This window comes from Protopterus annectens, chromosome 4.part0, assembly GCF_019279795.1.
Source record: "Protopterus annectens isolate FY-2018-M chromosome 4.part0, PAN1.0, whole genome shotgun sequence".
NCBI lineage: Eukaryota > Metazoa > Chordata > Ceratodontiformes > Protopteridae > Protopterus > Protopterus annectens.
This window is the reverse complement of record NC_056733.1, coordinates 342,914,589-342,986,677: the sequence shown is the minus strand read 5'-3', so window position 1 is coordinate 342,986,677 and position 72,089 is coordinate 342,914,589.

Genomic DNA, 72,089 nt, shown 5'->3' with positions numbered 1-72,089 from the left:
TTGATTATTTTTAACACAAATGAAGGTTGGGTGCTTGATTGTCTGGTCTCACCAAATTCAGAAATTACTGTATTTATTCCTTATATAAACCTAATGTTGTTGTTGTGTCTTTCAGCTTTTCCTGATTAGGGGTCGCCACAGCGGAACTGCAGTCCGCTAATGATTGGCAGTAGATTTTTACGTGCCGAGTTGCCGGCCCTGACGCACAACCTTCAACGAAGGTACGCCCATTCACGCATGTCTCTACACAGAAGACGCTCTAGCTGAGAATCGAATAGGACATCGTCTTACTGTGAGGCGACAATGCTACCGCAGCACCACCACCGCACATTCCTTATATAAACCTAATATAAATTTAAAATCATCATGCCACAACAAATCAGAATATAAGATATTGCGTGTTTTCTTTTATTATAAAACAGTAAACAGTGGATTTAATTAATTATAACTTTAGACAAAGAGATACCAGGACCTATTTGGTTACCTTACATGATGCATTAATTTTTCTTTTTAACATGACAGATAAATGCTGATCTTTATCTAGTATGTAAAGGGTAGAAATGTACAAAGTACAGTAAGTATGAAGGAATTTCCTCCTGTGTGTTTTCACAACTTTCCCTATTACTCATAAATAATGTATTCAGTTGTTCAGTATGTTTTGAAATAATCTAGGCAGTGAGGAAAAAACACCTAGAATTTTTACAAGTCAAAAACCCAAAGATAACTCTTTATCACTGCAGCTACATAACCTGAAGAGAAAGCAGTTTCTGCCTAAACAGTGACGAATGGAAACTAGCATAGAAGAAACTTGAACTTGTTAACAACTGCTTGACATAAGAGACAAAAGGATAGACCTTTTAATGTGTGTGTGTAATACAAGCCATGAAACAAAACAGAGGTGTGTGTGTGTGTGTGCGTGTGCGTGTGCGTGTGTGCGTGTGTGCGTGTGTGTGTGTGTGTGTGTGTGTCTGACTAAAGGAAATCCAGGTGATGCTTGCCGAAAGGAAATAGATTTAAGGCAGATTCATGATTGTGTCTGTTCAAGGAGGCGTCATTGTTTCAATTGTAGTCACTTCAGCTGATGTTTCTTAAAGGACTACTATGATCAGAAACTGAAAAAAAAACATCATATTGTTTATCTTGTGATGAAGGTCTATATTATAGAAAAACTGCCTGCTGCACAACAAGTATTTTTCATTTCATTTTATTTTTCGAGCCCTGAATGCCCTCATTGGGGAAGACATCATGATGTGATAGTATTATCTTTGAAAGCTACTTTTTACTTCTAATGCACTATGGCAGAGTTGGCGAGACCTCTCCAGTCAAATTACAATAACTTTCACTTAGAAACGGACAAAGGAAGTAATTATAAATACATTGAGAATAAGTTAGGATGGATATGCCACAGAGTAGAAGAAATAGCTAAGTCATGTTTATTTTATCAATATGTGGAATTATGGAGATCATTCTATGGGAGTGGAGGAGAAATACACTTTAGAGAAAGGAAGTATTGTGTATAAAATATGGGTGCAGTTCTGTTGGTTGACTGTGCCTTCAGATGACCTGTCAAAGTATAATTTCATTATGTGAGTTATATAGCTAGCTAACTTGTGTTATAGTTCATCTTGCTTTGGTTGACTCTAATACTTTAAAGGAGGCTGCCTTATGGTCATGGTTGTGTAAACATGAAGCTAATAGATATATATATATATACATATATATATATATATATATATATATATATATATATATATATATATATATAAATATATATATAAATAAGGATGTGGAGGCAAAGCCCCCATGTCAGGGGGTATGGGAGCAGAAGCACCCATGTAAGGAGAGTGTACAGTTTATGGCATGCTATAGTCAATACAAATCAGAGGAGTAAATGCAAGTATATATAGTAAGCTGTGGACAAAAATTGAGTGCAGTGAGGTTTGGTTCTACTGTGTTAGATAAAGTACATATGAGAGGGTTAGTATTATGGGTGCAAACTGTATGTGTCACTTAGCAATCACAAAAAACCTAATAGGTTCCATACTGTGATCAGTAGTGATTTGATATATGATCAAATTGACAGATAGCTGACTTCATTAACACCTACACTAAGTGTACATTAAGTGTAACACCATTCTGAGTGAATAGACAACACAAGTATAAATCCCACATTCTTACTCCTAATTTTAGTTTTCCAACTGCTTTTTTTGCAACGTTAAATATCGAGAGGGATTCATGAAGGTCACCACAATATGTAGACTAGGTCTACACTCAGTGTAATCTTTCTGAGTGAATAGACAGCAGAAAAAATGTGACAGGGATGTTCTTCAATACAGATCATATACGATTAGTATAGGCATTCATGAGTCCAGATCACGAAATGTAATCAATGGAAAATATTTGCTGGTGTGAGTATCAACTGGTGGTAGAATCAATTATTAAGAATATAATTATATATATATATATATATATATATATATATATATGTACATGCATGGGATATTTCCCTTTCCTCCACTGTAGCGCGGTCTCGGAGTTGGTATATTTAAGTAGGGGGGTGGGGGTACAGGGGGGTTGCCCCCCTGCAAACTTTGTGTTTATTGTTTTTTTTTTTTTGCGACACTTCAGTATTTCAGAATACTGAAATTTCGATAATATGGTCTTGGCCATATAACATTCAGTATTCCAGTATTTCAATATACTGAAGTGAAACTATATATATATATATATATATATATATATATATATATATATATATATATATATATATATACACACATTTACAGAAAATCACATATTGTTCATATAATACATTTTAGTGATTTTAATTCTAATTAATTAAAAAAATTCTATAGTATCCCTAAAGTAAAACAGTTTGTAGAAAATTAATTCACTATTTACAAAACATGATTTTCTATGTGTGAGCTTAATTAGCTGTTTGTAGCATACATATTACCAAGTTAATCAGTTTGTTTGATAAGCCTAAGACTACACTTGTTACAATAAAACAAATTCATAATACAAATACTTAAAACTCATTGAAATGATCTAAAAATAGAAGTAATCAATAGGGATAAACTGAAAGTCAATAAATAAATAATTATAAATAAATCATAAAACAACCATAAAAGACTGAAGTGTGCATGTCAAAATAGGTTGATTATGTTATAAACTTTAAGAAAATGTTAAGTTTTCCATGCCAGTGGCATGGGGGATAAAGTGCTGAGTCCACTTTTGTGAATCCAGGTTTAATTAGCAGCTTGGGTGCTTGATAGTATGGCAGAAGAGGATGTGTGTGCCCATCCTGGGGGGGCAGGGGAGTTGAGTCTCATCCAATTTTAACCACTGCTTCCAGACATTGTCCCTGTTCTAGGGCTGGGATGGAGTCATATGAGTGATAGGCAGTGAAGAGACAACATAGGTATGGCCACCCAGGCCTGTGATGGTAGCTCTTGATAGCCACACTTGAGAGGATGAGACAAACTGTTGCAGGGCCATAGCCTGTCTCCATGATAATATAGTTGCCCACATCATTACAGATGGACAGGAGTTAGGGTCATTTACACAAAATACTCTCATGACAGGAGTTAGGGTCATTTACACAAAATACTCTCATGACAGGAGTTAGGGTCATTTACACAAAATACTCTCATGACAGGAGTTAGAGTCATTTACACAAAATACTCTCATGACAGGAGTTAGGGTCATTTACACAAAATACTCTCATGACAGGAGTTAGGGTCATTTACACAAAATACTCTCATGACAGGAGTTAGGGTCATTTACACAAAATACTCTCATGACAGGAGTTAGGGTCATTTACACAAAATACTCTCATGACAGGAGTTAGGGTCATTTACACAAAATACTCTCATGACAGGAGTTAGGGTCATTTACACAAAATACTCTCATGACAGGAGTTAGGGTCATTTACACAAAATACTCTCATGACAGGAGTTAGGGTCATTTACACAAAATACTCTCATGACAGGAGTTAGGGTCATTTACACAAAATACTCTCATGACAGGAGTTAGGGTCATTTACACAAAATACTCTCATGACAGGAGTTAGGGTCATTTACACAAAATACTCTCATGACAGGAGTTAGGGTCATTTACACAAAATACTCTCATGACAGGAGTTAGGGTCATTTACACAAAATACTCTCATGGCAGGAGTTAGGGTCATTTACACAAAATACTCTCATGACAGGAGTTAGGGTCATTTACACAAAATACTCTCATGACAGGAGTTAGGGTCATTTACACAAAATACTCTCATGGCAGGAGTTAGGGTCATTTACACAAAATACTCTCATGGCAGGAGTTAGGGTCATTTACACAAAATACTCTCATGACAGGAGTTAGGGTCATTTACACAAAATACTCTCATGGCAGGAGTTAGGGTCATTTACACAAAATACTCTCATGGCAGGAGTTAGGGTCATTTACACAAAATACTCTCATGGCAGGAGTTAGGGTCATTTACACAAAATACTCTCATGACAGGAGTTAGGGTCATTTACACAAAATACTCTCATGACAGGAGTTAGGGTCATTTACACAAAATACTCTCATGGCAAGGATGCCAACAAGATAACAGAACTCCTCAAAGTTTGACTGGATGGCAGCACCCCTCACTCCAGAAGGCTTTCACTCAAGGGATCTGAGGAAGAAAAAAAAAAAACAGATCCTTACATCTAGTAGAGATAAAGATAAGCTTGAGTCCAAAATAGGAGGTTCAATGCTTGGCAGTAAGAGGAAGAAAAAGGGCCCTGAAAAAAGTTAAGGATTTCAAGAACCTCGTAAATTTCTCCACCACTGGTAAAATCCTGCAACACTTAGTCTGCTAGTTTGTGATTTCTAAATGGAAAGAGCATGGTATGAAAAACATTCCACTTGGAATGCTCCAGAAAATATCTTGGAATCAATGATAATGATTTGCCTGTGAAGCAGAGGGATCTAGACATCCTGTAGGGTACCTTCAGCTATTTATTACAGCAGCAATCAAATTATGCAGGACAGGATAATTCAAGGATTGTATATCTGTAAGCCATTTACAGCTGCTGTGATTTCATCAACACAAATGTAGCATGGAAATGCTAACCATCTCTTCTGAATGACTATACTGCATCATTCTACACCACCTGCAGTTGTCCCATGGCTTTTTATCCAGCAGCAGGTACATGGCTTTGCAGTAGAGATGCATGAAGAGTTCAGTGAAAGAACAATCATGAAATGGACTTCTAATGGAAAAATTGCTTAATTCAGGTTATGTACTTCAGACAGAAAATTGTAGATTTAAAAACTGATGATACTTGGTCACTTAGTACTAACAAGCTATCAGTGATCACACACAGACTTCGAATGCTGAACACAAACTTCAGCCTGTTCCACCATAAATAATAATGGAAGAAAGGTTAGGGTTTGAGTCCCTAAATGTTGCATGTGACATCATGTCCAAGATTCTGAGGAGTGCGTAAACATCACATATGATGCCATTGCCTCAGTCTTGCCAAGACTGAGCTTTAAAAAATACTCCCCGTCCTATTAAGGATTGAATCCAGGTTGTTTAAAGCTGTTGCCAATGCTAACATATGTTCTTCGTGGAAGGAGAGGTAAAGTGTCATTTGCACAAAAAGTTATAACTCAAGCAACTCCATCCAATGACATGTAGCAGAGGGAAGCATATACACCAAGAACAACAGATGACCTAGAATGGAACACTGATGGATCCCTACATTGCAGAGATATTTTGAGGATAAATTCAAACTTGGAATGAGAACCCTATATGTTACCTGAGAGATTAGAAGCAAGGTAGCTGAGCACCATGAAACAATAAGCATACTGGATATGCAGGTCCTCCAACCATGGTCTTATAACATATGATTCCCAACACAGATGAGAGATTAAAGAAGGCCAGTATTAATAGCAACACTGATCCCTTGCCAGCAAGAGGCCATTAATGACTCTGTCAGGAACTATCTCAGTACTGTGTTATCTAAAACTTGATTGTAACAGACCAAGGTTATGAGAAACATGAGTATGACTTTAGCAGTACTGTAACCACACACTCTATAATGTTCCCTGATATTATAAACACACTCTCTACAACCTTCACTGATACTGTAACTACACACTCTATAACCTTCCCTGATACTGTAAACATATTCTCTATAACCTTCCCTGATACTGTAAACACACTCTCTATAACCTTCCCTGAAAGGGTAAGCTGAAGATGTGCTAGTTCTGCTTCAGGTCAAACACATTCACCCATGGCTTTCTTGGTGTAGAGGTAGCTATGATTTATTTTAAATTGGATGTGAAGGATCCCAGTGTTGCCGTGAGTTTGATAATCTGAAAAATAAATGGACCCAGGACATCCAGACCAACTTTAACCAACCTCGTTTGACCTAGACCAAGAAGGGGCTGTAGAGTATATACACATTATCAAGTCCACTTCCTTGGAGTAGTCAATACATAACAGTTCTCATACGACAAGATGAGGAAGGGATCTTACCAGGACTCACCACTCTGACCAACAGAAGTAACATGGCCAGTTGAAGGTGCTCTCTAATTGATGAAACAGGCTAGACTAGACAGTCTGTTCATAATTTGAACAGCTTTGCCAGACAATTAGGAGTGGCACAAATCTCACTGGAGAACAATTATGCTTTCTTACAGGAGACGTCTGCATGGCACATCATTTATCAAGTCTAAGTTTATCCTCAAAAAGACAGACATGCCTCCAATGACATTATAGCCTGTGCCTGTTTTCTAAGAGACTAACATTCATGGTCAAACTTAGGCTCCATTTAACCCAAATACAACAGGGACTAAATGCATTGGATCTCATGTGTTCAGATTCCAGTGGACACCAACAGCTATAGATAAGGATTTCTATGCCAGTAGAGGCAGCCAAGTAGAGAAGTGTGGTCTTTTACTGTGTTTCTCAAATTCCTCTACTTGGCTAGCTCAATACTGGAAGGCACAATTGGCGGATCATCACATGGAAGTAATCCAGGTGATGACCTGACCAAGGGACTGGTTTTACCAAACACAATGAAATGTCAAGTGAATGACCAGTGTTATATATTGCACTGTTAATTACCAACATAATTCTGAGACCTTTTCTAATCTGAACAAATTCTTTTGCCAGGGTAGCTGATTTGCCATCAACCCAGACTACCATTTTGGATGTTCCAGCTCTGAGTCCATAACGAAATCAATGAATTCTTGCAGAAATGTGCTCAGATTACTAGGAGGATGGTAAACCAGAAGAAATCTGCAGTTTGCATCTGCCCTATCTAGTCAAATAATTTAAAGCTTCTGCAGGAAACCTGCTTCAATTTCAGTATAGATTTAAAAGGAAGAGCAATGCCCTTCCTTTGTTCTTGCCTGCCAGTGCAGCAAAGTAAAGAGACTTGGAGGAATTGCGACTACTAAGTTTCAAAGTTGATAACCAACTAGGTGTCCATTATAAAGGCCAGGGCATCATGGAGCTAGAGCTGCCATTTATATAGCATATTTTATATAGGCTCATAAGGGAGCAAGCCATTCCAATACATGTGTAAGTAAATGACTTCCTGGATATCTCATAGTTAACTTTCGCCTAACATGGTTGAACCCAGAAGGCAGAGGCAGGCATTATCATAATTTACCAATGAACACCTAATGTGTTCATTTAATGAGATGCAATGTTCTTACTATGAACATAGGGAAAGACAATATGGCTATTACCTCATTGGAGATTCATAAATCATGCAAATTACTAAGGTTACACTGAGCCATCAAAACACAAATGACTTTTTTGAAGTAAACCTTAACATGGCTAGTGGACCACAGCAAGTCAGAAATAATTTGTTTAGCTGATGTAAATGTGGAATGATCAGAGCTGTCACAACCAGCTAACTGGACCTCAGTAAAACTGTATGGCATAAGATAGCTTCACATCCACTGATAAAAACATTCCAAAACAGACAGCAATGCTGGATTGGGTGCTACTATCCCATCTAGCCAACATTAGCTCTTTTGGGCCATCACACATTTGCTATCCATAACTAAACCATATATATATATATATATATATATATATATATATATATATATATATATATAAATATATATATATATATATATATAAATATATATATATATATATATATAGATAGATAGATAGATAGATAGATATAGATATATATCAGGGCTAAGAGTATGGAGATGAATGACTGAGATTCATTAAATCCACTGCACTAACCATTACCGTAAACCTACATCATCTTGATCAAATTCCAACCCTTAATCAAGCAGTGATTTATTTATTATTATTTATTTATTTGCTTTTGTTAACCAGGAAAGTCCACTGGGCTGAAATGAGCCAATTTTCAGTGGAGGCCCGGGGAGAAAAGCTAAAAAAAAAATAAAATAAAATAAAAAAACAAAACAAAAAAAATGTACATAATTAAGAGATTATTTAGAGAGTTAATAACAGCATTTAACAATATACAAGAGTAATAACAGCATTTAACAATATACAATAGAATAATATAGGAGTCAGAAGTGACACAGTGACATAAGCAATGTATAGCAACATTTTGTGGAAGACTCGGGTGCTTGGCAGGTATTCAGTAGATCAGACAGATAATGATAATCTGCACTTACACAATTTTTACACACCATGCGAGGCAGGGTGAGGCACACTGTGCTGTGATTAAGGGTGAGTACTACCATGTGAGGCAGGGTGAGGCACACTGTGCTGTGATTAAGGGTGAGTGCACAATAGGGAGAGTGAAGAAGAGTGTGGGTATCTGAGAGACGAGTCAGGTTAGTACTCAAGTGACTGAGGAATTGGGGATGGTGTAAGGGCATAGCCAATGAGAGGAGAGATGTTGGTAGAGTGATTTTTGAATGACAGGGCATTATTTATAGTCCATAGAGAAGGTAGAAGGGCATTCCAGAGTTTAGCTACAGTGACAGAGTAAAGGTATTGGCCTACAGGGAGTTTAGGTCTCTTAACTTGGATAAGTGATTGATTTTCAGATCTTAATGAACGGTCTGGTTGATAAAGAGTCAGAAATGAAGCCAGGGCTGGGCATTTGGAGGAATTATAGATGAATTTGTGTGCTGTGGCTAGTTGTATGTAAGCTAGGTGTTGCAGGAGTTCTAGCCAGTTCAGGGATTGTAATGAGTGACAGTGGTGGAAGGAATATTTTGTTCTAGTAATGAATTAAGCAATTTTGTTATAGCAGCTCTTCATTTTATTTTTTAATGACAATTGGATGTCTGTCAGAATGGGAGCACCACAGAAAAGAGAAGGTAGGAGAAAAATTTGGGAAAGTGTTTTTCTAGTAGAGTAGTTTAAAAAGTATATATGTCGGTAGAGGGTACAAGTTTTTGGTGTGTTTTTTTGATGGTGTTGTGGATGTGTTGGTCAAAGGTTAAGTTGTCATCTAAGGTTATGCCAAGTACCTTAGTATGGGAAACTACCTCTAAGGCAGTCTTGTGGGAGAAGAAAATGATCAAATCAGATTCATTAATCATGATACCTTTTTGGGCATAAAGAGCAAGAGTTTTGTTTTATTTGGGTTGAGGGTGAGGTGATTATTTGTCATCCAGGTTTTGGTAATAGAGAAAGCAATCTTGGTGAGGGTCAGAAGTTCAGTTTCAGAGTTACCAGAGCAGATAATAGTAGAATCATCTGCGTATTGAACTACAGATGTATGAGTGAGAGTGGAGGGAAAGTCATTAATAAAAATACTGAACAGGAGGGGGCCTAAGATGGATCCTTGAGGAACTCTGGTAGAAGTAATGAGAAAAGGAGAGAAAGAGTGCAACCATTTGGGGGATTGTTGTCTGTTTGTGAGGTAACTGGTGAACCAGTTAAGGATAGGTGTGGACAAGCCAAGGTGTGAGAGCTTAGAAAGGAGGAGAGGATGGGAGATGGTGTCGAAAGCTTTAGAGAGATCAAAAAGAGTGCGGAGACAAGTTTACCATCACTGGGGCTGTGGTTAACAGTGTCTAGGAAGGATAGGAGAGCAGTTGTAGTACTATGGCCAGGGTGAAAGCCATGCTGAGTTGTGAAAAGTAGTTGGTTTTGGGATAGATAATCCATGAGTTGAATTTGAATACATTTTTCCATTATTTTAAAAATAGGAGATAGAATGGCTGTATGGCAGAAATGTGAGATGTCTGAATTATTACCACCTTTATGTAAGGGATTAATATAAGCTTTCTTCCAAATGGATGGTACATAGGCTTCTTGGATAGATCTATTTATGAGAATGCTTATGGGGTAGCTGATGGATTTAGCAGACATTTGAAGGTATTCTGGGGGTAAACTGTCTGGGGGTCATGCTACTGGGTTTGAGTTTTAGCAGGAGTTTAGAAATAGTGGAAATGGGAATGTGAGAGAAGGAGAAAGACTGGTGGGAAGGCTTTTCTGGGGTATGGTTTGTAGAAGTGGGGTTGCTGTTGTGAGTAGCTGTAGGAAAGGTGAAAAGGGTAGCTAGTTCAGCAGGGGGTTTGTCATGGTTTGGGCAAGGATTGCTTTTGGTGCCAGGGTTTAATAGAGTCCAGACTGAATTCCAGAACTGTTTGTCAAGTAAATCACAAGTATCCCAGACAATGTTGCCCAAGAAAGGCTTTGTGAATAAAACATGGCTCCTAGCAATGAATGAAAGACTGAAGGCATTCATAATGGAAAAAGACAAAGACAAGCAAAACACATGCCTGTAGTACTGCAGGCAAAGAAGTGGCTGCACAAAGTCAATCAAAGGCCATAAGAAGGACCATTTTGTCAGTCAATAGTTAAATTCACCAAAATCTTTCTGGAACAGCATAAAAAAGCTGCTCCACCCTGGTAGTAAAACTACTCCACCTGCTTCCCTAAATGACTCTGATAAACAAATTACTGACTTATTTTGTAATTGCCTCAAAAAAGTCTAAATAACAAATTGTCTAACCTTAAAGCCCTCCAGCATTTGGAGCACATTTATGAGTCTATTGTTAGCGGAACTGGTTTAAAAGTGCAGAAAGCACCCCCTCTATAGCATGGGTTTGCACCTACCATGCCTTTAAACCCAATGGAAACTGTGGTGGAGTACCTCAAGACAGACTCCTAGAGACCCACAAGCTAAACTTATTGAAATTTATTTCACTCTAAATAAAACCAGCTATGAGATCATAGCATATTACAGGACCTTCACCAAAAAAATCATGTCCATTTCTTAAATGTATTTGAACTATAGACAGGAACTTCATCATCCTGCAGATTTTAAATACCAATCAATAAGCTGGTCTTAGTAATGGCCCTGCCCTGAACCCCACCTAGTCTATAACTAGCCAAGCTTATGAGTGTACATAGAAGGTTGCTGTACTTTGTGTGTGTGTGTGTGTGTGTGTGTGTGTGTGTGTGTGTGTGTGTGTGTGTGTGTGTGTGTGTGTGTGTGTGTGTGTGTGTGTGTGTGTGTGTGTGTTGGGGGGGGGGGGCTGGTGATGCTGACATTATTTCTTTAACATTCCTTCCAAACCTCAGAGATCACTTTATCTTGTGCTGGACTGCAGATAGTGTGATAATTATTTCTTTAACTTTGCAAACAAACTTCAGAGGGGTGCACAAGGGGTCACTATAGCTTGTATAGGAGTATTGTACTTTCTCTTGAAGTAACAAGTTGGAATTTTATTGTAATCATTTTTTTTCAGTTTCCTCTGAATCAAACATCTGATGCATATACAGAAGACTGTCTTCTGGAGAGTAAATACGCATGCTGTTTATATATGTCTGACAGCAAATATATAATGTTCTGTTTGTTTTTTCAGTTTTGTTCCAATCTGATGCCAGAAGGGTACACAGAAGGTGGCTGCCTTTTGGAGGTAAGATGGCATACTGTTTATAAATATGACATCAGGAGCTTTAAATATGACTGTGGGTATTTGTGCCTTAATTTTAATCACAATTTAACACCAAAGGGGGATACACAAAAAGCGATTACCTATTTTGAAGTGTGTGTGGGGGGCAGGGGGGGTTAAGGGGGGAGGTACTATACCAAATTATGATATATGCATCCTTATAAGCATTTTTCTTCTTAGTTATTGTGAACTGGTGTTTGGTCAGCGTTGGGCATTAAAACGGATACAACTTAAAAAAGTAAGTTTGAATTTCTTTACTGTTTGCATAATTTTTGTTCAGGTCATCATTGAATCAAAAGGTTGGAAAAAAGCTCTAAAAGGTACCTCACATCATCTATAATCCCCTGGCTTCTGGGTACCTAGCAGTTCCCAGACCCCCAGCTTAATTTAGTTATTATAGGGTAATTCTGGTCAATTGGGGTGTTTTGAAAGGATGCGGGAAAAGTAAAGATGAAGATTAAGACTGAATTTTTTTCCTTAATCATAGTTTTCATTCAGGCCATCACTGCATGAAAAGGTTGTTTAAAAAAAGTCTGAAATGCATCTCAGAGTATCTAGAAATGTCATGGCTTCTAATTATCGCTTCAGATATGCAATTGGACATATGAATCCTTTCAGCGCATTTGTTATAATTTAATGGGTTGCCAGATGCAGTTTCAATAAATGTGAGTTTCAAGGGAAGAGAAGATTACTGTTGCTCATGCCACGTCTGTTTGCTGTGTGAAAATGCTTTGTTTTCTTTGCAAATGGCTGTCAGTGTTTTTGTTCTAAAATTTTAAATAAAAGTTTTAAATTAAACCCAAATCTCTACAATCATTGTAAAGGCAGGGGGTGGTCCATTACTCTGACAAGGGCTCCATTTGACCATGATCAGGCTCTGATCACAAAAGTGTATTTCCTTTAGATCCAAACATGTCCTTTTCCCCCTCTGTATTCTGCACTTATTAAGCCCGTTGTCGAATACAATGTCCCCTTTGGGATGTTTCTTACTAAACATATCAAGCAGTTGGAGACAACCCAAAGGTCCCCGACAAAAATAGATCATGGGCCTAAAAGACCTGAGCAATCAGAAAAGGTCAGATGCCTTGTGCTTGTATTCAGTATCTTATAGATTCCTTAGGGACCATCTGTGCCTTGTGTTCCAGGTGTTTAGTGATCCAGCAGTCCAATACCTTTTATTTATCCAGAAATCAAAGAATCCAGAGCCTAGATCTGAACCTGCTTTAGCAAATAAACAAATCACGGTAGAGAGAAAAATTTGTCACACAATGACTACCCCTTCTCTGGAAAAAAATGCCTCCCCTGAGCAAGTAATGACACTGTCTTCCTTTAAGAAGAAATCAGACAGCTGGATGGGTATCCATAAATTTTATCCCTGGTATGACTGGCCTATCACTCCTTGAAAAAAGAGTTAAGGGTGGGTACTAGCAAGGAGTATATGGCCACAAGGCCCAGCTGCCTTGTACATTCTCTGATTCTATGCCTCGTATTGTCAACCCAACAAAGTTGTAAAACTGGCTGTATCTCCTCTAACAATTCCTCTTACTGTTCTTGTAAATGTCAACATCAAAGAGGGACAAGTTCTAGCCATCTGAAAAAGTACCTGTTATACCTCTCAGTAAGGGGGGGCACGTTAGTCAAATATAATCACTATAGGCCAGGCACTCTTCTGAATATAATGGCTTAAATATTACAGCTGTTAATGCATCAGCAACTGACAAATGAAGCTCATAGCACAATGTTTATAAATCTTTCCATTCACATACCTCTGCTAAGAATTACTGACCTCATAAGTGGCAAATTTAGCAAAGGTCATGTAATATCAGGTTTATTTTTAGACTTATCAAAAGCCTTTGACATATCAATCCATAATGGTTTCATTAACTGGTTTTTGCCCATAAGTGCAAAACACTATATTAAAATGGTTTTGCATTTAACTCAAAAGGTAGTAAATACTTAGTCAGATATGGAAAAGACAACCCACTAAGTTCTGATCTGACAAAGGAGTTCCTCAGTGCTCAGTTGTAAAATGCCTGCTCTCTAATCAATATGTGAATCCTCCACATGACCATTGTGATGACCTATCACTGGTTCAGTGTAGTGATGGCACTGCTTTTGTGTGTGCAGATGATTACAAATTGCTGAAAATCAACTGCAGTTGTGTTTATAACTTACTGACTAACTGAAAGCAATTCTATAGTGTTTTGCAACAGTCAGTCTAACAATACTTAATCAACCCCCCCAGCAGTCAAAACTAAGAAAGTTAATAGCATTCTCTTTACAAGTAAAATTAAACACCATGAGACCATTCTAGATGAGACTCTATCCATGAAGGACTGGAGTAATGCCACAGTTGAAAAGTGTAGTCTCCGACAGGAGAAATACCACCTCGTCCCAAGTAATAAATGATCTGCACATTTCTGATGTGTCATATCACACCTGTGCTGCAGAATCTGTGCTGGTTGCTAGTTGTGGCCAGATGTGTTTTTAAGATCCTTACTCTCGCCTTCTGTGCCCTACATGAAGCAGATCCTGTGTTTTTGAAAGAACTGTTGCTTCTTTATATTCCTGCTATCGCTCAGTTTTTCAGCTAAGACTCCACTCTCTATTCCAAAACATTCACCTGAGACATAGGACAGGGTTTATTTTAGTTACTGTGTTTCAGTCCTTTGCTATTAACTACCTTTTCTGATTTAGGCATGTGAGTTGGAATCCTCATTTCGGAGGATCCCTCCACTACTGTCTGTTTAGCATGGTATACATTGAGCCTTATCAGGGAGTGTCTTCTTCCTTCATAATTTTGAACTTTTGAATAAATATTTACAGCAATGTTTTAGCTATTTAACTTTGATAATTGATTAGCACTAGTAATAGATTTTAATTCAGTATAATGGGTTATTTCATAGAAAAGATATTTAAATACTTTTAAATAAATAAGTACAAATATCACCATGTCCTTCTAATGAGTCTAATGTGACCCATTTCAAACATAAATTAATCCATTACTTATGCCTTTAGCTTTTTATGGTCTATTCTCATTTCTGCAATGTGCCACTTCATAAAGTGTTATAAATGAGATAAGAACTTAAAGATCAACTGGTACCCTATATATTAAAATAATCAGAAGAAGTAATTCCCATAACGATGTCTTGTTCAGAAAAAAATACAGGTAATATCTAGATCCTGTTCACTTTCCAATTAAGGACCTGAGTAGAATTACATAAAAAATAGCATATGATTTAATTAAACTAGACAAATATATTTGCCAAAATGCAACACAAAGGGGTTTCCCATATCTTAGTGGATTGAACATAGCAGCATAATACAGGGAAATCTTTTCACAACTTGATAACATTTTTTGCTTGGGACAATTTCAGGCTTTTTAAGTACTTGTCTGTATACAAATTGTCTAAGACATCTAGCTGAATCTTCCAAATACACTTTCTAGATTTTATTAACATCTTACTTGCACAAAAAACGTCAATTATTCCAAAACATTTATTTGATTTAAACTTAATTTTACTGTACTTCTGAACAGTCATCTCAATAGGCAAAGCATGCATTTCTCTCTTCACAGAACAAGCATTATCCAGTTGTACCTGCTGCTTTATTCTTGCTTTTATGTATTCTGTTTTAGCAATGTACATTTTTATCAATTTAATACAATGACAAATGTGTTGTATATGTAGCTTTATCATGCCCTTGCATAATTTATTTATGCAGACATAAACTATAACGCATATGATATTCTTGTGATTCTGTATGATGGTTTATGCTGTAGTAGACATACTTTGTAATGGGTGCAGTTTTTCCTAAAAGACATTCGCTTAAATGGGACACATCCCAACTGGACATGCCACTAATCAAAGCACAAATAAAATAAACAGTAATCAGTCGCACGTGTCCAGGTGAGCAGATAGTAAGAGGAAAATGGCAAGTTTCTACCCTATACCATTTCAGTATCCCAAATTACTAGGATACATCATAGGATAACCTCAGGACACTAACATAGTCAAAAGAATGGAGGGGAAGCAAGAGGTTACCAGCATAGCAACCCCCATAATGCTTTACTCAAGAACAAACAATATATGCAGTTAGTATAAAATGTTAAACTATAAGGACTAGTGCCAGGATAAGACTGAATGCAAAGAAATATGCAGGCTGTGAAAATACGTTGTCAGATAGTAGTATAGAAAGATCAAATAAATAATTATTTTGTTTAGGAAGGCTTTCATGAGTAAGAAGAGCTTTAATGGCAGAAAATGTTGAAATGTATTTATCTTAACAGTTTCTAATATAATTTTGGGCCTGAAATTAAATACGAAAATAATTTCAGCAAGACTGATGCATACATCCAAGGATATACACCATCATGAAGGATCTTCTCCAAGAATATACACAATCAGTAAGGATCCTTAATAAAATGAATACTGCTCCTAGCCTAGCCTTAAAGCAATCTACTAAATTTAACAAAAAAAAAAAAAAAAAAAACAGGCTGGATATTTCACTTGCAGGTAGAAAGAGGTAGATTATATTAATGTACCAAGTACTTCTGGTAAACCTGATTTTTGTAAACAGAAAGAAGCACCCCAATGAATCAGCCAGTGCAATACAGCCTTGGGGACAAACTTAATACAGTCCTAGGGTGCATCTAAGACAAGGCCTCATTAAATGTAGTCAGGTCAAATTTCTACTTACAATGACAGATAGTAGCTAGTAGCTAGTTACTAAAGTATTAAGACTCCAGTGTACCATGCTGCATGTGGTGACATCAAGGCCTAAGCAGAGATGGCACAGCAGCAACATATACTTATACAACCTTTGGAAAATTAGGATAGATGATGAGTTAGAACCTTATCATTCTGAATGCCAAAACATTTTTTTTTCATTTTTAGTCCCCTTCTCACCTCAACTATTAGAAATACAGTGGCATCCATGAACACAGGTACTTCTGAAATTCTTGTCATAAATCCCATTTACAAACCTGATATTTTAATAATCACTGAAATCTGGCTCAATTCAAGTTATTTGGATATTTTGTTCATTTGTTATTTATTTATTTAACATTTGTTAACCAGGAAAGTCCGACTTGGAACAAGCCAGTTTTCAGCGGAGACCCAGGGAGAAATGCTCCAGACGCATGTCTTTCTAATGTGGGAGGAAACCAGAGCACCCGGAGGAAACCCACATGAACACAGGGAGGATATGCAGACTCCACTCAGAAAGCACCCAGCTAAGAATCGATGCAGAATCTAGAACTGAACCAGAGAACCTCTTGCTATGAGGCAACAATACTACTGCTGCACCACTGCACTGGCACTTGTTCATATTGCCATGATATAACATTCTTCAGTCAGAACTTCTAAGGGTGTTGTAGTGGTATTATTTTATATTATAGTAATCTCACCTGCACCATCTCTGGTTTAGACATAACTTCCTCATTCACTAAGATTATTTACTTATCATCAAAGTTAGTGACTCTAATTTTTATCAGTTGCCTGCATTTGTAAAGGTTTCTGCATCTAGTATCACTTTTCTCATAATCAAACTTGTCCAGAAATCTGTCGAAGAGTGTTTTGTCTCCTCATGTTGGAATAAAGCAATAATTTTATGGCTTCACAAAGTTGTTTCCTTGATTGCCCTAAATAACATCCATTTATGATCCCTTTCAGAAATTGTCAAGAAAATGTGTTCACCACCAGCTTCTTGATTTTCTAAGGAACTAAAATACTTCTGGTACATAACACAGTTTAGGCCCAGCCATGGCACAGTGATTGCACCCCTTGATCTGGTCAAATACATTCAAGAGCAATCAAACCATGTGAAATTTGTTGGATCTGTCCTTCTTGACCCCTCTCTATCTCCTGATACAGATTGCCACACCAGGTTAATAGAGGTCGTAGAAGGTTATGGCTTTACTCTTAATACATTGAGATGGTTCTCAGACTACCCGACTAACAGAACCAAAGCTGTATAATAACTGATGCTACTTCCAGGTCCTTATCAGGTAAATGTATGCATACCTCATTGCTCCTTACTTGATCTAGTGTTGTTTACAATGTGTGAGAAAGGTATGAAAAGTCACTGGATATTCTAAGCTAACTGAATATGATGATGATGATGGTGGTGATGATGATGATGATGATTCCACTGGTACCTGAGTGACAGTTCAACAGAATTTGTCTATATCAATCATGGGGCATCATTCCATTCCCTAAATCCTTTGTTATTCTTCAATGGTCCACAGCTGAATACATGAAAAAACAAATTCTTGGACTTCTCTCCCTGAATCATTTTAACTCCTACTTCTAATTGACATTACCTCCACCTCTGATATGTGTTTCAATTTCTAATGGATCCATATTAACCATTAAAAGTATTAACTCAACCATAACAGAGGAGGTTGTTTAAATCTAAACTCCTTAGGTGAATTATTGATAACAAAACCCAGATTTTCTTTACAGATAGCAAGTTTTAATAGTATAGCCATATAAATTCTGACTATGGCCCAGGTGACCTCAGTTTTAGTAACAGCTCAGGCATCTGACAAAGAAGGCAGGGTAAATATGGGGATACTTGTCCTTGAGGAGAGGGCAGGGTAGATCAGGGTACAAAATTCCATATCCCTTGAAGACCCTCAGTGTGGACATTTGCCTTTGTAGTGCATATGCAGAAGTGTGAACTTGCATGGAGAAGGCATTGTGGACCTGAGATGATGCACATCACAGGATCCCCCATCCTAAGGTGAAATTAGGACCATTAGAAATGATGTCATAGCCAAGATGCAAGTAATGGCACAAGCAACCCTCATGGCTGCCTGAATGACAAACTTTCTGGACTGGTATCACTCTCATGCTTCTGAAAGGGCTGACAACACAAGGGAACAAATGGCTCATGGCCACTGTGAGGATGTTGGATGGCCATCAGGTGCAGTGGCAAAAAGAACACCGAAAATGTTGTTTCTTAACAGATGGTGCAGGTTTACTGCTACAAGCTCCTACCTACTTCACTTACTTATGTACAATTCTTCTTTCTTTTTTCATTTGTTTCCTTTCCAATATTTCATAAGCTTGAGCAAGCTAATAGACTTTCTAGATTTTCCTTAGAACACCACATAAGAATGCACTACATATCTGCATATGGTTTGCTCTAACTCAGATTCACTGGTCTCTTTTTTATCACATAACTGTACTTTTGCTTATAAAGTGCTATATTCTAAGACCTGGACTTCATTAATTAAAAAATTGTTTGGCGACATTCCCCCCGAAAGTATAGTGACCCCAGTTAACCACATATTCTCCATCTCTAAATCCGGTAGCAACTATTGAGAGTCAGGTTTCTCATTACATTTGGGAAACTATGGAATAAACTGCCATTCAACAGAAAAGATAGTTTTCAAGTCCTCACTTAAAGGACGTATTTTACAAAATTGGGCCCACAATTGTCATTTCACCTTATTCTCTGATACCGGATCAACTAGCAGATTGTCAACTACTATGTATTATCACCTGATTATAATATACTACCAGTATCTGTATATCCATGCAGCATTCCCATTCTCCGAGGCTCATCAGGCTGAAGACTTGCCAGAATATATTTCTCTGTATTTTACTATACCTAGAAACAGTCTTACTGTCATTTATATCAAAGTGCAGCAGCAGCTCTCTTTATTATATAGCTAGCATTGTATGGTTGTTTGTTGTTTTTCAGCACCTGTTATTATTGATATGTATTCTTGCTGTGAGCTTTTGCCATATTCATGACATTTTGTTATTGTGCCTTGACTGTCTTCCTTTTTGTTTGCTTTTCATGTTGTATAATCTTTGCTTTAACATTTTGTTATGCAAATTGGCTGTCTTTTTATTGACTACAGTTGCATTATCTGTTGTTTTCTGGAGATTTCTGTTCCTGGGACACTACTGATAATGGGATCTGTTATCTGGACTTCCTGGCTGACACATGTTAAACAAGTAAATACATATAGAAACAAATACCTAGCGCAATCTTTCCACTGCTTAGCATAGCACCATAACCTGTTGTCCCACAACAGGTCAGATGGATCAGGTCTAACCCTTCCCTTTCTAGATCAAAGAACCATCTCTCCAGCTTGTTTTTATCCATGTGAATACACCAAGTTAAGAATATATTGTTAGATATTCCCAATATTTATTTCCACCACTTTGATAATCCCTCTGATGTATTTTTATTTAATTTTCCCCAGTCAGGCCAACTGTATATTTGCACTTTCCATGGTACATTACCATCTTGGTATCCATTCTGTTGTCATTTCTCTTCCTCACACTTCTTACACACAATATAGAATATCCATAGACCTTGCCCATGGGGCAAGAAGGCAGTCAAGAGACCAATTACTGGAAACAGTTTCATGCAGGTATTCCAAGGGTATTCCAAGTATGCAGTCTGTTTTTGGAGAAGACTGTCTAGGATGGCGTGGGTCAGATTAGGTATTGTCACTTTCTTTTAACATTGCAGCCCATATAGAAACTTAGCCTAGCCTCTGCTGTGACCCAGCCATTATCAGACTATAATTCCCTAGGAAGGATAGCTGTTTTAAGGTTTTTGGTGTTTTCTTCTCTCCCTAGTCAGCCTTTAACTCTTGTTCATAACTAAACATTGCCACACTCTTTGTGCATGGTGTTGATGCTAGTAAGCATTTCTGTCATTTTCTGTGAAACTGGAGCCTCAGTCTTGATGTCAGTTAGTGCTTCTGTCTCATTTCTTTTTTATACATCTTGTAGTTCAAAATCACATCTGCCTGCCTCACTGTTCCTCCCTTTCTGTCTGACGATGCTAAAATTAAATGCTTTGGCATTCTCAGAAGTGTTGCAGCATGAGCTATAATCATATGTCCTTTATTTCTCTGTCCACTATACTCCAAAGCATGTAGACGTAGGCCATCCAGCCTGCACACTTAGTCCAATAATTTATATCCAGGTTGCTGCTTAGTCACCCTTTTCTGAACTCTTTTTTTATATACATTGCTTGAAAGGAAACCATATTAATTCTAAATTAATTTCAACAAAAGAACATAGAAAGGATGATAATTTCAGTTTTCTGCATTTTTAGAGAAATATGTGATGTAAACAGTTTGTCCATGTAATTATCTTGGTAAGATGATTATTATGTATTCATTTCATTTTAGCAATTATTTTGCTTCACCCCATAATTTTATTGGGATTCAAATGTAAACTTGGATCATTTTTGTATTCATTTTCTGATATCAAGTTCATCTTGCTTGCGTTAGCACAGGAGTTGGAGCCTATTATGAAACTCAATAGCCATAAGGCACAGAATTAATTCTGTATGGGATGTCAGTCTGTTGCACTAAAAGTGGATAATTATTGTGTGCAATGCTCCACTGCTGTGATTATAAAGATTCTGGCCTGACTCACAGAAACCATTATATTACAATATTGGGGGGGGGGTGCTAAGCTTGCAGCAGGTGAAGTTTACTGCTTATGGCAAAGTGTTATCCTTTCTAAGTCATATGTTTTTGTCTTTTAGTGGTTATGAAGCTTTTTAAAAGGGAGGTGAATGAATGCATTGCTGTTTCCTGTAGGCTGACAAGCACGTGACTTTGGAAATGATAACTTCGTAGAGAACGGAGACTACAGGTGACATGCCATAGACGTAAATTAAAGCTGAAGTTTGCTGTTATGGGAACTTATACATGATCTCTACAATGCTTCTTAATAGTAGGTTCTTGACTATTACATTATGTTTCACACCAGGAGAAAAACAGGGTTTGGCAATTTCTGTACATAGATCTCAAATTATTCTGATTTTGTAGAACACAATTAATTTCTGTCCCATATTTTGGCCCTGTTCCTCATAACATTTTTGCTTTTTTGGAAAGTCACTGAGCATAACAGTCAATAGTGTCAGACATTACAGTATACGTGTCTTGTTATAAAAATACACATTGATGCAAAAGCTGTTACTTTTCGTGAATGGGAATGATCCTTAAAAACTTTACCTGATTTTGTTTTTTGTCCCTGACTGTTGAGCAAAGAAGTTGAGAGCTTCCATATGCATGAAAACTAAACTGACTCCAAAGAATTATATACTTAAAATACAGAGGCATGCACCAAAAGAAGCTCAGAAAACTCATAGGTAATAGGAATACAGAGGTGGAAATAAGTGATGGTGTACCCTAATGATTATAGAGTTCATTTCACTCTCATTTACAAAACTGATTTATTAAATTAATGCCATCAAAAACTGCAGTCTAGTTAGAGGTTTCAGTGTCCAAGTGCAGTTTGCATAAATCGTGGCCTTTGTAAACAGTTTTGCTGAATTTCCACCGTGAATTGCATTGAGGAACAAAAAGCTCTGAATATGAAATGAAAGCATGCTGTTTATTCAGTGTGTGCTACATCTGATTTAGTTTGAAGCATGTGACTAGAAACTGTCTTCAGCTGATGCAATGAAAGCTGCCCACATGTTCTTCTTTTGATAAGTGAATAAACTGTTTTCAAACAATGTGGCAACAGATGGGAGCTTATGTAACTCATGCAATACATTTCATCATCCTGGGTTAAAGTATTTAATTACATAGCAGTTATATATAAAATGAGATGCTCACGTTCTTGGTACAGCATAACCGCCTCCAATGCTCACAAAAAAGAAACTCAAAAAGTACCATCACAATAAACATGGGAGCATACTCAGCTGGGGATATATGCCATTCTCCAAACAATGAATAAAAAGCAGATTATGTGTCTAATTTAAAATAACAAGCTATGTCAATAACTGTTCCTAAGGTACAGCCTCTTGTTAGTTAGATGAGAAAGAAGGCAGTAAATACCTAGTTATTTATTTTTCATAAATTGTAATTTTATTCAAAAATAACTACTAAGTTTTAAACCTGGTCCTGACATGTGAGTTTGCATATGAACTCCATAACATCCCTTGGGGAAGTGAACTATAAATAGAGTATATGGTTAGCAATTATACTGAACAGCATAAATGGACTCAAGAGATTGCACATGCATTTTATAAAGTACAGCCCGATTAACTGAACATGTGTGTGTGTGTGTGTGTGTGTGTGTGTGTGTGTGTGTGTGTGTGTGTGTGTGTGTGTGTGTGTGTGTGTGTGTGTAATGTGTCTATATAACATCTCTCTCTCTCTCTCTCTATATATATATATATATATATATATATATATATATATATATATATATATATATGTGTGTGTGTGTGTGTGTACACACATGTACACATTCCCAGTTTCACAGAAACAGCAGTATGCCATAAGGGCAATGTATAGCTTTATATTCTTTGGACAACAAAATTAAAAATATAATCCTATAAAATGTTTGTATTTATATGATTTAAATGTCTGCATTGTTAACCAACAACATACATAGTTGTGTTTATAGATATATGTATGTATGAGCTTTCAGTAAGTTATAGGTGTATATAGGTCTGCTTTGATTGATATATAAATTATATATATATATATATATATATATATATATATATATATATATATATATAAACACCCAAATGCTGCCAATGTTGACATGTGCCAAGAGACAAAAAATAATGTAAAACATCATTCTTTGCATTATGTATATTAACTCTGAGATCACACAATATCAGGGAAAGGGCATTTCCCCAACCCTAAGAATTGTACCATGTCAAACACCTGTTGACCATCTGTTAAGTCGACTAAAAATATGTTGACCAAACACAAATTAGTTCAAAAGCAGTGCACCCATAGACACACACACACACACACACACACACACACGCACACACACACACAAAGAAAAGCAGTGCTACGACTACAGTTGAGTTCTCTGTTCAAGGTCAGTATTAAATGTTTGTACTTAAATAACTGCATCTTGTGTCCATTTTGGGTGAAAACTGGTGTGTATTAAGATTAGCCATGGCAAGAGAATTCAGAACTACATAAATACTTCAGTGAATGTATGTAGAAAGAGAGATAAAGGCAATCATACTGATAGATATATGCACAGATGTAGTTATATACATAGGCATAGACAGATATGTACCCCACCATGAAACAATCCCAAGCTTGAAACACCACTAAAGAGTATCTTGACACTCTCAGAAAAAAATACAGACACATCATTATGCTATGAAATGTTAATCTGTGACAGTAGTGTACTAAGCAAGGCACATTCAGACAAATTCTGAGCTCTAACATGATTGTACAAGACACATTGTCTTAGTGTTAGGTCACCCTGTTACTCCCTGTTTGTTTTGGATGCTGATGACTTGCCCAGACAGACTATTGCAGCTGACGATACTGGAACTCTCCCTCACTTAGTGATTTATTCCATGCATGGGCCCCCCCCCAACTTATCTATGATATGATCCCAGTTATTCTCATTAGGGCTAATATATAACTATCAACCATGGAATAGGTAAGGTCAGTTCCTAATCAATCAGGATAGGTTTATTCTAACACAAAAAGGGAAATTGTCTAGGCTTAAAATAGTCCACAAGGCAGCTAGTCTAGTATTTGCCTATAAACCTATATGTAGAAAGCTGCAGACGTCATTCAAACTGAGTGCACATTCATGTCAGTGTTACTGGTATACACAAGCATTGCATAGTAGGCCTTAGCATACTGCTCCATGTCCATCATAAGCAATACAAAACTAATTATGGTTTATTAACTCATTTGGCTCTAGATGATTGTCACTGTTAAAGTGACACCCTGACCTCATGTACAAAAATTGGAAAAAAGGAGTTGTTGATAGATGGATGAATTTGAAATATATATATTTTAAATAATTTTATACTAGCAGTAATAGTGGACTGTGTGTTTTAGCATATTTTACCCACTATGCTACAACTATCCCCTCAAGGTACACCTTTAGGAGCAGGTCACAACAGCATGAATAAAATATAACATGCTATATAGTCAATGAATTTATGTTTCAATTGTACACAGGTTCTAAAAATAGCCATGTAGCTGGGATGTTTGACTGGCTAAACAGGGCCTTTTTTGCTAGTGGTGCTCTGCAGTTATCAATACAAAATGGCCCTTATGTCTGAACCAAAACCACAAGTGAGTGTGTTGTCTTTTGGAGTCTGACAGCAAATTCAGAAGAAGGGATATAAAAAAATCAGAATGCTCACATTGCTGCTTAGATTATCTTTCCTCCCTGTTCTAGAGTAATCAAACAGATTCAGACCACGCTATCAAAATAGTTCAAGAGCATGACTATTGATGGTCCAAAATGCACACATCAATGCCTCTCGTCTTTCCTGATTTTTACAGAATGCTCAGATTTTTGTCTCGTATTTTTCGTCTGTTACTCATAAATTGTGTGGTTTTCTGGCACATCACTGACGACTGAATCACTATATAATGACGTGCATTTCAATTTCAAACTTCCTATCCTTCAGGGAAATACATGCGAATCCAAAACCTGTTTTTTCTAGCAATTTTCTGAGTTTATAAGAGTAATTTTTAAACTCTGTCCCTGAGTGTGGGCATTTGCACTGACGTTATCTCCATGCCACTGCACCCATCCCCCTAACCACCTTCACCCCCTCTGACTCCCCAAGTACCCTGCTCCCTTTCTACCTTACTCCACCTCTCTCTCCCTTTTCTCATCTCTTTCCATTCTCCTCTCTTCAAAGTTTAATCCCCTTTCAGTACTTCCCCCTTTATTTCCTTTTATCAACTATTCCCCCTTTTAATCACTCCTCTCCCATCCCTCTTTACTATCCCCATCTCCTTCCTTAGTCTCTCCTATCTATCTTCCCTTTTCCTTACCATCTGCACCGCCCTCTAACCCCCCCCCCCAACACTTCTCATCCTACTCTATAGCCTACTGCATCCTTTCCTGGCCTTATTATATCCTTTCTGCATGTGTATTTTTTTCTCTTCCATGCTATAATCATTGACCTACAAAACCTGAATCTAGCATTCTAGAAGATCTATATTTGTTACCAACTACTGTATGTACAATTATCCTACTGTGAATGTAACTTAATTATTAACCACTTCTTACTTGATTAATGTCTGATTACTCCTGCCAATTCCAAAGTGTATTGATTTTCTTATTTGTAAATAACTTGTATATATTTATCTAATATGTAAACTCTTTTTGTTACAATGTACAATGTTTGTATCGCTATTGTGGAGCTTTTCTCCTCAGGTCTCTGCTGAAAATGAGCCACAAGCTCAGACAAACTAACCCAGTCAACAAATGTAAAATAAATAAATAAATAAATATTGTTGGGCTATGACCAGCTGTCTTGCACTTAGACTTTGAGAAGTATGCATCTCCTATGTACTGTGTATGTGTAAGTACTTAAACTAACATCTGCATTTGCAATACATGTTTGAATATTTTCCGTGAATCCAGAGAGATAGTTAGACACCAAAGCAGCTGTGGTAGTTATCACGGGTCCACACCCACAGATGGGAGAATGACATTGGTGATGTTGTTGTAATGCACGGCAATATATAAACAGACAAATGTAGCATGAAAGATAAAATGTCATGGATGGTTATAGCTGGAGTAGAAGTTTCACTTCAACAACAGAAACCATGGAGGTAGAAAGAAGGGTGCAAAAAGACTTGCCCACCAAAGTAGAGCTGCAAAACACAATGGAGAAGTTGGTATGAAAATATGCAAATGTAGAATAATGTGGAACTTAGAAAGGAGAGGTTGAATACAGTTAAGTAACAAGATGATGTCCCAACCTACAGTAGTCCTGACCACATCAGAATGTGAACAGTATTACAATAATATGAATATCTTTAAAAAAGGAAATTATGACACCCTCAGGAGGAGTCAACCCATCAAGTCAGTCTGTATAACAGTCTATCCTCAGTTCCGTAACAAGGAGAGACATAGCAGCAGTCAGACTAAAAGGAATCAGAAAACACACGTTATGGAAATGTAGCATATTTATACGCTGATAGCAAGAAAAGAAAGACAGGCCTCAAGGAAGTTGAGCTCATTTATTTTTCTACGATGTTCTCTAAACCAGTGCATTAGCAAGAGGTGTCACTGAAACAGTCAGACTGAAACAGGTCATAACACACAGATATCAGGTTAATGTAACACATTTGCAGACTATAGACAGGATATTATAACACAACATTTAGACCTCAGGGGATTTGAACCCCCCAACCTGTGCTTCGACACAGTACAAATAATTTCATGAGTACAGTGAGCCGCCAAAGCAGTTAGAGTAAAGGTGTCAATTTTACTTTATTTTATATTTTCATAGTGATGCATAGCAACACTTATCTCATTTGTATGACTAATAGCAACATCCATAGTGCAAACTGGGCATCATTTTTGCTATAGGACAATAAGTATTATGAATCTTTGGTTATGCATGTGCATTGACATTACTCTCTGTGAAGGGACCACAGAAAGATGATTTTTAATAAGCCCTTTGATGGCATGTATGTGTTTGTGTTTATCTGTTTTGACTAGATTATAAGCTGGAAATAGGAGTACAGAAAAGAGATGAAAAGGACAAGCAAGCAGACAGTACAACACAAAGTGAAGCAAATAAGGAATGAGCAGAATGGAGATGGGATAAGAACATATCTCGCAGTTTCCTGGCTCAGTAGTCCTGCAGAATTCCAACAATAATTGTGATCATTTAATTACGGAGTCCTCAATAATTTGTCAGAGAACTGCACTCATTGTGATGAACAACTGGAAACAATCATGATTACATTACTGAAATATCTGGAAAGTTGAGTGATATGGGTGGGAATATTATTTGGGAGGAAGGGTGCCATTTTATTTTTATTTAATTTATTTATTTATTTATTTATTTATTTGAGAAGGGAAAGTCAGGAAAGTAAGTGCTTGGTAAGCGGGGATAGTTAATTAGTAGAGAAAGACATGACTAACAGAGTCTGCGGTGGCACAATGAGGGAGGGGGGACACAATTGTGAAGGAGGCATTAAACAACAGGGGGAAGACAACAGAGAAGGAAAGATTGTACAACATACAGTGGTGGGCATAGATACAAAGGAGATGGGAACACCTGGTTGGGAGATAGGACTGGGTGTTCGAAGATGCAGTCTGTGCCAGCTTAGTGCCAGTGAGAAATTATTGTCTGCCTGGGAGCCACCACCACTCAGAACCTGCCTCAGAAGGGTGGAGTCAATACTGAGCAGGGAAGTGACTTAAGGAGTCACCAGAGCTTGGACTCCATGCGGCCGATATGGGCAGGCAAACTCCTGTCTATTATTCCCTCCCATAAGCTTTGCCAGATCCTGATGGGTGACAAAAGTGTCACCTCCACTAAGACTGCTACTGGCAAGTACTACTATACTATCCTTCAGTGCAGGGCTACCTGATCCAGATGGTCCAGGTAGGGCAGGAGGTCTGGAGGCAACTGTGTCAAGCTGGGAGCCAGTTGTGGTTGGTGCTCCTGCTGGTGGTAGCAATAATGCTGCCACATGTGGAGGAATGACAGGTGGCTTAGGTGTAGGATGCTGTGGTATGACATATAATTGTAACAGAAATTAAGAGAAGCAAAAATAAATATATAAAAGATAAAGGATAGTGACAAAGAGAAATACAAAAGTTATGTTGATGCTGATACTTTTAAAAGGTTATTATGTTTACTGTAAGACTTACATAGGTATGTCATCAACCTGTTTGACAGATTATAACATATGGGGGTAGGGATGGGGCAAAAGCCATCCTTACATACAGTCTGACATAACATAATAATAACTGCAGGAGCTCTTTCTGACAATAGCACCTCTGTGCTTGTGGACAGTGATGCTATATGACTTTAGACTATACTCAGACTGTATATATACATAATAAACATACTGATTACACAATTGATATGTCCAGCACAATTGATACACAAGGGACATATACTTCTATCGTATATTGTGAGATGGACAGCAAACTATTACTTATGTATATGACATAGATGGTCCTTGTAGTTGTGCATTAATATTAGTGGTATGAACTATATACGCTGCTATGACAGCATATTTTTTTTTTTTTTTTTTGCGGTGGGGAGAGGATTGAGCCCACAGCCAGCTTAACAATCTCACTGCACACAGAGTTAGCATGATGACCCAGTTGTCCAACTACACAGAAGGTAGCATATAGAAGCACACTTCTGACTACCACCCTTAAGCTATGGCAGCATTGACAACTGTGGTACTGTTGTATAAAAGTGATGCAGACGCATGTTTAATGACTATATATTATACAAACAGAGGCATTTTTCACAACAGCATGTATACTTACCCCAGTGATCACTGAAGCACTCTAGTCAGAGCCTGTGCATCTCCCTATTCCTTCTGATCTCTGCATGGACTACAGACATATACGTATAGAGCATAATGAGAAATCGAATGATGGCATGGAGTGACACGTTATTTGTTATGCTAAAAGATGGTTTACTTACAGCACTGAAGTGGTGACTGTGTCCTAACTTCAGCCTCCCATCAGCCAAGGAGATCTTCTGTTGCTCAAGTCACTTTAGTGGATGCAGCACTAGTCCAGTATGTGAGATGCCAGTAGCATGGATAACAGCCTTGGCCAAACTATTCCAAACATCAGCTTTATACTGTGACTTGTTATAGCCTCCCAAAAGTTCTCCATCTTTATCGCGTATGGAGGATGTCAAGAAAAATCTTGGACTACTCCTCACTCAACCCCAGTATTCTAAAAGGAGAACTACCTTCACCTTCTCCAGCCATAATTGTCTCACCTTCAAAGATCTCAGGAAAAATGACAGTGAATTGGCACCCAAAAAAGATTCTCACATGTTGCAGCCTCCATACAATGATGGGCATCGGCTGGCAACAAATTTGCATGATGGATGGCAAGCTAATAAAATATAAGCCTGGTATTCTTATAAGGTGTAACACATGGCAGTCCTGAATCACTCTGTTTGCTGCTGAGAATACATGCTCAACAGTAACTCCATCTTTGGATGTTAATTATGAGATTAAACTTCTTTTCATCCTAACATAACTGGCATCCCATGTGTGCACAGAACTGCCTGCAGGTGCTCAGGTATGTGCACGGCACCATTTAGTAATTTTCACTCGTTTATCAGATTTGCTCGTTGCAGATACTGAGTGATTCAGAAACAATAATGAGATGATCCCCAATTAGCATACTCATCGCACCCATAGAGATAGTCGAAAAGTAGGTGAATATGAGGCAAGAGTCCCAATGGGCATTCATAGACTTGGAAAAAGCATATAACATAGTTCCAAGAAAGCTGAGAGACAGATAGCTAAGAAAGCTAGAGATGAGGAAAGAGTCCGGCTGAGTATTCCCAGACCTGGAGAAAGCATATGACAAGATCCTAAGAAAGCTGATTTGAGCAGTCCCACAATGGTTTGAAGTCCCAGAAAAATTGATACATTAGTGCAAGCTATGTACAAGGACTCAATGACATAAGTATTAACAGTGTTTAGACTCAGAGGGGGACTGTATATACATCAGGGTTCAGCTTTGAGCTCACTGTTGTCCATACTGGTGATGAATGACATTAGTAAACAGGTTGCAGAGGGCAGATCAACAAAGCTGCTGGATGCAGGTGATGCAGCATTGCAGGCAGATTTTAAACAAGAACTTAACTGGTAGAGGAATGGAATGGAAAACTGAAGGCACACTGCATTAAACTGAGTACAGATATGGCATTAAATGGGAGAAATCAGAAAAAGCTAAAAAATGATAGCAGGGAAACGTAGTTGAGCATGTTAATGGTTTCAAGTATTTGGAAAGGGTGGTTGAGCAGAATGGAAGTGTAAATGAGGTGATGAAAGATAGAATCAGGGGAACTGCACCAACTGGCATTGAGTGCCAGGGGTAGTCAGTGACACAAAAGTGCTAAAGAAGCTGAAAAGGAAGGTGTACAAAACAATGGTATTACCAGTACTACTTAATGATACAGAAACCTAACAGTGAAGGCAGAGCATTTTATGAAGCTAGAGGAAATGAGATGAAGATCCTGAGAAGAGTGGCAGGATGCACACTATGGGACATGAAGAAATGAGAACATCAGAGCAGAAGCCCAAGTAGGTCCAACTGCAGAGAAGGTCAAAAAGAACAGATTATGGTGGTTTGGGCAGAAAAGCAGAAGACAATCTGGTGAAGAAGATTTGGGACAGAAAGGAAGAAGGCAAGAGAAATGTGATCATCCAGTAAAGAGATGGATGGATTGTGTGAGAGAAGGCCTGGGGCAGTCAGGCATGACTGTTGAAGAAGGTAGGAGAGCAGCATTGATGGGAAAAAGGGAGCTAATAATAATAATAATGATTATCATCATCATCACATCCAGAAGGGTGAATCTAGACAAGGACAAGCAGAAAGTCTCATTACACTAGGGTAGCAGCTTTCGAGCACAGACTTCTATTCAGGGTGGTGGTTCATCCAGTGCTCTTCCGATCAGAGTGTGTCTGTGTGTATATGGATTCCTAACTTTTCATCGACATGCATGAATATCAACACCAATTTCATTGACCTCACATGGTCAAAACAGAAAAACAGTGATCCACAATGGACTGAAAAAAAATATATAAAAAAAAAAATATATATATATATATATATATATATATATATATACATATATATATATATATATATATATATATATATATATATATATATATATATATATATATATATATATATATATATATATATATATATATATAAATATATATATATATATATATATATATATATATATATCTACGGGCCTACTTAAGTAGACCAAATGTACTCTTAACTGAATTGCAGATTCCGGAGATGACAACACCAAACTTTCAATAAACAAAACCTGAACATTACCGATTTTTTTTTACAGGGAACAGAGACACTTGGCCAACAAGGGCAAATGTGCTCATTTCCCCACAGTAGATTGATCTCAGAGTTGGTATATATAGTTGTGGGGAGCATGGGGGCACAGCCCCCCACATGGGGGGGTTGACATACTTTGGTGTGTTATTTTGTTAAATGTTGGCCAAGTGTCATCTTTCCCTATAAAAAACTTTGGTAATTTGATGATTTTGGTTTATTGCAATTTCTGTGTTGTCATCTCAGTAATCTGCAGTTCGGATAAGTATGAATTCAGTCTACCGAAGTAGAACCCCCCACCCCCCATACCATGATCAGATAGTAATGTTTGGCATGACAGTTTTCAATCAGCTATATACAAGCTTTCTCACACATCCACAAAAGGAAGTTTATATATATTTGTGTGAGTGTGCATCATGTGTATATATAGCTATTTTCTTTTATACACTGGTGACATCGTGTGGCAAAACCAGTTTGTTTTGTTTTGATCTGCTGTTATTCCTGTTATTAAAATTAGCCATCTGAATATTATGTGCATGTCACATGAACATTTTGTGTACTTTTTGTGAATGTTCTGCATTATTATCTTTGCATTTATGCTTTCTACAATTTGAAGTGCTGGAGTTGCTGTTGGGCTCTTTATATATATATATATATATATATATATATATATACATATATATATATATATATATATATATGCACACACACACTCACACACACACACACACACACACACACACACACACACACATACACACACACACACGTACACACATGCACATGCACACACACACACACACACATGCATGTATAATTTTATATATATATATATATATATATATATATATATATATATATATATATATATAAATATATAGTACGTGTGTGTGTGTGTGTGTGTGTGTGTGTGTGTGTGTGTGTGTGTGTGTGTCTGTGTGTATGTATTTAAGTGGGTGAAATCAGAAGAGGATGAGAATTAAGATAGAAGGGAAGATAGTGGAACAGGTGAATATCTTCAACTAGTTGGGAGGGGTGGTTGAGAAGAACGGAAGTCTGATTGAAAAGGTCTAAGCTTGAATCAGAGGGGTTGCAGCCAACTGACATAGACTCTCAAGTGTAGTCTATGGCAAAATAATGCCAAAAAAGCTGAAAAGTAAGAGCTACAAGACGGTAGTGCAACTGATACTACTGTATGGTACGGAAACCTGGGCAGTAAAGGCAGAGCATATGAGGAAGCTAAAGGTGATGGAAATGAAGTGCCTGAAATGGGTGGCAGGATGCACACTGTTGAATAGATGAAGAAATGAGGACATAGACAAATTCAAAACATTGTTATCAATGTTATCAATATCAAAAGAGTTGATAACAATGTTTTGAATTTGTCTGATTTTGTACCTTCTCCCACCCAATTGTCAGTATTAAACAAAGGTTTAACATTTGTACCGGGGTTTATCATCACTGAAGATAGTATGGCTCAGGATGTTTTTTTCTTTTTGCAGATTATTAAATCTGAAATTGTTTTTTGGTGATTCAGGTAGTTCTATGAGTGACAAATTTATTTATCATAAATCTAAATTTAATCCACCAATGCATCCAAATGTACTTCAATTTCAACGCAATATTCTCAAAGATCTACATTTTTCTGGTGAAGGTTTACGTTGGAAAACCAATAACATCTCTTTAGCCGAAAAGCAGGCCATTGCTGACTTACAGAAAAATGAGAATATTGTAATCATTTCAGCTGATAAAGGGGGTGCCGTGGTGATTTTAAATTGGCTTGACTATGATAAGGAAGCCACCAGACAATTGTCAGATCAAAAATATTATTCACGTATGATAATCAACCCAACATCCAGGTTTCAGAAACAGATTGAGGATTTTATCCTTTGGGCTAAGGATGAATCTATTATCACAGAGGAAACTGCACAACAACTTACTGTACATGACTCCAACCCACAATACATATATTTTTTACCAAAAACTCACAAGAGTCTCATCAATCCCCCTGGCCGTCCAATTGTGTCTGGGAGAGGGTACATCACAGAACCCCTTTCTTTGTTTCTTACCCAGCAACTAAAACCATTGTTGGCCTTTGTACGATCACGTATACATGATACCACTATGTTTCTCAACATCATATCCGACAGTCAGTTGGAAGAGGACTGGCTAATGTGCACTCTAGATGTCTGTTCCTTGTATACCAACATTCCTCACAAGTTTGGCTTGGAGGCTTTGTCCTTCTGGTTAGATCAGGCTGGTTTATATCAACCCCTCTTTAACTCCTTTCTGGTGGAACTAGCCAAATTTGTCTTAACCAGCAATGTCTTTTTTTATCAGGACAAATGTTATTGGCAGGTCAAGGGCACAGCTATGGGAGCTTCATTCGCTCCCATTTATGCTGACCTTTTTATGGCCTTTGTTGAACATCACATAATTTACAATTCACATAATAACATCTATTTGGAACACATTGACATTTGGCGCCATTACCTTGACGACTGCTGGATGGTTTGGAGAGGAGACATACTGGGGCTTATGGATTTCATCTCATATCTTAACAACAACATTTGGGGTTTGGAATTTACTTTACACTATGATTACAATGAAATTACTTTTTTGGATGTTGCCATCACAAGATTGCCAGATCACACACTATCTACGGAAGTATTCAGGAAACATCCTGAATACAATACTATTTTACATGCCTCCAGTTTTCATCCACCTCATGTCATACGCAACATTCCCAAGTCACAATTCATCCGAATCAAATGGATTTGTTCCACTGACAATGCCTTTCAACATCATAGGAGGGACCTAACTGAAAGATTTAGGTCCAGGGGTTACCCTATGGGTCATGTGTCTAGTGCCGGCAATATGACCAATTTTTCCAAGAGAAATGATTTCCTCAAGTACCAGAAATACACTTCTGATAAAAGTAATACATTAAGATTCACCACCACTTATGCCCGGAATTCGAATCAACTTATTGATAGTATCAATAACCATTGGAACATCTTACAATATGATTCTGACATCTCCAAATTCATTCCAGATCGATGCCAGTTTTCATTCAGGAAAGGCAAAAATCTAGCGGGTTTTTTTAATCATTTCAAACATGGTAGCAGGCACAACAATACCCAATTTAAACAAACTACATTGTCAGGGGATCCACTCATAGGGTGTTTTCCATGTGGACACTGTACCAGTTGTGATAAAATTGATAAATCCAAACAATTTTCCAGCCGGAACTGTTCACAGGTTTATGATATAAAATTTTTTGCCAACTGTAGCAGTGACTGGCTTATCTATCTGGCCAGTTGTCACTGTGGTGCTTTTTATGTAGGACAGACTTCCCGGCCACTTAGAATCAGAATCACAGAACACATCAGCAATATTAGGACACACAAGATAACGAATGCCTTATATAAACATACTCTGGTACATAATACTACTAAATTCACATTTATGGTTATTGATATCATACAAGGGAACAGAACAAATAAAACAGGCTGGCATTCAATACTCAATACCAAAGAAAAGAAATGGATTATCAAACTGGGGGGATTATTCCCACCTGGTCTTAATGATAATTTAACCAATGGGCTTTTTGTAACCTCTTTATATAGCGTTGTCACACTTTTGTTTTGTCTTATTTCACTGATGAAGGTTGTGTATACCCAACTGAAACCAGTCTGTTACAAAAGTGTAATATATGTGGAGGTTTTTTAACCTGTCACAATAAAAGTTTTATTTTCAGGATCCAAGTTTTGCTGGTTCTGTCCTTTTCTGCTTTATGTTACCTTTGGGACCGTGCAATTGCTTCATGTGCAGGAACTTTTTTTCATGTTACACATACCAAATGGGGCATTGTACTCAATCATAGGCCTGATAAGGGAGGAATATAAGGGTACAATGACATCCTTTGATCTGGATGTGAATCCCTTCATGATAAGGTGGGCAATGTAGAAGGTCTTTCTAACCACTTTGGCGACGTGGGTGTCAAATGAGAGGTCACTGTCAACTTGGGTCCCCAGGTCTCTGATTACTTTTTCCGTACTTAATGGATTACCACCTATGTGGTAATTTGTGGGTACTTTGTTTTTTCCAAAGGGGATGACTATACATTTTTTGGCATTTAGTTTAAGGCCATGACTCTGGCACCAGTCATCTGTTTCTGTGAGGCCCTTCTGGAGGATGCATGTGTCAGCTGGTGTGTCGACTATGGTGCCTAGTTTGCAGTCGTCTGTGAACTTTGTCAGCCACAACCCCCCTATGTTTGCCCTGCACATCTGAAAAATAAATGCCGAACAAGGGGGGTCCCAAGACAGAGCCCTGTGGGACTCCACTTGTAACTGGCTTAGAGTCTGACATAGCTCCAGCTATTCTGACTTTGTGGGTTCTGTCCTTTAGCCAGTTTGCAACCCATCTTGTGACAAACGGGTTTACATTTAAGCTGTTGAGCTTGTCTGTGATGCCTGAGTGGGGTATTGTGTCGAAGGCTTTTGCCAGATCCAGGTAGGCTGTATGAACTGCTTTGCCTTCATCGATGGCTCTAGTGACTGTTTCAAAAAGGTCCACCGGGTTTAAAAGACAGGATCTGCATTTTACAAAGCCGAACTGGGTAGGGTCAATTGTCTGTAGGTCCCCGATGTCTTTGTTTATGAGTTCCATAATGATCCTTTCCATAGCTTTGCAGACCAGGCTGGTCAAGCTTATGGGGCGGTAGTTTCCAGGGTCTGTAGAGGTGCCACCTTTGTGGAGTGGGACCACTGTATTAATGATATTTTCCTTTATTTTTGATTTCTTGTCATAAGTGTACACAATTATATTTACATATCAACAAGATAGTTGAGAGAATAAAAGTAAGATGCAATGATTACCTTACTGAACTAGCCAGATCACAAATTCATGTCATACACCGATTATCGTTTAACTCTCATTTAAAGCCAAAGTTACTATTCACTTCATACACAGGTTCACAGGTTCATAGGTGTGTATTAGGCTAATGGCCCTGGAGCCTTTACAAACCTAGCCCATAGGATTACCCTGACATTGTGCCACCCGACCTTAGTTCCCAGTGTCCCAGTCGAGTAGAGCCACTGGAGTGATCCCTGGGGTGAATTTTCTCTTTCCCATCCACTCATCAAGGTTTCTCTTGAAGAGGGCCAGTGAGGTGCCCTGTTTGGCATGTATGGGAAGTCTATTCCATAGCAAGGGCAGTCTCTGGGTTATGAAGCTGTCCCTCCAGCACATTCTGTTGATTGTGGTAATGAGGTTGAGGTCACTGGAGTGTGTGGTGCGGAGGGATTGAGATTTCTTTAGATGTAGCATTTCGAACACAGCTGGCTCAGACATGGCTTTGTATGTCAAGCAGAGGTCACCTCTAAGTAAGTATATGAGACAGAATAGTTGGAGTTTTATGAGTCTGTCCATATAGGACAAGTGTTTAAGGCTTAGGATCCTCTTTGTGAGGTACTTTTGCGGCCTCTCCAGTTGTTGCATGTGTCTAATGAGGTACATGCCAAATGGGGCATTGTACTCAATGACTGGCCTACTGAGGGAAGAGTAGAGGGAGACAATGACCTCTTTTTTCCTGGATGAAAAACCCTTAGTAATGAGATGTGCCACATAGAAGGACTTTCTGACCACAGTGACAATGTGGTGGTCAAAAGAGAGGCTGCTGTCAACCTGTGTTCCCAGATCACTTATAACACCTTCTGTGTTCAGTGGACTATCATCGATGTGGTAATTCATGGGAACCAAGTTTTTCCCAAAAGGGATGACAACATATTTTTTGGCATTGAGCTTAAGGCCATGGTTCCGACACCAGTCATTGGTCTCAGTGAGGCCTTTCTGTAGCATGTCAACATCACTTGGGAGAACTCCCAACTTGCAATTGTCTGCAAACTTTGTCAGCCAGAGACCCTTTGTGTTGGCCTGGACTTCAGAGAAGCAGATACCAAACAGGAGAGGACCCAGGACCGAACCATGTGGGACTCCACTTGTGACTGGTCGGCAGTCTGACTTGGAGTCCGCTACTTTCATACTGTGGGTTCTATCTGTGAACCAGTTTGCAACCCACTTAGTGATATAGGGGTTGATGCCTAGCTTAGTGAGTTTTTCTATGATTCCTGAATGGGGAATGGTATCAAACGCCTTGCCCAGATCAAGGTAGGCTGTATGAACCACCTTGCCTTCATCCACAGCTGTGGTGACTGACTCAAAGAAGTCAACCAAGTTGAGCAGGCATGATCTTCCTTCACAAAATCAAACTGTGTGGGATCTAGAGTTTGGAGATTCCCTATATCCTTGCTTATTAGGTCCATGATGATGCATTCCATAGTTTTGCATATCAGACTCGTCAGGCTAATGGGGCAATAGTTCCCAGGGTCTGTAGTTGCTCCTCCTTTGTGGAGAGGGATGACTGTAGCATTGCACCATTCAGTAGGAACAAAGCCTGAGGTGAGGCTGTGATTGAACAGGGCACACAGGTGAGGTGCCACTTCACTGTGTAGTTCATGTAGAACACAGCCAGGGATATTGTCAGGTCCCATGGAAGCTGTATTCTTGGCCTTGGACAGTGCTGTTTTAACCTGTGCAACAGTAATACTGGGTGCCTGGCAATCTACTGGTATTGTGATTGGTCCTTGGGGGGGGGTAAAGTTGGCACTGAATCTGTCAGCCAGTATACTGGCAATATCTGTTGGCTCGGTATAGGAGGTACCATTGTGCAGTAGCTCAGAGCAAATCTGGGTATTGCCATGGAGATTCCTTACATAACTAATAATATGTGTCACATAAAGTTAACTAATAACTATACAGTATTATAAACAATGGTACTGATATTCTGTATGTGTACCAGGTCAACATTTGATTTGGTTAACCATTCCCTATGTAACCACAGGCTACAGGATCTGAGCTTCAAGGAAGAGTCCATATGCTTTTTTGTGAAGCTGCTCTGGTGGAATATGTATGATGATAAAAATCCACACTATACTTTCATCACCATCACATGGGCCACCACTAGGTCATAGTCATATTTATCTGGATCAAGGGACCTTAGGACCCTTGTGGCATCATGGTTCCTGGCACAGTACAAGCAGCTTACAGTCACCCTGTTGTTGTCCAGTCTAATGAGTTTGGAATCTGTATGTCTAACTATAGAGTTACCAGTGACTAAAACATTTCCCTGTATGTAAGTAGCCATAATGGGTATTAAGGGTTTAGGCCTGCTATCCCAGTAACTCTTTGGTAAGCTATGTAAATGTGAAGTAGGTGTGAATAGAAAAGGAGTAGCAGTTGACTTGTAAGCTGGAGATTGGGATCTTTGTAAATGTTTTCTAGAGGGCTTTGGGAAATTGTTCTTTACAGTCTCAAGACAAGTTATAAGCCTAGTGATGTGTTATGATTGATGCAGTGGTGTGGAGTTATGATGCTAATTGATAGTGGACTAATATCAGAGGCTTGCTTCCGTGTTTCTTAAATACTTGCATCTCTCACGAGTTGCAATATCAGTTGATAGAACCATTAAGCATTCAGTCAGCACAAGACATTTGCTACACTGCTTTAGAATACTTTAATGCAGTCAGACTGGCCATGGATGGGCTGACAGCAGACATTTAAGCCAATGTTTTCTTTTGCATGTACAGGAAAGAGCAGTATTTGTTCCCGAGTGCCTCTAGTGAGAACTCTCTATCAAGCTCCTACTCAATTTATTGAAAAGGGGTTTGGGGCAAATATAGTTTATACGAGGAAATGGACATAAGAAGAAGGGCCATCCCCAATGTCAATGTAAGAAGGATGGGTTTATATGTGGATAAGAAAATATTTTTAATTATAAAAATCTGCTGTAAAAGTTGATAAGGAAGGACTTTTAACAATAAATATCAATGGTGCACAAAAAAGGCGGTCAGACAGTTGAAGATCAGACATTTGTTTTGTCCAATGGAGATAAACATGACTCTAGGACCGTTGTGTATCTTTAGGGTAGCTAAAATGTTTGTGCTTATGGGTAGAAATAAGAATATAATGTATGCAAACTGCAGAGAAAGTGTTGTTTTTCTTATGTCTGTATCACTATTTTTTTAATCCATTTGTCTGTCTAGCCTGTGACGGTAGAATCTAATAAAGCTCTACATAAAATCGCCTCATATCCTTAACAAAATACAGTATAAAGCACCTGCCTACAATCTAAAAGCAACAGAAAGTTTATAAAATCTCAGGTTATGTCATGAATATTTATGCACAATTGTTTAGTTTCCTAACTCCTACAAAGACTATCAAATATCCTCTTGGCTGCCCTACTATACAATGATTACCATCCAGGGGACTGAGCCCACGGGCCCATTTGTTCCCTTGGAGATAAGAGTTGAGTTTTGAATGTGATGCTGGCATTTGCTGTAGAAGTTATGGCTTTTTGTTCCTGTTAAACTCCTAATCCAGCCCCAAAAGTGGTTGTGAATTCCATTAATGTTTATGGGTACAGATGTGCATCCATATATGCTAATCCCAGTAAATGACAAACTCTAGAAAATGTGCTAATCCCAGTAATTGACAAACTCTAGATACAAGCAATGCCATTTAGTCTCAATGAGGGGAACTGACTATGGCCTCTCTTGCTGAGGTGAGAAGCCAGCAGCTGATGCTTCTTTTCTGTCATTCTTAGGTCAGCTTCTCCAGTGCCTGGGCTACTATTTGAACCCAAGTCATTTGGTGCAAACTCAGGGCTTTATCCTTTAGCAGCACATGGATGTACATACAACACAGCAAGTAGCTATTTATTAGTCAAAAGTAACACCAGATAAATCACTATAAAAGCAACTTGAAGTCAACCAAAATGCTCCAGCTTAACAATCTTAAACCTTAGATCACACCAGTTGCCATCAGATTACACATATAGTTAAAAAGTACAGAGTATACCTAGTAATCAATACTGACACAACTCACTCAGTAAACCAAATTCGGTACAATACAGTACTGAAATGCCCTACACATAACTATGATGAATTTCAGTGAATGCATCATGTACATGAAAAGCAAACATAACATATGAAACAGAAAATGGAGTGTATGGCAAGGGCTTGTTCATTTTTAGCAAGCTGCTGTGCTACAGCATAAAATAATATTATTACCTATTATTTTTCCATCTGCTTGCACTCATTTTATTTATTTGTTAGAACTTCAATTTATTAAACTTAGCAATGCAGTCCTGGGCTACATCCTTTCTGAACAGTGGTACCTACAACATGTTTTGAGTAAAATCTTTCATTGTTACAAAGGGACTAAGACAACTGCACTTGTTTTAGTTAAAGACAAAGCACACGAGTGACACAGAGAGAAATTACAAATGTGTACCTTTTCCCAATAACTAAATCTGATCTTAGTTACTTAATCAAAGTGCCATTGTTCAAGTAAGGGAAATACACCATTTATAAATTATGAACTGCTTGACATCAGATTAATTACAGTGTTTTATTTATTTATTATTTGTTAACTGAATAGGTAAGCTGCGGTGGTGCAGCAGTAGCATTGTCACCTCACAGCAAGAGGTTCTCCCATTCGATTCTCGGCTAGAGCACCTTCTGTGTGGAGTCATCATGTCCTCCCATGGTTGAGTGGTGTTCAAAAGATATGCGTGAATGGGAGTGCCTTTATTGAAGGTTGGGCATCGGGCTGGCACCTCGACACCATAAAAAATCTACTGCCAATCATTAGCGGACCAGAGTTCCACTGTGGTGACCCCTAACCGGGAAAAGATGAAAGACAAACAACATTTGTTAACTGGATAGGTGATATCATCCAAACCGTCCATTTTTAGTCAAGACCCACATCAAAGGCAGACACATATATTAACAGCATTCAGCATAATTTTGTGAATGCAATGGTCATCTTTTATGATGGTACTGAAGATGCAGACACAATTAATGATGCCTTAAGTCATGACAAGGGCACTTTTAGTAAGACTGCTGCATATTCTGAAATGCTTCCTCCTACAGATTTAGACCCAAAATAAAGAACAACAACAAGAAATGACAAATGACAAGCCAAGCTGCTCACTTTGTTTTATTGATCACGCTGACATCACTCTTGAAGAGGTGGAGAGCCAGCATTTAACATGGAAAAAGTAACCCTGGAGACAGCTCTTCTGCAGAGTTGTGGATCTTACATAAAGCCATCCTAAAAAAGCTGCTACTTCGATGACTCACTGGTCCCTGGAAAAAACATCAGAGACAGAGGACAGCGTCATGTAACCATGTTGTTGTCATAGCAGCTAGAATATGAGACTGCACTGCAAAGACTCAGGGTGGAAAACAATAATGATTTCTTCTTGGCCATCTTCCCATAACCCATTAAAGCCATTTAAATTCCACATTCAGATAAATGGAAAATAAAAACTGCAAGAATCACCTTTTAGTCTGTGAAGCAGTGTAAATAAATAAATGTTGCGAAAGTGAAATAAAAATAAAAGCCAGATCACTATAACCTAGCCACAAAAACATTCACTACCTAAATTCTGTCAGAAAAGTGTATGTTGTCTAGAGAACTGATGCAAAACAAAATGTAAAAATTACCAAAACCTTAAAATGCACATATTCAAAATGTTATGCACTTTAAAGAATAGTATAGCAAGTTCCACAAGACTTACTCTTCTAAAGGTGTGTTCATATAATTACAGGTTCAAGAGAAGATATATTCGTACATGCATCTTAAAGCATCATTTGCTGGTAAAACTAGTTATTCTAGCCATTATACTTTATGTAGCATATATTTAGCTCCTGTTACAGCATAGAAATGGTGGCATCATTTTCTTTTTGCAGCGTAAGTAAAGGCATACAGCATTGTTTATTAACATGTGAACAAGTAAACAACAAAAAAAAATAACATCAGCCAACTAAAATAGCTAAAGTCTCAGTAATCTCAGAGATAAAATAAATAAATAATCCACCATCCAGAAAGCATTGTATTTTAAGAATTAGGCTTGGATTCAAAAACATTTGTTACAATGCGGCCATTAATTGTGCATGAGTGGTCACATATAAGGTGTGAGGGATTCAGGGACAATGGGCACAAGCAGGGAAAGCCAAGCAATAGCGCTGCTTCCTGCATATGCTAATGGTAGTATAATGACAAGGTAATGAGCAATATTATTAAAATGAGGGGATCCAGGTATGCAAATTAGGGAAACAATAAGGAGGAGCGATTCAGAAATGTATAATGTCTGTGATGGGAAGTGCTACCACCGAGTGATGTTGATCGCCTTAAAATCCTAGTATTACAACAGGTAAGTAGTATAACTATGTTGGGGATAGCTACAGCATTAGCAAATGTGTATATGCAACAGGCTGTTATTGCTGCCAGTAACTACTGTATTGCATGTTGTCACCCTCAGAAGTGCTATCTCATCGTATAACACTTATAGCCTTCACAACACATTCATTACAAACTGGTCCCATGTGTATTGATTCACCAGACAGGAGCTAGTAAATATATGTGCCATCATCAGCAAGCCCACAAGAGTCGTGGAATATCTATTTCAGTGGATATTAAGGCATGTGTGGCTTAAAGAATACTAGCCGTAGAGACTTTTCAGAAAACAACAGGGGACACAGTGGGGGCATCCCAGATATCTGCCTCAAGGATACTCCACCTGTTCTTCAGTGTTATGCTATTGCATGTGGCAGACTATATGTGGTTTCTTTGCATTACAGAGGAGACAACAAACATCATGTGGGACTTTTACAATGTAGCCCAAGTGCATGAGGTACTGAAGCCCATAAACTACACTGCACCCACATTGAATAAGAAACATCTGATGAGCTGAGAAGAAGGTATGTAAACCATAACCGTTATCACTCCATCAAAAGACAGATGGTCTGTAATGTATATGGTATTACCTACAATGTGTCTGCAGGCCACTCAGGAAGTCACCATGGCTCTCACGTATAGGACATGTATGATTTGTTTCAATGGTTTTTGAGGGGTGACTTTTCTACAGGCATCTTATTGGCAATGTCAGATATGCCCTAGAGTCACGGTTGATGACATGAGAAATCCATACACTACAGCAGATAATGGACACAACTATACCTTGCCACAAATCCAAGCCATCATGAGACATGTGCTTGGACTGCAGAAGGCATGCTTTTCTGCCTGGATGTCTCTGGTAGTGTTCTGCAATATGACTCTAGCACATGTCAAAGATATTGACAATATGTGTAGTGTTATACAACTTAATATTTAGGAAACAGGGAAGGCATATACTGGAGGAAAAATCTGCCACTGCAATAGACAGTGGAGGGTAAGCTAGATGAGGAGTCAGTTAAAGACCAAGCAGCAGAGGATGACCATATAAGAAAAAGGTGGGCACAAAATACTGGGGCACATGCCAAAATGCAGTGACTGGAACAAACCTCTGAGCCATAGCAAAGCATATGTATTACATTAAAAAAGATGTATGCAACCTTCAACCAGACTGTGCTTATCTCTGAGTAGACTGGTCATAATAGCCCCCAGACATGGGCAACCCAAGTGACAAAGTACAAAAGGCAGTTGGCACATATCATCATTTGCACAAGCTAAGGTGGGAGCACAAATGTGCTGTGTCTTTCACAGGGAATTGTGTGCATGCTGTTGTAGTAGAAAATTATGTGGGCCTGATGTGGAAGTAGCGGGGACTATTTTAAAATGCTCTGAGAGGGGCCACAGTCACTGTGTGTGTGTGTGTGTGTGTGTGTGTGTGTGTGTGTGTGTGTGTGTGTGTGTGTGTGTGTGTGTGTGTGTGTGTGTGTGTGTGTGTGTGTGTGTGTGTGTGTGTGTGTGCGTGCGTGTGTGTGTGTGTATGTGTGTGTATGTTTGTGTAACTGGGAACTGAGGTGGATTATGTCTGTCAATATGCTGGGATACTGACTCAGCAGATGCTGCAGGACTGTTTCGGGTTCTGACAGAAAAGTCCAGTGCACCCGTCACACCCTCATTCATGGGCACTGCTTAACAAGACACTGACAAGAGAGAATACTGTATGACCATGAGTGATGCTGTCTAACAGATGTGGCTCTGGCATGAGCACCACTTGGACATGCTCTCCTAGCTGTACTCACCTGCACACCACATATTGCTGGGAAAATGGTGGTGTTTCATGCATCCCATGATCAGGAAAGTGCCTGAGCTGTGATGGAACACATCTCATATATCACACATATGGGACATGTACTCCTGTTGTTTATCATGCATATCCTGCTATGCACATACCATCTCTGCAAACACTAAGGTGCTGTTAGTCTGAGCCTCTAAGATGATCCTGCACATTAGCTGGGTCACAGACATTGAATATCTAGTTCATGTGAGGAGTCGCTAGCCACTATGTCTAAAGCCATCAGTATGCTAACCCAAATGGTCATCATCACACCCACTGGAGCTTGTAGAAGACAATGATGCCTGTTACTCTGGGGGAGACATACTTTCTCAGCTAGATCTGTTCAGTTTTAATAATTAGTCCATATTTAGTCACCTTTTCATTGTTGACTTTCTGATAAATGAATCTCCTAATCTCTTCAGGGTAGCCCCTCTCCAAAAACATTTCAAACAGTTTTCTAACCTCATTCATGTATTTTTCTCCATTAGAAGTAAGCCTAGAGACCCTTATAAACTAGCTTCTTACCAGTCCCTTCTTCTGATGACATGTGTGATTACTTGAAATAAAGGAAGCTATGACTAAATGTAGGCTTGTTATAAATATATGTGGCTAACCCCCCCCTGAGGGGATACCAAAATATCCAGGTAATTTATCTCCTCTAAATCATAATGGTATGTACAACTCAAAAACCCTGTCCAAATACTTAAAAATTATTTGAAACATGCAAATTCATCCAAAATTACTTTTCGGTATAAGGTAAATATCATCCAAAAATGATATTAGGCTACACAATCATTGCAAAAATTCATTTTTAAAAATGACTTCCTTCTCCCAAAACAATAGAACAGCATTGAAAAAAATCTGGGCACATGCAGTACCCATGGCCACATCCTGCAGTTGCTTAAAATACTCCCCAACAAAAAACATACCTGGAGATTCAATAAACTCTGTGTAGGCTTAGCATGAAGCCTACATGGAGTTTATGTTTATGTTTGTGTGATGAGCAGCAGTCAATGTAAGTACACCACAAAGACAAGACAGTTGTAGCATGAACAGTTATCACATATGTACATAATACAGTATGTACTGCTGTTTACACCTACTTTGTGGGTATACTTATATCATCACACAGTCATTATATATTATGTGACTCTCAGACAAGGTCACATATCAATGGAGATGATATAAGTATCCTGCCATGTTAACTGGAGAGGACATTTAATAAGGGCATTATATACAATAGGGGGTATGTACATATTGTGAAGATGTGCAAAATGATTTGCTGGGATAGGAATGTAATCTCACCATTGGTCTCAATCAGGACACATAGCAATAGGCTCGTGGACAACAGAAGGCAGTAGCATGCACAGTCATGGGCAATATAATAACAATACTGCCATTAATCTGTGTTATTGATATACAATATGTTATTGTGACTTATTATACATGTTCTGCATGAGCATATGTGTATAACTGTAAAGATCATTCAGTAATGCCTGAGGGTAATCAAGCACACCTTTCTAAAAAAATTGTCACTTTTCGGAGGTATTAAGAGGGGACAGTGTTATACATGTAGTTTAAATTATGAGCAATCCTGACTAGATGACAGGTTTGCATGGCATATATGCCACAATCGACACTTGTAAGAATGTAACCCATACCATCAATGTTGTCAATGAGCTATGTATTTACTGGGTGCATCACAGGAACACGTATCACACATGCATCTTGTATAACACCTTGAAGGGAGTTATGTACTGTCAATTCCTAATGGTTATGCATCACAAATAATACTTAGGTATGGCCGATAAGATGTGTGGGAGCTCATTGTGGCAAAAGTGATACATTTGAGTAAATCATCCCTGGAAGATGTGTTGTGAGGTACATGCATAAGGGTGTATTGTACTCAATTATTGGTGTGATGAGGGCTGAGAACAATGGGACTATAATGTTGTTTGATGTGGATGGCCTGCCCATACTCAGGATATGTGCTACATACAAGGGATGTGTCACCAATGTGGGCACATGCTGGTGGAAGTTCTGCTTACTATCTACCTGAGACCTAGGTCACATACCATTTATTCTACTCATGGGGTGTGCTGTCTATATTGTAATTAGTTTGTGTATTTACTTTCATAAAGGAACTAATCATAATATTTGTTCATGTACTGTGTCTCCAGGTCTCTGGCAACAAACCTTTGCATATGTTAATACTTCCTGTACTATACCAATACTGTTCTTGGATTCAATGATTTGCTACAATTTATAGTCATCTATAAAGCTAGTTAGACAAAGGATATGTAAGATTGTCTGGACTTCTGAGATTTAATGAACAGGGAAGGACCTAGTACAGAATCCTGAGGTAAGGACCTGGTTGCTGGGCTTTACCTCGAGGTGACTTTACACACTTAGACATTATGTGTTCTGTATGTGATCCATTTGTCTACCCATTTGGTGACATAGATGTTTATGCCCACTTGAGACAGTTTCTCTGTAATACCTGAGTGTGGATGTGTGTCAAATGCCTTGGCCAGATCAAGTTATATAGGATGATAGGCTTTTCCTCGTGCATGCCTTTGACTTGAAGACATCAAACAGATTTAACAGACATGATGTAGCCTTAACAAATCAACCGTGGGTTTAGTACACAGTCAGGAGATTACCTTTGTCCTTTCTGATAAGGTCTGTGATGACTCGTTGGTCTGCCTCACAAATGAGAAGAGTCAGGAGTGTGGGTCTATACGTCTGTGCATCAGGTAATGGTCCCCCCATTCAGATGGCTGACTGTTGCTGTATATCCTTCTGCAAGAACATAGGCTGTCTGGAGGCTGTGTTTAAGTAGGGATCCAACAGTGTCTGCTAGGTCAGGTTTTAAGGCATGCTATAGGCAACCTGGGATGTTATCACGGCCCTTTAATTCTGTGCCCAAAGTAAAAAGACTGTACAAAATAGAGGTCAAGCAGGTTTCCACACCTTCCTTTAATGTATAAAAAAATGAACAGATTAAGTGCTTTCAGCCCAGTCAAACTGGGGACTTCATCAGAATCTGCATATAACAACATCAAACTGTTTAAATAATCAAAAAATCATTACCATTGGGTAAGACACATCCAATAAAATACAGCCTATACTTGTTACATGATCCCCATTAATTCTGTGTTTTAGCCTTAGAGGGCACACAGATGAGCTACTCTCCTGAGAAGATAAACTGAGTAATGTTTGTGTGTATAATTTGGCTTATGGCCAGTGGTGACAAACTGTAAGATGAACTGTCAGCTAGCAGATTGTGTATTTTCTTTGGTCGAGTATGGCTGGTGGCATCCACAAACAGCTCTGTGCTTAGTTGTGCACTTCGTTCATTTAAATAAATGATTTGTGACAACACCTCCAAATACAACCTTGGTTATACATCACATGCCACACATTGATACTGTTCACAGCGTCATACAACTATACCAATGTCACGTAATTACATCTGTTGCAGAACATATGCCTATATCTGTTTCATGTGAAAGCTGTGTTTGAGTGGCCTTATGCCATATAAGGACACATTACAAATGAGTTGGTTGTGACTTATGCAGGACATTTACTGACACAAATGCTGATAGTCACACAATATCTGACTTTAACACTGTCATGTTGCACTTTATGGAGTATGATAGCATCATTGTTTGCTGAGAAGAACGTGTAGGGACAAGTGTCTGACATGGATACGGAGTCATATCTCAGTGTAAAATTGTCTCAAAAACATTATTTGAATGGATATACACTCAAGTTGTCTGCTGTTAGATTAGAACCCCTAAATATGTAATTACAAAAACTGGAGAACACAGTATTTAATGTTACTGCCGTAGCACAAATTTGATTTGAATAATGTCAGAGTGCATTTTATACAGGATTACATCACCTGTGTATATTACAAGAAGATTTTCATAGGAGTATCTCACATAACTGTGGACTCACATGCCATTTTAAAATTGTCACATACTGACTTTTAAATGAACACACACACCCCAGTTGACTGCAGTGAGACTAGAACACCTATATGCAAGCACCACAGTACAAGTCTGGCTTTTACAGTGTCAGACAGCACTTTATAGCTCATGACATCAGCAGTGTCTTCTGAGAAGAAGATGTTAGTAGGACTGTCTCACATACTCTTTTAAAATTATCTCTAAAATGTGAATTAATTGAATGCAAACACACACACACCAGTTAATTGCAGTGAGACTAAAACCTCTACCTAATTATCTACAGAACTAAGTACTTAATACAAATTCCACAATACAAGTCTGGCTTTTATAGTGTCAGACAACACATTATAGCTGATGACATCAGCAGTGTATGTTTGTGAAAAGATGTTGGGAGGCTTGTATGAAAGAGGTGTGCAGGTATGTATGTCAAAATATTTGTTCTCCATGGGAGTGGATTGATGACAGTAGGAGACACATGCTGTTCTGACTACACACACACACACACACACACACACACGCACACACGCACACACGCAGACACTCACAGACACACACACACACACACACACACACACACACACACACACACACACACACACACACACACACACACACACACACACACACCCCAAGTGACTGAAGTGAGATTAGAACTTCTACCTAACTAGTTAGAGAACTCAGTACTTAAAGCAAGCAGTACAGCATCAGTCTGACATTTGCACTGCTGATGGCCAATTAATAGTGGATGTCTTCCTCACTGGGTGTTTGTGAGAAGATGTTGGGAGGCCTTTATGAAATAGCTGGGTAGCCATGTACAACTGTCAAAATTATTTGTTTTCCTTGGGACTGAATTGCGCACAGTAGGATATACACTTACACTCTTCTGAGTAGACACACACACACACACACACACACACACACACACACACACATACAAAACCACACCAGTTGACTGCAGTGAGATCAACCCCCCCTCATACCCAACTAGTTACACCAGCTAAAGAACTCAGTACTTAATGGAAGTGCCACAGCACACATCTGCCTTTTACACTGCTGCTAGACAATTTATAGTGGATGACATCCTCAGTGGATGCTTGTGAGAAGATGTTGGCAGGCCTGTATAAAATGGCTGGGTAGTCATGTACAACTGTAAAAATTATTTTTTTCTCCTTGGGACTGGATTGCTGACAGTAGGATACACACTTCTCTTCTGAGTACACACATACCCCAGTTAACTGCAGTGAGATTAGAAGCCCTGTCTAGCTCATTACACCAATTAGAGAACTCATTACTTAATGCAAGTGCTATGGCACAAGTCTGATTTTTGCACTGCTGGTGGACAATTTATAGTGGATGATATCCTCATTGGATGTTTGTGAGAAGATGTTGGGAAGCTTGTATGAAATGGATAGGTAGAAATGTACAACTGTCAAGATATTAGTTCTGCATGTGACTGGATTGATGATAGTAGGATACAGATTGATGTCACTCTAACTATGCACAGACACTTACACATACATAGAGACATACACATAATGTGGCTGCTGTGGTAGGTTAACACACATGTAAGTATTTTGTTCCAGTCTTCAGAACACAGTAGTTTATGATTGCAACACCCCTGAATTATGTTTTTGCCTTGTCATAGTGGACTTTATATATGATGCCATCATCATTATATGATGTGGGTAACACATCTGGTTGGGAGGTTGGCATAATGATTAAGGTGTTTACCTTCTAGACCCAAAGTGCAGGGTTTGATTTTCACCTGGGGTAACTGGCTAGGCTTAAAATGTCCAATAAAAGCAGTTTGCCTAATATGAATCTGTGCAAAGTGTGGATTTTGTATTTCCTGTTGTTTTCAAGGTGTACTTTAAAAGACAACTTCTCAAACTAAATGCAAAAAGCTGTCAGGAATGCATGTAGCAAACCTGAGACATGTGCAGCTGTTTCTCAGTATGTTATGTACATTACACACTTATTGTCATATACAGACACTCATATTTTTTTGAGTCCTGTGAAATCAGCATGGATGTAACTGTGTATGTACAGTATTCATATTTGTGAATTCTGTCCATATTAATATATGTATAAGACAATCTGAATGTCTATTGTCAGTATAAAGGTTTAGATGATGTAACTGGTGTTGTGCTATTTATTCCAGTAGTGTAGTTTACATGTGGGAACTAGTACTGACATACCAATTTTCAAGTGCATGGTTGCAGGGCACACATGACTCAGTTTAAATATGTGTTCAGTCAGTAAAAGTGTTTTTACATGGATTTTAATGGGATGAAGACTAACTGGTCAGTGAACATAAGTACTACATGCTAATCAGCTCTTTCCATAGTGCACCACTGAGAAATTGGTTTGCACGATCGATGGCAAAGTGTTTGCACATGTGAGATACACATTTAATGACTATTAATTGAACTGGAAAAGTAGTTAACCATATTGGCTATGGTAGAAATAGCTAACAGATACTATGGTGTTCATAATGTAGTTTATATCACAAATGTTGTGCCATACATTTTACGGCATTAAAAACTATTTGTACTGCTTTCCCCATTTGCGCAGAGTTAAGCATGAGCAAACATGGGTCTCTGCTTCACTGAGAAAATTGAAATAGTTCTATTTGTTTGATTTCCTCCACGCAAATATGCTAAGCAGAGAGGTGCAGCAGTCAGTACTTTGGACACTAATGACTGGAAGAAAATCACCTGCTGCCTAGCTGTCTCTGTGGTAGCAGGTGTAACTGCCGAGCTCTTACTTTGAGCTGATATGATACAGGGTTTGAATCTATCTCAATCTAATTTTTTTTACATGTGTATTCAGTATGTCATTAGATAATTACTTGTGATAATTTTTTCAAATGTTAAATGGAATGTCTACAGTGAAGTACTGTACAAAAACAAACACTACCCAATTGATCTATGTCAACAATGCACATATGCATTAACATATTTATACATTCATTAGTCCAAATAAATACTATAGGAAATATTTAATATGAGTGCCTTTATTCTACTTTAACTGTGTGTTCCTTTAGTGCATTGAGTTTAAGCAGCATTGCACAGAGGTAACCACATTATGCCATAGGACATGAAGAGCCATTTGGGCAAATGCAGAGGAAAAAAGTGAAGGGCTTTATTAGGAGATATTTCTGCCATGTGTGTGGTGTTTGATTCTATTTTTTTGAGCAGATTAAAGGTGTGAAAATGGGTTAGACAGGACAGTTTTGAAATGGGGGGCAAGTAGGGTGAAAAACAAAATAAAGGAATTTATGAAAGTGCATGAGGGAATTAGGAAAGAACCATAGATATCCACTTCTTCAGCAGTATCAAATGAACATGTACAGAATATTGGATGAATTTGGAATGTCACCTTAACAAAAATGGGTGACAACAATGCCATAATGTTGTATAGCCAATTGGACAAAATCAAGTATGTTGAGAAGACACAAGTGGGAAATGGAGAGCTATGTATGGGAGGATAATTTTATTTGGAACAGGTGCCCATTTTTGTGACTTAATTTCAGTAAGAGAGGAATGTTGGGTAAGGGTCATAGGTATGTAAGGGTCAGGTAAGTAGGGTAGATGAGAGATGAGTAAGTGGAATATACATCAGTCATAGTGTGTAATTGTTAGAAAAGTATACTTAATGCAGACAAACAGGACAAATAAGACAAGAGACAGGGATAGTGAGAGATGCAAAAGGTTGTGGGACAGGATAAGGAGGGGACATGGAATGCCCATGCTCATTAAGCATAGGGACAGTGAAAATCTAGTCCTCACCCTCAGAACTGTCCCCTTCCTGTGATAGCTGTTGGAGTGCTTGACATTTTTGCCCAGCATTCCAGTGAGCATCTTCTCCATCCAGCTGAGGGGTGCACCAGTGGTACTTTGCATGACCTCATGCACCATGTGTGACATCTCCTGGTGGGTGACAAAATCACCACCTCCATCATACTCCCATAGGGTAGCACTGCACCAGCTGCTGGGTAATGCTACCTGGTGTTGAGGGCCCAGGACGTAGGGCTTGCCAAGGCATTACTGCCAGGTTGGGTCCTAGATGTGCTGGGCATCTGTGCTGCAGCCATTGGAGGGATGACAGGCTGAGCCAGACTGGTTGGCCTACCTCCCTGTGCTGGAAATCATTTTGTCAGTTGTCAGAAATCAATGACATCAGAACACTGTGACCCCACATATAAAAATAAAAAAGAGAGATAAGGGGTGGGGTAAGAGACAAAAAAAGAAAAAATATAATTAGAACCATGATATGTCACATACAATAAATTAGTATGATATAAATAATATATTTACTTTTACATTAAGTATACTTTTCTAACAATTACACACTATGACTGATGTTTATTCCAAGTAATCTTTACAATATGCATATATTGCACATATGCTTTATCAAATAACACAGACTGAGTTAACAGCATGGCATGTATGCCAATTTTGCTTAAATTATTATGTAATATTTTTTAATTATTTTACAATATATTTGTTACCTGTCAGATCTGAACCCACAACATCTGAATACACTATTGCAATTGATTCCTACAGTTGGCTTGAGCTACAGAATGAAGCATGCATGCTTGGCTTTACACTTAAGATGTGCATGCTTAATTTGCTACTAATGTACAGAAGAGCAATACATTTTAAAAAATATTATTTTGTGCTGCATACATGTTCCTTGCTTCTCTAAGTCTTTCCAAGCATTCAGCACTGGCATCCCTGTTCACTGCAATCTCCCAGTTGTCTGTACAAGAAAAAAGGGAGAAAAAGAGAAGAGCATTAAACATACCAGTTTTGGCTATATTCAGCATTCTATATAATTTTAAAGTGTCTTTATCTGCATGCTTACATAACTGTGGGATGCTAGCAGTCCTAAACTCATCTAGCCACTGGTTTTGCTGTTCCTGCTTTTACCTTTTCAGGTCATTGTAGTGGTGCCCTTATTGCTCTCCAGTGCATGGAATGTCAGTCATACTGGAGATAGCCTTGACAAGACTATTCCATGCCTCTGATTTGTATTGAGACCCAGTATGGTTTTCCTGCAATAGCCTACGACTGTGGCACTTTACAAGAGTCCAGTAAATACACTTTACATCCCCATCCTTGAGCTCTAAATTAGGCACTTTCCTTCCTTGCTTCTGCCGTGTCCGCACAGGTAAACAGCAATGGTTAAAGTGCTTTCCTGCTAATTCATGTTATCATGTTTTAAAGCTAGCGCACAAACAATCATGCCAACCGCATTTGCACCATGTTAAGCAGACAGCAACAGTGTCAAACAGAGAGGAAGACAGTTTAAGAAATAGGAAGGGTAGTGCGATAGTTGGCATTAGTTTCTGGTTTGGATGTTGCTGTACCTGTTAGTTGATTTAACTTTGAAGACATGTATTGGGGTATACAGTTTATGAACTGACACATTTCCATGTGTCTTTACACACTAATAAAAGTAATTTGTACAATGTGGGATTCAAACCTATGTAAAATAGACAAAACATTCCATCACAGAGGTGTTTTTTCATCCTTGCCACTGAAGAAGTGCATGTCAGACATGCTCATTAATTATATTGACAGATGAAAGCGTGAGGGGTTAACAATGTATGTGAGTGACCTGACAAGGTCCTTGTTTATAAATTCATATATACATGGCTATCATTGAAGTATGAAGTCAATCCTAGGCCAGAAAAGACACTTTTCAGTACAGAAATATAATTGTCAATATACTGTCAGTCACACATATAAGTTATATAATTTCCAGTGCTATATATAGTTAATGTTAGTTATAATTACCATTAGATCGTTCTTTAGTTTTTAAAATTGAATGGAAAAATATTAATAAAATTTGGAAATTGTTAGATTAGAACCTTGGCTCACCTGTATTGTGGGCATCAAATTATACCAGCTGCCATTGGGAAAGCTGGACACCAACCATATTTTTTACAGTCATTAATGTGCAGAGTGCTCATTGCAACTGATACTTTTTTTGTCAGACCTGCTCATTAGTTAAACGTATATATTAAAGAGTTGTGTTTAGCCATCTATGTGCATGTGATATGAAAGTTCAGAAAATAAATGTTTAATTGACCCATAATTCTACTGCCACCCACAGTTAGACATTTAATACATACAATATTCTCTGTATGCTCAATGCACCTGCTATACATAGTTACTTGTATGTGTAATTATTTTTTACTGTGAATTTTTATATAAAGTAAAGTGGAACAGCATTAATAAAACTTTTGATTTTGCTGGATCAGAACCCTGGCTCACGTGTATTGTAGCCCTTAACATACATCTGCTGCCAGAGGAACAATTAAGCAACAGCTATATATTTTCACATTCATTACTGTGTATGTGTGCTGACCACCGCACAAAACCACTTAGTGTGTTTGCATGGTGGAAGTCCACATATAATACAATGTATCTTTTTTGAAACTGAAAATGTCTGCTTGCTGTCTGCAGGTGTTCTGGAACTGCAGCTGTTGAGGAAGCTTGCTGCCAGCTATGTAATGCTGCTTAGCATGTTTGAGCAATTGGTAGTAAAAGATACAACAATGTATCCTTTGTGAAACTGAAAATTGTCTGCCCATTGTCTGCAGGTGTTCTGGACCTGCAGGTTTTCTGGAAGCTTGCTGACTGTTGCACAATGCCGCTTAGCGTGTTTTTGCAATGGAAGGCAAAAGATGTAACCATGTATCTTTTATCAGTTGAAAAATGTCTGTTTGTTGTCTGTGCCATTACACCCTGTTTGCACAGAGATGAGCAATGAATGAGATAGGCAAAGCTCAACATGCATTATTATTGTAAAAAGTATTTAGACATTTTCATCACTAAAAGATAAATGTGGGACTTTAACCGTCATCTGCATATACTACGTGCTATATGATTCATTGTGTTACCACATGTGCTATACACACACACACACACACACTCCTGATTCACAGCTTTAATTTATGCTGTTTTTATCATAGAAGCAACTCCCATTAATTTTAAATGATTTCACCATTTCACTGTATTTGCACTAAGCAATGTATCACACAAATATACATATACATATATATATATATATATATATATATATACACACACACACACACACACACACATACATATGCATATATATATATATATATATATATATATATATATATATATATATATATATATATATATATATATATATATATATATATATATATATTTATATGTGTGTGTGTAAAAGGAAATATATACAACATTAACACTTTTTAAAACACCTTACAGATTTTTACACAAGTCTGGATTTGAAGTGTCAGACTAATATAACTACGAAACACACTGGGAATATCTTATCTCTCTTAGCCACGGGAACAACTTTGCAGCAGTAATGCTAATCATCCTGCAAACAAGCAAGTCCCATTTTCTCCACAGCATTAAGAAATGGGACTTGCATTTGTATACCCTCACTTGTCTGTACATGTGTTGCTTACATATTTAGTGCAATGAGTGATCACACAACCAGTTATGAATATGGTTTGCACAAATGTAGCTCTTTCTTCTCTTTGTATTAGTTTCATTCTTCCCTTATCTGTGTACTCTCAGACATGCAGTCTGTAGGGAATTTTGTATCATTCTCATAAAAATGTATGACGTAATTACATGACAGTAAAATAAAGTTTTCAGCAAAGGAAGGAGAGTTTTGCTATTAGTGAAGACAAAAATGAGAAATGTGAGCTGTTCACGTCCATTTAAAAATTTGCTGCAGTTACTTCTACACTTTGTACGTTTATCCTTGGTGACACATCCACTGCAGGTGAGGCAGTTTGAATTGCTGCTGCATCTTCCTTCTCCTTACCACTAATCATTCACAGTTGCAATCCATTAGCAACTAACATGAGGTAGTGCTTACACTATGTTTACACATGCGACACAAAGTCAAACCTTTGGAATTCAGCAATTCTAATGAGTTCACATCTTATTTTAAATCTTCACTGTGCTCAGAAACCTGAAGCTACACAATAAAAAGTTTAAGCAAACAGCCTCACATAGTGACATAGCCCCAAGATCAGAAGTAAGTCGCTAGTCTTGGCAAGCAGGCCCAAATCCAGTTAAAAAAAAGATGCAAAAAGAGTCCTAAATTTATTTATTTATTTATTTTATTTTACAATTGTTGACTGGGATAGTCCGACTGGATATATGTCCATTTTCAGAGGAGGCCCGGGGAGAAAAGCTCCACATTAAGACAATTTACAAGACAGAAATCTTGACCATATACAATACAGATAATGTCAGACAGGTAAAACAGTTCAAATACAGGAACATTTGTATAGTACTGTTACAGTAAAATACCAACATACCCGACTAAATAAGTTAAAAAATTTGAGTAAAAGGATTAATAAAACATTTTTTTTTTTTGAGGGTAACATTGTTTATAAAGTTTATCAAACCTTAGGAGGTGAGCTGCTACAGTAGGAATTAATAGAGAATATCAGAGCACCTGAAATAGCATGTTAAGGATAGATAGTAAAGAATGGATAAAGATAAATAAGATAAAGGTAAAGAAGATAAATCTTGGCAAGCAGGCAAAAATCCAGCTCACAAATCTCGTTCCAGGTACCACATGTATTTATTTGGACAAACACCGATAGAAGAGATAAAAACCATAAACCAGGTCAAGCGCTTTGATCCCTAGTACTTGGGACTTCTTCAGAAACCTGATTACAAAGTTCAATTTCCTTTTATAGATCCTTCATTTCCTCAATTAATCAATTGACTCCAAATTTAAAGTCACAGTGTGTAAAAATGCAAAACTTAAGCTCTACTTAGTTAATGATGAATAGTACAAATAGTAATAATTACTGACAAAATACACAATACCTAAAGAAACAGAAAATTAAAAGATAAAATATACTTTTTGCAGTTTTTAATAAAGGAATACACACACTTAGCAAATTCAGAAACTGTGAGCATAGTCTACCAGGTAATCTTTGTTGTTGTTGTTTGTCTTTCGGCTTTTCCCAGTTAGGGGTCGCCACATTGGAACTCCGGTACGCTGTATAAAGGTAAAATGTATTATTTACAGTTTTAAAAATACATACACTTAGTGAGCTCAAAAACTGTGAATAAGAATCCCACAGGTAAGCTCTGTATAAAAGTAAAATGTTAAATCATAAAAACAGTGTCACAAACTAAGAATAAAGAACTCCTAAGTACTTTGTCTAGTGACACCAAACTTTCTCAAGGTGAGTTAAAACCTATTCAAAACCAACAAGTTAATCACCACCAGTATCAAATTTATACAAAAATGTATTAACAAAAAATGTGTTTGCAAATAAAAACAATACAGGTTTTTGACCAAGAAGATTAATTAACCCCAAAACAATTGATTTGTGAGTTGGATTTTTGCCTGTTTGCCAAGATTTGTGACTATTTTGCATCTTGTTTTTTTTTTTAACTGGATTTGGGTCTGTTTGCCAAGACTAGTGACTTCCTTCTGATCCTTGGGGGCTGTGTCACTATGTGAAGCTGTTTGCTTTACTGGTACTTTTATGGTTCCTGGTTCCACACTATAAAAAGGTAACCATGTACCAAGGGAACTTGAAGGTGAGAAGAGTTGTGGAGAACACAGATGGATTGATATTCATTTGGGTTCATTTGGGTTTATCTGTGCAGAAGCCTTCTGATCTTACTAAGGTATGATTGTATTATTCAAGCATGTACTAGATTTGTTAACATCTTACAAAGAAAAGTTTATATATATATATATATATATATATATATATATATACATACATACATACATACATACACATTAGAAAATGGAACTTTTATCTGTATGCACTTCTCATAAGTTCACTTTTGGGATGGACATTTTTGTCAGGCATTTTATTTTCTCAAATAGACAGCCTTATTAACTTTCATCACATGTTATTGTTACAACTGTATATCTTACACTCTTCTATGTTATTTCAGGGAAATGTAATTTACTATATTGTCAATGTCACAGGGGTGTTGGGCTTCTAAGATGGCCCATGGACACCTCCAGGGGAATGCTAGGCACAGTGAGAGGTGACTGGCAATCGTATAAAATTTACTTTTTGTTGTAAATGTGTAACATTTAGTGAGACTTTTGTTGAAAGTATTTATAATAAATGACTAGCATGGTATTCCTTGGTTTGGACAAACTGTCATTTATTTGCCTGTTATTTTGGGGGTGGAGAACCAAGTACCATTTGTGTGTTGCCACAAGTTATTTTCAAGAGGTTTGCTCTTGAAATTGTATAGTCATTCTGTTCTTTCTGTGGTAAAAATAAATTACTCCTTTGATATTCCTTGTTTTGGACCAAACATTGGTTTGTGTGTGTGATATGCTGCAACCACATAACCTTACATTTTAATAACTGAACTCTGAGTCTCCAGTAGTTAATGCTGAAAATACATACGTGTATATAAGCAGGAATTTATATGAGATATTTGTGTTCTATCCTTCTCTGTTTTATGTCACCTATGATTATGGCATGCAAGAGTAACAATCCACATAACCTCCCTTTCAGTGACTCTGAAAATGACATCATAGTGTAGACATTCAGGTGTCACAGTGCCTTTCTGCTTCACAAAAGATGTGGGAATATGGCTGACAGAATGCAGATTTGGAACCAGATAGTCAGTGATATAAATGGCATGGTTGGGGGGGCTCATCAGGATTTATGATCAAGTGTTTCACAGAGCCACTGATATGATTTCATCAGCCCGGTAAAGAACAGCTGCAGTTGCCCATGAACAGCTGGCTGGGGGGGGGGGGCGCTGCTACAGAGCCACCACTGACACTAACATAGGTCTCAACCTCTTAAGAGACCAATGTGGAACACAGACCCTAACAATGTGTGACAAATGGTCAAAATGTGGAACACCCTATTTTCGCACTGCGCAAAACGTGCCTTCGCCATGGAGCATAATAGAACATCTTTAAAATTCAATAAGCCACTTCTCAGATCCAAAACATTTCTTTATCTGCAATACCATAACCACATCATAAGTAAATGAAACAGCATTTTACAAAAATAAAAATCAAATTTACTACATTTCCTACACAGACATTACAAGTCACACAAATGATTTTAGTTAGACCAAGTTAAATAGCATCCTGTCATATGTCAGATGTAGACTTATTGCCATGGAGCATGGTACTTAACAAATGCACTTGCAGCACACACACATACACACACACACACACACACACACACACACACACACACACACACACACACACACACACACACACACACCAGTACTATCTGCATTTTACATACATCACTTTAGATGTGTTCTACCCCTGTCCTACTGCCAGTTCTGGGCCTGGCAAAGGTGCTAAAAAGGGTATTTAAAATCAGGGCCCTCTGTACTTTAAAACCAGGGCCCTCTGTACTTTTACAAGAATGTGCTATTTAAGACATCATGCCTTAGAACAGTTATGACCAAAGAATGCACAATCAAGTTACACTCTAAAGTTCTACCAGAAAACAAAACCGAATACTTTAAATCATCTCATTACTATAAATAACTCACTTCTGACATCCATTCTGACATACCTCTCAACCTCTTAGTGCAAGAAATCTGGACAAAGCCCTGCCCAATGTACTAGGGGGACAAGCAGCACAAAAACAGAGACTCTTTAAATATCGCTCTGATGAACTTAGAAATTATGCTCTCATAAACTGTTGGCATACAGTTTCTGCAAAAAATTGGCTATTACTTTCAGAAATGTACTAGGGGACAAGCACAAACAGACACTAAATATTGTTCTTATAAACTTAGAAAGTTGCTAGAATAACAGGACCTAACTTGGCATACAGTTAATGCAAAAAAATATAGCAATTATTTTCAAAGATGTCCAAGGGGGACAAGCAGCACAGAGACACTTTAAATATTGCTCTTGTAAATGTAGAAAGTTGCTAGAACAACAAGGACCTGACTTAGCATAGTTTCTCTAAAATGGCACACATACACTTTAAAAATTGCTGTTATAAACTTATAAAGTTGCTAGAACAGGACCTAACTTGGCATACAATTTCTCTAAAAAATGGCAATTACATTTAGAGATGCACTAGTGGAACAAGCAGCACAAACACAGAGACACTTTAAATATTCCTCTTATAAAACTCAGAAAGTTGTTTAATAAACAGTATCAGATGTACAAGGGGAACAAGCAGCCCAGAGATACTAAATATTGCTCTTATAAACTTAGAAAATTGCTACAATAACAGGATGTGTGCTAGCATACCAGTTTTAAGGATCGGGAAATACTTGCCTAACCATTAACCTTAACCATTAACATTAACGTGTGCAGCTTAAACAGTCACTTACCTCTACCTATGTAAACAGCATCAGCAGCTTAATACAATCCATGGCATAAATGATGATCCAGCAGGCAGCAAAATAAACATCAGCCTTCTGACCGGTCTCACTCCACCAAAGCAGCAGCAAGCACGGTTCCTGAACTTCAAGTCCGTTCAGCACACTAACTCCTCTCCTAGCAGGCTGGCTTCCAAGTCCCGAAGTCTTCACCACAGCCGCTCCTTCCTTTTCCCCGATGTCGAAGTTCCCTGTCTACAGAGTTCTTCCTTCCAATTTGTTGTTGCAAGCATCTTGCAAAAAGTAAAATCGCTGATTCCTGGAAGTCTTTTCAAGCCATTATTTTGGCGTGAAAAGGCATCCCGGAACACGATTGGCCTGCATTGGGGAGCTCTCATTTGCTTCCATCCCCCTGAGAAGCTTACTTGATTGGCTCATATACCACATTCACGATTGGCTGTAAATGCGGTCTACGAGCCAATCAAAAACTGCGGATCACAGCCAACGCTGTGTAATGTGGAAGGGCAGCACAGTTATGCATTGGTTTGTATACTGCAATGCCGATTGGCAGTTATTGTGGTATACAAACCAATCAGAATTTGTGTAGCGGAGCCACAGCTATTCAATGCAGAACAGTGACTTCGCTCGTCATTAAATGAGGAGCGTTTCGCATAATCCAGAGCACTTGGATGCTCAGGACACCAAATAAAGAGTCTCTGCCCACTGTTAGAGATTGGGAGAGATCAGTGAGAACTGCACAACAACATGTGATTGATGCTGATGCTGATATTTCTGGGAGGACAAGTATGTGCCAGGAGGAGCTTCCTGCTAAGCTTACATATGTCAATTTGTAAGATTTTTCTTGTATAGTAAAATATTGTAAATAATTGTTCATGTGTTTATTTATTTTTGGGACAAACCTATTGATAAATTGATGCAGTTAACACCTTTTTATTTATTACAGATGGGCTTTGGGTAGACATGTCAGCCAAGTTTCAGTTAAAAGTATTGTTAATGGGCATATAGGCAAAACATTTATATTAGCTGTCCTCCTGTGTTATTGCAATTGTGATCATTGTGTCCTTACCTTGCTTAAATTCTTCCAGGAACATCTGTCCTAGCAAGTGTGGAGTCATCTGCAATTGGTAAGCCATTTTGTTTTATTATTGATAAACATTTGTCAGAAAAATTAATTTATCCATATGTGTGAGGTGGGTGTCATGAGTGTGTATTGCTGTACCATCTGTGATAGTGGCACTGGTGTTTATCATTCACTAAACAGTAGTGTAGGTATTAATTTCATTCCTGTGATTGTTGCTTATTATCACAGGTGATCCTGACAGTGGAGGTGTAAGACTCTTACCGCCTGATGTCAGAGTATCGGCAGACCTTGATGATGGTGGCAAAACAGGGGCACAGTCGCGGGTGCAGAGGTTGAATCTGACACTGAGGTTGACATTCAGCCATCTGCTGTATTTCCCTTGGACACAGCCAGTAGGCCTGTTCATACCTATTCCAGTGAGCCCTCAGATATTGGATAGGTGCAGGGAGACACACTTGATCAGGGTAGTGTTGTTACTGTGGCTTCAGTGCCAGTCGACTCTGGTCATAGCCAAAGTGTGGGCAAGGTGCCACACAGGAGGGTTGTTAGAGGTGCTTGGAGGAGGCCTGTGTCCACCCTTCACCTGATTCTGGTGTGTCTTTACGTGCCACTTGACATATATTTAAGGCCATCATGGAGGCAGAGGCACATTCCTATAGGCCCTCTGAGGACATGCTTAGGGTTGTACACATGGCACAGGCTGACATGAGTGACTGCCTCCATCGGGTGGCCAATTCAGTGGATCAGAGGAATGACATGATGGAACTGGCAGTATCTGTGATGGAACATCTGTGGGGAGGGGGATGGCATCCATGTGGACATAGGTCAGCATCATCATCTGATGTTAGCCAACGTGGCCACACTCGATCACGCTCCCATAGTGGCACTACTTCCAATGCTCCATCAGTGATCGAGGTGTCCACACCCAGATGTGATAGGCCATGGGGTCATGGTCCTAGACTTACTCATTAGGAGAGCTTATCCAGCAGACATCAGTCAGATTCAGGTGACAGCAGTGCATCTGACAATGGACATGGACATGCCAGTGCAACCCCTGGCCGAACCAGTTCTCTCAGTCTGGGGTGATGATGAACTGTTATCTATACCGTGCACAGCTCACACCTGTCCAAATGCCAGGATGTAGAGCTAGCACAGATCTTGGCTGTGCTCTTGCAGACACTCACACGCATTTCACCTTGAGTGCCCAGACACATACACATAACAGTTACATAGGTCAGTCATGATCATTCCATCTCAGTGGCTATTTGATACTTTATCAAAATTTCTGCCTGCCTGTCTTTCTTACTCACATGCACTCACTACCTTTTGTGTCAGCTTTGGCCTCCTGCCACCCCCCACCCCCACCCCCAACAGCACCATGTGCAAATGATAACTGTGCCATTTCCTTTGATTTTCTGTCTTTTGCATTTGGGGATACATAAGTCTTTTGTCTGATGCCCAGAGTGCATAGCCAACTGAGTGCTATAGATATATATGTGTGTGTTTGTGATGCTTTTTGGAAAATTGTACTGCTTTCTTACAGATTTTTGTAATGTGTGAATCTTTGATGCATGAGGCCTATTAGTTGATAGAGAACACATCTATTGACATAAGTCAGTGCTGCCACATATTGATGTCATTGCTGTAAAAATAACCCACCTAATACTTAGTTACATTAGCAAGTAACAGTGTGCAAAGATATAACATTCATTTATTTTCTTAGCCATTTATTTTCATATTCCAGTTTCAGTACTTACCTTGATAGTCCAGAAGTTACAAGTATTTTAATTCAAGGCTGTCATTGTGTGATCCAAGCAGTACACAGCCATTACATGACTAAGCAAAGGTTGTGAACATTGCCTGGCATCAGTGTTACTGCAATGTATATGAATAGGATTAAGGTTTTACCCCCTTAGGTGGTGAGTGTGTATGCTAGCCATTGCCCATCAACCCAGGTGACAGCATATTGTGCAGGCCTACATCTACCAACACCCACAGTGGCTGGTCGTTACCCCTCTGTCACTTCACCTGAGTGTGACTATGGTGACCTTGCCAGTGATGGTGGGATGTGTGACCCTTCCCCTTGGTGTTCCTACTGAAACTGTTTTCTCAGAACAATATTGTGAAGGATGGCACAGGCAATGAAAATTTCAGCACAAGTACAGGATTGTATTGCAGGGCTTATCTGGATGTATCTAGGCACTGGAATCATGACTTCAGCAACCCAAACACACCCTCTATTATATTTCTTGTTTGAGTGTGTGCCTCATTATAGCATTCTTGTGTGTACATTTATAATGGGTATCATCAGACATGATTTGAGTGCATAACCTGCATCCCCTAGTAAATGACCCTGTGGGATATCCCTCTAGAGAACCTCTGAGAGTTGAGAGTTGTGCCAGATATGGGAACCGTGCTAACTCCCAGGGTTGCCAGCACACACATTCAGGATGATTCCCTTAGTATTACACACAACCTGTCAGTTAACGGAGTGGAAGCCATTTCTGTTTATGTACACCTTTCCCTGTTCCCTGGGTGGTGCTTTGATTTCAATGTGTGCACAGTCTATGGCACCCAAGATTTCAGTGTAGTGTGCTACAGGGTAGAAATCCTGCATAGTTGTAGCTCTATCCTCGGGTGTACTGGGAAAATGTATGTAGTCATTGGTATTTTGTAGCATAAGATGGAGGATCCTAGATGCTGATGCCTGTGATACTCCCAGCATATCCCATGTTGGTCTCTTGAAGGTTCCTGTAGTTTTAGTCTCCACAGGTATTGGTTCCTCTCAGTTTGTCCTTGCTGTCATTTGAGGACAACAGAGGTTAAAGAGTTCCTGTCGTGTCTCTATCCACCCTGTAGCACTCTACAATTTCCACCTCACACAGACCCTGAAAAATTAAACGGAGTCTAAAAACCCTTATTGGCCGAGGTCTATTAGCAGCAGCAGCATAGGCTCAAGCCTGTTGCACATACACATGTATACATACATGTATAAGAACAGCAGCAGCCCCTAATATATTCCATGTAGACTAGCTTTGTGGCTGTATTCCATTAGGTTTTGGAATTCATGGTGCTCAGAGCTGAGTTAGAAGGGTGTATAGCAATGACCATGCCATTGAGCTAAGACGGAAAAGGGAAGGAGGACTCACATATGTAGATGATAGAAAAATACTAGAGAATACAGGAAAGAAACAAATGTATCTCAGAAAAAAGTTGGGCAAAAAGCTGCATAGTAAGATGGAAATGGTGGGTATTTGTGCAAGAGGGGAGGGTGGACATTACTGGCATTACTGGCATCACCGAAACATAAGCCAGTGATAAAAAGTGCTTTTTGTAAAGCTGAGATGGTGGTTGACTACAATAACATTTACTTGTATCCATGATGAACTGTTTAATATATGCTGCTGAGACTGTCCATATTACAATGCTGATCACAGTAAGCCTTTTGAGAAATCATCGGGTTTTCCATATGCTTGAGTAATGTGATTGTTAGTGGTCTGCGATGTGGGTGCACCATCCTGCATATTTACCATAAGCGCTACTGTTGTTCTATCAAGCACATAAACCAATAACCATCTTGGGTAACCAGGGTCACAGAGTCAGGGCTTTATCACTCTACATCACTGGACCTTGCTTCTACTAGAAAAACTTGAATAGTGGTGAGATTGAGAAAGTGGACTGCTGTGTGCTGAAGGGTAAGAGACACAAAGTTGTAGTGAGAGAAGGTCACAAATAAGAAACCTGACCATGGATTATTGCAGGTGTCAGGTTTACATGTAGTACCCCTTACTGTGTTTATTTCAGATACACTTGAGAAAAGGAAGAAAAAACAGTTAAACTCATCAATAATGACACAAAGTTAGATGAGGCAGTGAGAGATGGGAGACAAGTCTAAGGAAGGACTTGAAAAGGCTGACCAAGGTGACAGATGAGGTTCAGTGCAGCCAAATGAAAGTACTGCACCTGGGCTACAGTAAGCCATGTGTGAAGTAGAACTGTCAGCAGCTGACCAGGGCAAAGGATCTGGAAGTGCTGAGCACCTGGCCAAGACCAGTAGAAACAGAGTGAGAGAGCAGCGACATCAGATAGAATGCCATGGTCTATTCTCAGGGGAATAGGCTCCTGAAAACAAAACATGTACTGTTTCTTTAATGGGCCCTGGTCGTGCCACACCTTGAGTACTGTGTACAGTTCTGGAGGTCAGGTAAAGAGACAGACACCAGACATTGAGAAAAAGAAAGTATATGAGCAGGAAATAGAACCAGAGACGTGGACAAAGACAGAAGAATGTGGGAACTAGCAACTGTCTTAACCTGCAGATCTATTTCTTATGGAGACCTTGGACCCACAGATATAATTTCTAGAATGGGCAGAGGAAAGTAAATCAATGGAAGCTATGAAAAAGGTATGAGACAGGTGGAGAAGGGGTGAGGATGTAGAGATATGGAGGGATAGTAGAATGTTAAATGCACTTAAAGGGCATGCTGTATAGACTTACTGTTTCCCATTGTCATCTTTCAAATGTAGAGAAGCAATGCTGTTACAGATAAATGGGAACTAATGGCAGCCAGTGACAATCTGTTCCATCTCTTTAGCTTTATCTTTCATTATTCTTGGGTTTAATAGGTGAGTGTTGTCCATCGGACTTTTTTTGTCACAGACATGGACAATGTCTCTTTACATTTTAAGTGAAGAGATAAAGTGAGTACATTTTATGTGAAGAGATGGTCAGTACAGATGTGGGCTAACTAATGATCAATGAAACTGTTCATAGTACTGTAGTACGCCTATAGAGAATATTGCACTATATACATTGCAACTCAAACACTAAAGCAAACAGAATAATTCAAATAAGCAAGTAAATATTGTAAAAACATCATGAATCCCCTACAGTCACCATCAAATAGGTGTCAATGCACTAGGCAGAATAAATGATAAAAAAATACAGGAAATATTTAAACATAGTGAAAAATATAAGGAAAATTAACTGCGATGATAATACACTGAGAAATGATAGGGGTGAATTTTAATGCAGATTCGTATCAGAGTTCAGTAAGTATTTGATAACCATGCAACTGCTGAAACAGCTCTTTTCCCGCATGTAGAATAAATACAACAGCAATAAGTATAAACACTGGCAAATTATGTCTAAACCTGAATGACGTACAATACCTGTTACAGTGAATACAGGAGGCTGGTATTTGATTATGAAGTAGAGCAAAGAAGGGTGGTAGATGATACCTACTAAATGATAGCAAGAAATCTTGGTGGTACACAATATGGAGGCAGCATCCCTGCATGCAGCAACTAGCTCGTTGAACACAGTCAGTGCACAATGACCACAAATGTGCACAGTTATTCTGCTTAGGGACACCAGCTGACTGTTTGGACAGGTTCTCCCACCTAAAGAACTAGAAAAGAAATAAAACAAGCATACACATGGCTTCATTGCGGCTAGACCCTTCATAAGAAAAGAACTATGAAGAGGCACCATGAATAACAAAAATGTGCAGAAATATCAGACATGGCGAAGTACAACACATGAAAATATAAAAATATGTCAGCAGAACTGTAGTGATCATCTTATTGATGGGGAAGAAGGATGTAATAAGTACATAAATAAAACAGAATGCATAAATGACTTACACAATTATACACATATCATGTTGACTCAAACTACACAGTTTTGATCTTTTTGCTGCAACCACAAGCTGCCAACAGCACAGTGGTGCAATAGCAAACTGTTAATTCCTGCAAGCAGGGATCTACTATACTGTCATGCACCTACCCTTGTTGCAGCTATGTCAGCCATTTCTGTACTCAATACTCTGGGCAGCTGGTGATGTGCCGGGTTAACTCTAAAAGTCAACAACTAGTGCCTCCTGAGGTATGGAATGCACACCTATGCTTTGGTCTTTAATTATGCAGCTATAATATGTATGTGTTATAGAGAATTAAATTGTTCTACTACAGGCACTTGAGTTTCCAAGCATTCTGACACCACTGTCTCGAAGCTAGGGACTTGAGCATCTTGTAGCTCAAGTTGGCTGCTGCTCATGCACAAACTCAAATATGAGTTCAGGTACTCAGCTGTTGCATCTTGCCCAAACACATTACTTATGTTCGAGCAAGATAAGTGCAGTATCCATGAGGAGATAGTGGGAGGTGGATGCAAGTGTAGATTAGGGTAGCAATAGCGAAGAGGAATTAGGTTTAGGGAGTAATTGGGATCTTTAGAATTGGGGAAGGGGAGTCGAGTTTTAGGGTAAGGGAGTATGGACTTGGGTTGAGACCTGAGTGGGAGTTTTAGGGTTAGAGTTATGGTTTTGGTAGGGCTCTACAGTTTAATAGGTTTGGGTGCTGGGAGGACTAAATAGTTACATAAGACTGAGCTAGTGGGAGTTAAAACACTTTTTGAGCAAGTATGTCTTGAGCTACTAATACATAAGCTGTTGTAGCAGACCTGAACTAAATGGCAATAGATGTAACTTGCAATGTTAAGCTGTAAGAAGCTTATTTAAATTTACTAACATCTATCTAAAAAATAAAATAAAATAAAGCAAAGAGGATTACTTTTTCAGTATGCTGGGGATTTGGATAATTAAGGGTGTGTAGCAGTTGTATTATTCATCATATTTCAAGGTTACAATAGAAAGCATTAATTCTAGTAATATCTCACACAGATTTGAAGTTTAAATGGTGTGCTTTGTTCAGAGCCATGAGATTGGGTTACTTTAACTTTAATATTAACCTTTCCATCCTATGCCTGATTAAAGAGACTTCATTTTTTGTTTGTTTTTTTAATATTTGTAGTTTAATACAGGATAGCTTCTAAAATGTCAACAACATTTAGAATATTAAATCCAAAAGGTCACGCTAAACTGGAAACAAGGGAGACATCTGAAGCTGATTTAAAGCATTAGTTATAAGATTAAGAATTCCCTTTTGAAACAATTCTAATTATACAGAAGAGAAAAAAAAATCAAGGTAGATTTCAAAACAAATTATGTGGTGATACGTAGCACTCAAGGAAAATAATGAATTTGAAGTAATGACATGGAATACCTAAAAATATCTCTATACTTAAGGTAGTAAATAAAGCAAACTAAAAATTAGGAGACATTACACAAAAGCAGAAAACAAATTTCCCTTTATTCATGTCACTAGTTGCAAAATTTGAAAGTTCATGGAAGGAACTAGGGCTTGTAACTGACAGCAGTCGACTAACATAGTGGTAGCATAGAAAGCATACTGGATGTCAGATGGAATCATTTCTAGTCACGGGTAGACAAACAAGTATTTGTTTTATCTTTCAAAAGAGTCTGCATGTGTATCTACGTGTAAATGTAACACATTATAGAAATTTTGCTTCTGAGCTATATTCTACATTATCTGGAATTATATGATTATGTGTTAAAAGAAGAGATGTAAACAGTATGAAGAGCATTTGGTTTAAAACTAACAGTGTAGGTGGAGAAGGGGTGAGGATGCAAAGAGACATGAAGGGGTAGTAGAATGTTAAATGCACCTAATGGGCAGGCTGTATAGACTTAGCCTTCCCTTGTTGTCAGTCTGATGTAAAGAAGCAACACTGTTGCAGATAAATAGAAACTAATGGCAACCAGTGGCCAGTTTGCATTTCACAAAACAAAGAAAATAACCTGAACTCCCAGTGGGTTAATTTAGGCTAGCCAGTGCTACCTAAATTTCTGGGTTAGCCAAAAGAAAAGTGCAGCTGTGTAAAATCTTACCATAACAGTAGATGTCATTCTCTTCACTGTTGCAATATTCCTTAAAGAAGGGATTTCCTGCCTTGGGGAGCCCATCGCTCAGCCAGTATAGATAAACTTAAAAGAGATCTTGTTTGCGCCTTACATCACATTTACATTGTTGGCAGAATGTAAGGCATAAAACGGATGTAAGGAAGCAACTACCACAGAACTGAATTGCCCCAGAAGAGAACAATCGTCATAGGGCAAAGGAGTCTGTGCACATCCAACTGTACTATGTCCTTCTATATTACTGTTGCAATATTCCTTAAAGAAGGGACAGTAAAACTGAAGAAACAAAATGGGAGATGGAAAGCTGAGAAGAACCCACAACAAAACCAAATAAAATGGGTTCAGAAAAACCTGCTCTGCCCCTAGAAATCATAACCAACTTATAATGCTTAGTAAAAGTATGCACTGAAGACCAAGTAGCAGCTTCAAGGATAGAACTGGTGCCCACCCCTTGAAGAAGGCATCAGAAGATACAACAGCCCTAATAGTATGAGCTCTAACAGAAGCAAACAGACTTGCTATGAAAAAAAGAACAAAAAAATGGCCTTAGAGATATATCCAAGAGGAAATGGTTTGCTTAGAAACAGCCAAACCCAAAGACCTGGGATGAAAGGAGACAAAAAGCTGATCGGACTTATGAATAGTCCTAGTTTTATCCAAATAGTACTTGGGCTGTCTGTGCAAATCCTGGGTATGCAGGACCCTCTCAATAGCAGACTGAGGAGAAGGGAAAAAGGAAGGGAGCAGTACCAACTGACTTAAGGACAATCATTTACCACATTGGGCATAAAAGGATTAGTATGAAGGGATACCCTGTCTCTGTGAAAAAAAAACAAAAAAAAGAGGAATGGCTATAAGGGCCTGGAGCTCAGAAACTCTCCAAACAGAAGTAAGAGCCAGCAACAAAAAAGTCTTCCAGGTACAATGTTGCAAAGAAGCAGAACTGCAGGCTCAAAATGAGCCCGAGTCAATTATTCCAAAAACAAGATTAAGGTCCCAAGGAGGAGGAATAGGTTTTTTTGGAGGCCTAATATGCAGGAGCCTTTAATAAACTGTTTGACCTCAAAACGACAAGTCAAAGGAGGAGTCAAGGGCAGACAAGCAGAAATGGCTGATAAATGGGTCTTCACAGAATAATAGGCCAATCCAGACTGTAGCAACTCACACAAATAAGAGAGGACCAGAGGGACCCCCACTGAAAAAGGGTCCTAGTCACGAGCATGGAACCAGACCAGAAATCTTTTCCATTTGGACATATAAGATTTTCTGGTTGAGGGTTTTCTTGCCTCCTGTAAAACCCTGCGTATGTCCTCAGAAAAGAGTTGCCTGAAAGGGATCAAAACCCTATCAACCACAATGTCAGTTGAGAAGTGGAAAAGTGGGGATGGATGATATCCTTTGTCCTGTGTGAGGAGATCCAACTAATAAAGTAACTTGTGATGATTTCCCCTGGCCAGCTCCATAAAGAGGGAGAACCAGTGCTGTCTCAACCAAAAGGGAGTCACTAGCAAGATTTTTTGGGAGTTCAGCTGAATCTTCTGCAGGACTCTTGGGAGCAGAGTAAGTGGAGGGAAAGCATAAAGAAACTTCCTCTTCCAAGGAAAGGAAAGGCCGTGCATCTTCCAGGTAAGATGGCATGGCACTCTGAAACAGAAGAGAGGAAGCTGTCTGTTCAGAGGGGAGGCAAAAATATCTACCTGAGGAATACCTCACTGATGGAAATGTCCAGAAACACGTCTCTTTAAAGCATCCATTCATTAGCCTGTGTTTTGGACCTGATCAGAGAGTTTGCCACAAGACTGTGCTCTGAAGGAATGTATAGAGGCTGAAGAGTTAACTGATAACTGAAAGCCACATCCCAAGCCTGAAGCATCATCCTACAGAGGCGGTAAGATCTTGTGCTGCCTTATTTGTTGACATACCACATAAGTGTAGTGTTGTCTGTGTACACCTTCAAGGGGCCTGGAGAGAACACAGAGTGAAAAGCCTGAAGGGCCAGAAATAGATCCCTCATCTCTTT